The sequence below is a fragment of the Triticum aestivum genome, chromosome 2D, assembly GCF_018294505.1.
Source record: "Triticum aestivum cultivar Chinese Spring chromosome 2D, IWGSC CS RefSeq v2.1, whole genome shotgun sequence".
NCBI lineage: Eukaryota > Viridiplantae > Streptophyta > Magnoliopsida > Poales > Poaceae > Triticum > Triticum aestivum.
Window position 1 is genome coordinate 128,441,025 of NC_057799.1, and position 72,089 is coordinate 128,513,113.

Genomic DNA, 72,089 nt, shown 5'->3' on the forward strand with positions numbered 1-72,089 from the left:
TGATTACTGTTTTTAGGTTGTATATAACAACCCATATTTTGTGATGTAGCTATACATGGAGGTGCATGTTGGTCGTTTTTACTTCCCGGAGTTTTCATACATGAACATGGTTCCTCTGATTTTTGAGTGGCTTGTACAGGGTATATACATTTGTTTATAATATGGCCTGTAACTATGTTGAGATCATTTAGATGCTTCGTCTGGTGTGTTAGTTGTAACTATTTTTTTCAAGCTTTAATCGGTGACCATATTGCTGCCTTGAACTGAAAATGAAAATAATGCAGGGAACTCTTTCTTAACCGGATTGCTTTGGTTTGCTCTGTCTGGAATAATGCACTGAAAATGAAAACATTGCAGGGAACACGTCATGAAAGTAATGTTTGTTCAGTCCAAATGTTACTTGCCATTCTATTTCCTTATGATTTTATTCTCTTACAGTTTGCTCTCTATCCAGTAGCAGTTGCGTTGCAAGTACAATGAACATCATCAATGCAACAGAGAGGTTAAAGATGAGGTTGAGGTTATCACTTGGCGTCAAGAAATTGTATAATATTCTTCCAAATGAAGTGGTAATATTCCTTCCATATTTTGTTGTTGTATGCACTTGAACGTAGAAATTAAATATTGGCCATCGCTTATTTGAGGACTGATTTTTCTAGTTTGCAACTCATGATTAGGGGCAAAAATCAAGATCCGTGATCCACGTGAGATGCAAGAGCCTTTGCTCTAATCAAGGTATTTTTACTTTTGTTTTCACCCTGGTCTCTAATCAAGGGATTATCATTAATAATTGCTGATCAAGTTGTCTCATGTACATTAAATCATACCATGCTATGTCCATTGTGCCAAAGATCATGAGATCTGCATTTAACCAGTAATTTCTATGTTTGTTTAGTATGAACACAACTTATTTCTATTCCCTTTTGATTTTTTATTGTCTCAATTTGTAAGTGTTGTAAAAATGTGTTCTCTAGTTTTGTTTATCCATAGTTTTTGGTTTGATCTTTTTTATTATATTAGGATTTAGGAAGCATTGACCAGCTGCATGGCAAGTACAAGGAGCATTATCAGTACAACAAGGAGGTTCAATCAAGAAGTTGAGGTCATCAATCAAGGCAAGAAATTCTACCATATTGTTCTGAATGAAGAGGTACCTTTTCCTGCTATTACATTATCAAATATTTGCATAATGCTTTGGTTTCTACTATTATGGAGATGATCAAGGATCTGTCGAGCATTCTTGCAAATCTGAAATGGATAGACTTAACTCCCTACTATTTTCTTATTATGTAGCTTTGTGGTTATGCATCCTTGAGGAGTTGCACTTAATTCTATTAACATTGGTATTGTGTTTTGAAGTGACTTGCAAGAAGTCTCTAATAAATTATCTACTCCGACTGTTAGCTGATAGTTCTGTCAAACTGACCCAGAAGCTTGTGCTCAGGTTGTCATTTGAATGGATTTAGTCAGCTGTATGGTTTGCATCAAATCTGAGACATGATGCTAGAACAAATCACTCCATTATTTGGCTATATAGCTGTTAAATTTGGTAACCCTGCTGTGACAAAAACAAGTTTGGTATATATGCCAATGTTAATGTGAGAAGCTGAGATACCAAATAGATTATGTTGATCATATCTTATATATGTTTTCCTGTTTCTTGTTACCTTTTTAACACTTGCTCATTTTCACAAGTTCAATTATGCCACTGCAAGGTAACCTTGAATAGCAGCTTGCAACTTAAGCTGCAGCAAGGCATTATAGAAAATGAGGTCTCATGTTGGACCTCTGTTTTTGTTAGCCTTTGATTCATGTAAATTCTATGGAACTGTACCAGGAGATATGTGAATTGTAGATATATGGTTGACGTAAACTATTGAAATTGATGTTTCTGTGTTCTGAGTATTCTGAATAATGGAATAAATGTGTAAAACTATCAATATGGAGTTTTTTTGTTTCTTTGTATCTTATTTTCCTGGCGGCTGTGTGACAGGGATGTACCACTTTCATGGTTGGCCAAACCTGACGCCTACACAGCCCTGTGGGGCCAAAACCGCCAAAGAAACTAGTAAAACCGACAGTGATAAAGTTCCTGTCGGCCAACCGACAGGCATAGCTTATTTTCCCTGTAAGCTATGGCTGGTGGCCATTCCTGAAAGTTGGCCGACAGGAAAATATATTCCTGCCGGTTTTCCCTATTTCCCTGTCGGTTTTCGGCTCACAGGAAATTTCCGTTTTTGGTAGTGAAATCATCCCAAAGGTCTTACTTGGCACAAACGCTAATTAAAACATTAGAACTCCATCATAACAGAAGTATAATGGTGTAGTTATTGAAAAATAGAAAAGAAAAATATTGGTTGTCTCCCAATAAGCGTTTTTCTTTATAGCCATTAAGCTAGGCTATGAGATTTCAATGATGCTCACCTGAAAGATAATAATTGAAACACAAAGAGAGCATCATAAAACATGTTGAAAAAAAAATTTAAGTCTAACATGATTCCTATGCATATGCATTATATAAGCAAACAAATTGTCAAGGCTAGCAAAAACTAGCATACGCAAGGGAGAAGAATAAAACATTGACAATATCAACATAACGAGAGGTAATTTACTAACATGAAAATTTCTACAACCATATTTTCCTCTCTCATAATAATTACATGTGGGATCATATTAAATTCAACAATATAACTCTCACATAACATATTCTCTTTATATGATCCACATGCATGCAAAGTTGACACTCTTTCAAAATAGTAGGATTATCATAAAATAAAGTCATGACCTCTCCAAGTCCACTTTTATAAAAAATAATAAGATTGATCACTCTCCAAAGTAGTGGGATCATTATTACATAAAGTTGGAACTCTTCCAAACCCACTTTCGGTATTATCACAAACATGTTCATCATGAGGCTTAAATAAATTTTCAAGATTACAAGAAGAATCACTATGATCATTGCAATAAGTAGTGGACATATCAAAATTAGCATCCCCAAGCTCGGGGTTTTGCATATTATTAGCAAAATTGATATTAATAGAATTTATAATAACACCATTGCAATCATGCTTTTCATTCAAGGAGCTATCATGAATCACTTCATAAATTTCCTCTTTTAGCACTTCATCACAATTTTCAGATTCACCAATTTCAAGCAAAACTTCATAAAGATAATCTAGTCCACTCAACTCACTAGCAATTGGTTCATCATAGTTGGATATTTTAAAAAGATTATCAAGTGGATGAGGATCCATAAACGTTTTGCTTCTGATTTGGAATAAACATACAATTATGCCAAGCGAACAAGCAAACAAACCAAGTAAGACATAAAGGAACACGGAAAGAAGGCAAATATTTTTGTATTTTTCTGAAAATGTTTTAGAAGTGGGGGAGCGGAAAACAAGAAGCAAATGGCAAATAATGTAAATCCAAGAGATGAGAGTTTATGATGGGTACTTGGTAGGCTTGATGTAGAACCTCCTCCGCAACGGCGCCAGAAATTCTTCCTGCTTCTTCTTGAGCTTGCGTTGGTTTTCCCTTGAAGAGGAAAGAGTGATGCAACAAAGTAGAAATAAGTATTTTCCTCGGTTGAGAACCAAGGTATCAATCCAGTAGGTCGACACACAAGTCTCCAATAATTGCACCTACACAAACAAACAAATACTTGCACCCAACGCGATAAAGGGGTTGTCAATCCCTTCATGGTTACTTCCAAGGATGAGATCTCATAGTGATGGATATAAAAGATAAGTAAAAGTGTTAAATACGATAAAAGTAAATAAATTGCAGCAAGGTATTTTTGTGTTTTTGAATAATATGATAAAAGTAGACCCGGGGGGGCATAGTTTTCACTAGAGGCTTCTCTCTTGAAAGAAAGCATACGATGGGTAAACAAATTACTGTTGAGCAATTGATAGAAAAGCGCATAGTTATGAAGATATCCAAGGCAATGATCATGTATATAGGCATCACGCCCGAGATAAGTAGACCCACTCCTGCCTCCATCTACTACTATTACTCCACACATCGACCGCTATCCAGTATGCATCTAGTGTATTAAGTTAACAAAAACGGAGTAACGCCTTAAGCAAGATGACATGATGTAGAGGGATAGATCCAATCAATATAAATAAACCCCATCTTTTTATCCTTAATGGCAACAATAAAAATACGTGGCATGTCCCTTTCTGTCACTGGATTGAGCACCGCAAGATTGAACCCATTACAAAGCACCTCTCCCATTTCAAGAAAAATCAATCTAGTTAGCCAAACCAAATCAATAGATCGGAGAGAAATACAAAGCTATCTTAATCATGCATAAAAGAGTTCAGAGAAGACTGAAATAATATTCATAGATAATCTGATCATAAACCCACAATTCATCGGATCTCAACAAACACACCGCAAAAAAAGATTACATCGAATAGATCTCCAAGAACATCGAGGAGAACATTGTACTGAAGATCAAAGAGAGAGAGAGAATGTAACATCCCAATTTTCAATTTGGATGTTATACATAGGTCATCATATGCATATCATATTTTATGTTGCATTTTTGGTTGTGATCCTAGAAATCTTAAGCAACTCAAGGACCCAAGGAGAGAGTTGGAGATTTCACAATCATATTTGAATTCTCTCAAATTTGAAAAGGAGGATCAATTTGATTTTAATATTTTTCTCTCCAATTATTTCCAATAATAAAAATAAATGAGAGAAGATAAAATGACTTCTTCAAAAGAGAGGAATATTGGAGAAGAAATTTTAAAATCAAATTATTATTTTATTCGTATTTTATTTGAATTTTAAAAAAATATGCATTTTTGAAAATTGCATTTTAGGCCAGAAAAATGTTCATCCTGTCCTAAATATTAGGTTTGGACGGTGAAAATTGTTTCTGGTATTTTCAGATTTTTTTTATATTTTATTAGGATTTTTTTTCTTTCGGGTGAAATTTATTTAAAAAAAAGTTTCGTCGCCCGACTAGGCCGAAGGCCCAGCCGAGCCAGGCCGGCCCACCTTGCCTCGCTGCCTTCCTCCTCGCGGGAGGAGTCCCGCGCGCCGCCGCAGCTCGGGGAGTCCGAGCCGGACTCCCGTCGCCAGCGCCCCCTCCTCCAAGGCAGCCCCCCTCGTTCCTTTATAAGCCGCCCCACCCCGCCACCTCCACCTCACCCCGCCGCCCGCAGCCGCCCCACCTCATCGCCGCCGCAGCCGCGCCTCGCCGTCGCCGCCGACCGCCACTGCCGCCGAAGCCCCACCCCGCCGACGCCGCCGGATTCCGTCGCCGCCGTTGACCCCGTCGCCATCATTGACCGGTAAAAGACCGATCGGTTTTTTCGGTTTTCCTCGGTTTTCTTTTGGTTTATTTTTAGGGTTAGGGTTTTTCTCGGTTTTTTCGATATGAGCTAATTAGCGAACGTTCGTCCGTTAATCCACGTTAGCGAACGATTTTCGTTCGTTAGTTTCTGTTAGCGACCGTTTGTTCGTTAGGTTTTTCTTTTTATTTTAAAATTTTCGGCGAGGGACCTATCCGCAAATACTTTTATCATAGTTTAGTCCATGATTTTCAACCCCTAGCTACTTTTTACTCGTTTGTCCAAATCCAGTGAAACCAACGCCAAAATCTGCGTCTTGTTCCTTTCCAGATAATCAACTTGAACATGATTTTGACGACTTAAAATTTGGTTTCAAGCAGATTTGAATTCGAACTTCTTTTGATGTAGTTTGAGTTTCGTAGCTCCGATTTGATTGATTCTTTTTGCAAATCGAAGCTCTTCAGTTGAACTTTCAGTTTGGATCTTTTCTCTTGAGTTTTACCCTGGCATCTTATGCTTGAGTGGTTATGTATGCTATTGTTGGTTCACGATAGAGTTTCCGGAGTGCGAAGCGTGCTACTACGAGTCACTAGGGTTTTCAGATCGTCAGCAAGGCAAATAACACTTTGACCATATCCCTTTTATTACCCAGTTTTTATGCATTAGATTCAATCCTCAAACATTGCATGAATAGGATCTGATTAACATGTGGGTATTGGGAAGTAGTTGATGAGGTAGAACCTATTGTCTTTATTGCAAACCCTAGGAGTTACTTCTACGTTATGCTTATACTACTATGCTATGCTCGTAGACGTGGTTTGGTTTGAGTGATCCATGACAGATGTGAGAGTTTTAAATTAATGGTTAACTTAAGGTGGCTACTTTAACTCACATCTGGGTGGATTGGTTAAGGCACCCTGGAGCACCCAGTGGTTGTCTTGGCACCTGGAGCAATCCAGTGTTGTCCTGGGATATCCCGGAGTACCCGTGTGATCATCCTATGGTTCGCCACCCAGGCTCAAAGGGATCATAAGATTATTCATGCTAGAAACTTCAGTGTGCAGCCACAAGCCATTATGGGCTCTAGCATAGCTGAGTAAGTTGTGGGAATCTTTTCTATGATGGGCTAGCGGATGTAGGGGATTGTAGGTGTACCGGCCTATCTATCGGTTAAGGGAACCTCTTCGGAAAGACTGTGTCTCGGCCATCCGTTTCTCAAACATCATGCAGTGCGAGAAATTCAATGGAGGAGATCGAGTCTTGTGGGGAAAAGTGCACAAACCTCTGCAGAGTGTATAAACTAAACATGGTTAGCCGTGTCCCCGGTTATGGACATCTTGAGTATCTGGTACTTGAATTATTGATTTGATCTCATCACATTACTTAATTAATTTGTTGGGTTATAATTATTATTTTGGGATTGAGTTGGAGCAACCTTCTCAATATTTCAACCAACTTTGTAGTTAAATAGAATTTATTCCTTTGTTGTAGGGAAAAACTAGCTTTATGCAAATGATAACCATAGAGCCTCCACCAGCCATATATGCATGTAGTTATAGCTGTTATTTGTTCTTTGCTCTATAGTGTTATCTTGCCAGCATATCCCATGTGCTGACCTACACAGGCTGTAACATATTATGTTGCAGAGTTTTCATACAAAGAGTAAGGTGCGCTAGGTCATTGTCGTGCACTCAGCTATGCCGTTGGAGTTAATGGACTCTACTACCTTCGATGCTTCCGCAGTTATCTTATTTAGATGGCCTTCAACCATATTATTGTACTAAGTTCTCTTTTGAGACATTCGATGTAATAAGTGTGTGATTGAACTCTGTTATAAATCCTCGAGTACTGTGTGTGTCAGCATTACCGATCCAGGGATGACACTTATGCACAGAGATTTGACCGTCTGAGGTCAGATCGCTACAGAGAAGAAGCCATCTAGCTACTAGCTATTGATCCGTAGGTCTGTGGTAAACTACTCACACATCATCGGAAGGGCAGCAAGGTTGATGTAGAAGCCCTCCATGATTGAATCCCCCTCCCGCAGAGTACTAGAAAAGGCCTCCAGATGGGATCTCGTGGTTCTGGAACTTGTGGCGGCGGAAAAGTATTTTTGGTGTGCCCTCTGGTCTATGGGGAATATTTGGGTATTTATAGAAGAAACATTAGGGTTGAAAGTGCCACGGGGGGGGGGGGGGGGGCTGGGCACAAGCTTGGGGGGCGCACCCCTAGGGCGTGCCCTTCGAGCTTGTGGCCATCTCGTGGCTCTTCTAGCCTCCTCCTGAACCTTCCTGGGTGTCTTGTGGTCCAAGAAAAATCGTCAAAATGTTTCGTTCCATTTGGACTCCGTTTGGTATTGATTTTCTGTAAAGACAAAAATAAGGGAAAAATAGCAACTGGCACTGGATTAATAAGTTAGTCCCAAAAAATGATATACAATAGCATAATAATGCATATAAAACATCCATGATTGATAATATAATAGCACGGAACAATCAGAAAATATAGATACGTTGGAGACGTATCTAAGTCACCTGTGTCTGGCTAGACGATGGTCGATGCTGTCGCACCGAGAGGGCCCTAAGAACACCTCTCCATCGTCGGAGGAGAAAATCCCACTCTTGAGCTATCGAGCCACTTGTTAAACTTTTCGATGAACCTGTAAGTTGTCCTTATGATCACCGTGTTACAGGTGACGTTGAGCAACCCCAAAGCCCACCGTATGGTAAGAAGTGACCATGATACTCTCATGGTCTAAGGAGCAAGATCACACGTTCACACTCCATGTTATTACAATTGAATACAAACAATATTAGTCCAAATCACAACAAACAAGTTTGGGTCGATTCAATATGATCGTTCTTCCAACGTCATAATCTCAATGTTGTTTTAGGACTATTGTTACACTTAATGATATTTCTAAGATCCGAAAAACATGATCACCAACAACACTTGAGCTAGTCTTAGAGGCGAGACTATGTACCTTTATTTTATTTATTTGTCATTTCACACGTGCATATGAGTTTTCCAGTGAATCACATATTCCAGGATCATAGCAGTTATAGCATGAAATATAAGCACTTAATTATGAATACGGAAATATAATAATAAAATATTATTGCCTCTAGGGCATATTTCCAACAATATGGATCTCCATGGTTCCGCTATTGATCATTGAATGAAAGGTGTTTTCGTTCATTTCTATATTTCATCGAACCTGAAGGCTCACACGCTTTAAGGGTTTTTGATCTGTTGAGTTCTATTGGAGCTAGGAATATGAGAAAAATTTACCAAAGTTTCGGGAATAATAGGAATTGTTTCAAAATCAAAAGTGTTTTATGGTTACCGGGAGGGTTTCAGAGAACACCGTGTAACAGTGGATAGGTGGAAAATATACTAGGACCTACAATAAATATAAGAGGGCTCCAGGAATTACTAGGAGCACCCTGCAATTTATCTAAGCGCCATGGGCTGCCTTAATAGGCTAAAAGTCTATTAGAGGACAACTAATAGGCCTAGAAATCCCATTAGGGGAGGCGCCCCCCTTTGGCTTATTGGACAACAATCTAAGGGGGGAAGTGGAATTGGAAGAGGACTCCCCCTCCTTGGCCAGCGCACCAAGGGAGGGAGACCCCCTCCCCCCACACCTATATATACATGAGGGGGGCCTAGAACACACATGTTCTCTTGATTGAGGTGCCTCCTCTGTAGTTCCCTAGTTTTCTCTACTTCCAGATGATAGAGAAGCCCCGTGAGGTTCTCTTCTGTCTCCTCTAGTTCTCCGGTGATGCATAGCTTTGGGTGGAAAAGTGCACCCAGATCGTCAAGCCCATCCAGGTGCAACCCGTAGAGAGATCGTGTTTTCGATCTTTGTTCAAGGGATCATTTGTGGGACGGTTCGAGGGACTTCAAAACGATCTACACAAACTCTTCTTTCGCTGGAACTCGAAGTTGCTAACGATCGGATCTAACCTTGTATGCATCATCATAGTGATCCTGAGATCTTGACCCGTAGGCCATTTTTTGTTTTCTACTACGTTTTCGAACAGCCACAACCACCAGGCTTCTTCACTAGGAGCTCATTGTCGTCGCCTCTGTCGTCCCGGTTGCCGGTGAAATACGGCAAAATCAGTCTCTCTCTCTCTCTCTCTCTCTCTCTCTCTCTCTCTCTCTCTCTCTCTCTCTCTCTCTCTCTCTCTCTCTCTCTCTCTCTCTCTCTCTCTCTCTCTCTCTCTCTCGTTTGCGTGTGCCTAGGTGAACCCATTGGACACCCTCTGCATGCCTAGGGACCTTTTGGAGCACGGGCTCACTTAGAACCGGGCTCTAGTACCATCGCTTTAGCCATTCCAACGAGGTGAGGAACCGATTGACCTTGCCGTTATTTCCTTCACAACCTCGTGTTCCGTCTTCTATTACTTTTAATCATTGTCCTAGAGAGGCCAATATGGCGGCAGACATTTTAGCTAGCAAGGCGGAGTGATCGATCCATTGTTTGGCAATCGGAGCCTCCAGATTTTCTTGTCGATGTTTTGGCAAACGATGTATCCATATTTGAGCATGAAATATAAAACGTCATGATGGCGTATTACCATAAAAAAAGGTGGGCATGCCATAATTACCCTGGTGCATGCATGCACTCTTCACAGGTAAGAAAAGGCCAGCCTCCTAGCGCATCTCCCTGGCCGGTTGTCCCCTCGCAGATGACTCGAATCGCTTGCATCATTTATGCTAAAGCTTTGCCATCACCGTTGTCACTACAACCGCACTGCCACGCCGACAGGGTACGCAACATCACCGCTGAGGACACTGGACCGGGGACTACTGGAAGCCTCGCCAAGATCCAACCTGAGCCACCCTGATTCCATATTCTCAACTTTGTCGCTGCTGAAACCTCCCTTTTGGGGGTGAGGTGTTCTCAGTCATTCGATTTGAAAGACGTGATGAGTCCATTTTTGTATCACTTTTATTTTCTGTTTACGTCATAACTATAGGATTTTTAGAGTTTTACCGTGTTTGTGCACCTTTTTTCTACCCGATTTCACAAGGGCCATTAGGGGGAGGATATTTGAAACATTAATTTTGAAACACCCAATTATGGGTGAAAATCCACATCCATTGATATAGTAACAACCTACCATACGAAATGCCGATCAAAACACACCGAGATAGATTTTCACTTTGTCCATGAAATAATTGCTCAAAGGAAATTAGAGGTTTCTCGTTTATTCTATCCCGAGATTAGTTAGCATTGGCTTCACCAAGACACTCCCGGTTAGGCTACTCAAGAACTTCGGGGACAATCACAACATGAGTGTTGTGATTCAGGGAGCTATTAGTGATAGAGATAGGAATGTGTCCCTGCAAGATACACATGCTTCACAACCTTTTACAATCTGATGGTTGCAAAACTTGCAAAAACTCATAAAACACTAAGCTCCCTCAAAAGGGAGTGTCCTAGTGAATCGGGGATGTGTATTGCGTAGGCAGGCCATATGTATGTGTTCGGTTGTTGATTTTGACTCTTGGTCCATCTGCAGGTCCTCGTGGCAGCTAGGGTGGTGTTTCTGTACAAGTGTCTGTGCATATGTATCTTTTGTTGTCGGGTTAAATCAATAAAGTTACTAAGCTTCGTACCATTGGATCGCTCACTAACAAGCAGAGCACAAAACAGACGTTATTCGGCCTAGAGCTGGTTAGGTCACTCTGCAGTAAGCATCTATGTCTGTTGTACTAATGTATGATAAAAATTCAAAATTTCATAGTTTTCAAACGAGACGTCCAAACCATGCTCTTTTAAAACCAAATAATGTTTAGAAAATGTTCCTGGACTAAAAAATATTCAAGAATTTAAAATTTACGCTATTTTTTAATGTTTAGTGAATCTAATAAGTTCACAAACCCAAAAAAATTGAATTCTAAATATTTTTTTGACTTTTAAAACATGTTCAAGAGTTTTGAAAATTTTAACAAAACTAAAAAATCTTCCAAATATCAAAAGTGGCTTTGGATTTTTTTTAAATCATGAACTCTTAAAAATTACACAAGTAATAAAAAATGTTCAACATGTGTTAAAAATATCAACATGCATTTGAAAATAGTTCAACATGTATTTAAACAATGTTAAACATTATTGAAAAATGTTTAACGCCAGTTTTTCTCAAAAAAGATCATGTATAAAAAATGATTTTACAAGGCTGAAAGGAAATAAACGGAAGAAAGTGGTTTCTCAGCAGAAAAAAAAGGGCTGAAAGATAAAATCCAAGGTGCCAGTATAAAACACCTGTAGGGATTAGTGCTGGGCCAGCCCATGCCAGAGTACGTATGGGCGATTCACACATAAACGTCGCTACGGGCGATGTATAGCAATTGCGTTTCTCATCTACTATCGAATCAAAATGACAGGGAACAAACAACCCAAAAAAAAATGGTGCCTTGAAGCCAGGGTGAAACTTCCGGAGTTCAGTTAAATTGCTGAACACATTACTAAAAAAAAAGTTAAATTGCTGAACACAAGAGATACAGCGCAAATTTTATCTCCAACAGAAGCTAAAACTTAATGAAATGTCAGTACTCAGTCGTGGTCATGCATCTGCCAAAAGTTCAGTGCCCTACTCTTTTTTAATAACAATGTAAAGAGAAGACAGCGCCCTTTTGCTTTTTTACAACGGATGGAATACAAAAACCGTCACAACACGTAAAAACATACCACAACTCCATTAAAGGTTACACACGAAACTCCAACCACAAGATCGTGCTCATCGATAGGAGAAAAAAATGGAACCGAAACGTGGAAACAAGACGCTGTATCTCATAGTATAGGAAAAGCTTAAGACAGGAAGACCCCATAAACCCTGTAGCAAAGACACATGGTCTTATTTGGTGGCTACACCGGAACCCATTGCCGGAGATGGACTGCACACCGGCGGCTAGCTTCCATAGTGGGCGCATGTCAGGCGCCATTCTCGCCTTCAGGTGGAGTCATATGAGGCTGTCGCCAGCCTTCATCTGTTGCTGATGGTGGAGAGCATCCACGGTGGTAGATTGCTGTTGTTTGCTTGTGCTGGAGACGGCTGAGGTTCTGGATTCCCCCCTCCTGATTCTCTAGATTGATATGGCCTGCATTTTGTAAGAAATGGCAGCGTGCTTAAACAGACTGGCTTTTCATCTAGGAACAGTGCTAGTAAATAATCGCTTATGTTAAATACATTGTCCAGCCTTGGTTTCATGACAGGTTTATTACTCCCTTTGTAAACAAATATAAGAGCGTTTAGATCACTACTTACGGAGGGAGTATCTAGCAAAATGGAACAAAGCTTTGCTCATGCGTTTTACTGTTCCTTACGGAGCTATTCCCAGAAACGTTTAGCATCTAGCTTTTGATTTCAGCATGCGCTTATGTGTGAACTGAACTCAATGAACTAACAGCCCTTGATTTAACCATTTCACAAAAATGAATTAAAATTGGAGATAGCTCATGCATAGTGCATGTTTTGCTCAAGTCCTCTAGGAAGACAGTGGTACCATTAACCCACCAGGGATCAAATCTCATATTTGAGCTTTCGTGTCTCATTAATGCAGATTATTCTTTCAGTGGGAGGCGACGTTTCCATCAACAGCGAGGCGCCTGTGGTGGTGTGAATGTGAGCATGTGTACATCTACGTTGTAATCAGTGTTTCTAAAGAAAGACATCCAAATACTTTGCCTGAAGAACAACGCACATTCTTATTTTATTTAGTGATACGTAAACAAGGAAAAAATGTAAATACAGTGGAAGTAGGGATGCAAATTTGGATCCTTTAAGGTCTCATGTGGCCCTCCCTAATTCAACCAAATGAACTAAAATTTCAAAAGTGTTGTAAATTCTGAAATTTTAGTTCATTTAGTTGAACTAAGGAGGGTTGGAGGGTACCCTAAAGATTTCAAATCTGCATACCTAAGTGAAAGCATAAGTACCCAATATTTGGAGTCGCCATGGAATCTTGGGCTGTCGCTGGTGTAGGTGACGGTGAGCTTGTTGTTGCTCCATTCAGCTGCTCCTGGTGATGAATATTTGTTGCTCCATTCAACTGCTCTTGGTGATGAATATTTGACAAAACGTTATTTTTCTCCTTTTCTGTCTCTACGAGGTGCTATGAAAAATAAAAAACAAGATTTTAGCCTCTGGCCTACACAGCTAGTCACCTTACAGTAAACAAGAAAATTTACCTTCTGCAGGACGCCATTCTGATCTTTTAATGACTTCTCCTGCAAAGTATAAGACAATGATTATAAATATTTGCTAACCTAGGTCTACTTAATATCTACAAATGATGAGGAAATAGATGTTTAACTATGATTAAAACATGGGAAAACAAATGGACGAATTCAAGTGGTTCTTTGTTCAAATGTTTCAGACGACGGTGTGTTTATAAAGGCGGGAGGCCAATGCATCATATCGACAATACTCCTTGGTGGTCACTGTACACACGTAGGTAAACCACACAGGAAACTTAATGAGAGTAACATACCTTCTTTTGAAGCTCAGATATAGACTCAAAGAGAAGTTGATTCTGTAAAATGAAAAAGTCATGCTATTTCATAAGATTTCAGTTAAAAATTGGCAGATGAAAACTAGCTCTGCACACCAATGGCAAAACATCAACACAATTGGTTCACCTTTCTTGACCTTATGTGCTTCAAAGAACTATCAAGCTGTTGTTCCAACTGTTGGAGTTCTTTTGTGGTGAGTGGGTCCAATTGTTCACCCAAGAGTTGCCTTGAGTTTGAAATAGACCAAACGCCAGTTAGCACTTAGCACCCATCATATAACCAGAATGAGAATGTTCCTAGAAATACAATACCTTTGACTCTTCTGGAGTGCATCGAGTTTTATCTTCAAACTTCCATATTCATCTCCCCAGTTTGCCTACAAAGAAAAAGTATATGAAGTACATATAATAAGTAAATTTAATTAGCTAGATGAACATTCACTGCATGAACATGCATAAATAGTTCCACAACAAGTAAGAATGTTACCACTTGGAATGAGTGGTTAGCTATCTCAAAAACAATCGACAAAAAATGTAAGAATGTTATTTACCTGGTTTCCAATACTTGGATCCAGTACAGCTCTTTCTTCAAATGAGTAACGTTGGTAACGTTCAAGAATCACATCCATGCTACTGAATAAATGTCCCCAAATAAGGCCGTACATGCACAAAAAGGCAATTGAGGTCTTATATTAGAACCAAACTAATACTCATACATTATCTCCAAAATTACGACAGTGTAATAATCCTGTCCTGTGACTGAAACTATTGAAATGACCAGGCCTAATGTGCTCCTTATTTGAGAGTGAAAAACAAACTGATCAGGGCTATTTTCTCATATTTTTTAAGTATAGCAAAATACAATAGTATTCGTTTTTGGAGCAAACCTTGTTGTTAAATATAGTTGTAAAGCAACTTGTGTGTCACATCCTGATGCATATCATCACATGCACTGTGTGCACAGAAAGCCAAGGATAGCACAGGAGAAAATTCAAAAGGTTTGTTTAGAATCGGACAACTTAGTGCATCTCTAGCCCTGCTTCCTCCAAATTTCTATAACGCCCACAAAAAACTGCTCTCTTGGGAGCTAACACTATCTAGCCATTAATACAAAAACTTTAACTCCCAAAAGTTTTAGTCATCCTAGGTGGTAATAAATCTTTAGAGACAATCACCTCAATGCATCGTCACTTAGTATTGTTTCTAAGTGATGTTGTATTTAATTGGTTTATGGATCATATGTGCATTTTAATAGTGTGACCTAGTCGTAGAAATAATGAAAGAGAGAAACATAGGAAAAGGAGCCACACCGAATGAAAGCGTTAATTACACTATGTACAGAAACATGCTAAGAGCCCATTCTCTTTCTTCTTTAATTGGTGTGCCACATCCGCATTCTACCTATGAACTCGTGCTAAGAGATTAGTATTGGGAGCACCCTAACTCCTCGACCTAGCCCTTTACTGCTCAAATTTGACCAGGAAGCACGAGCTCCTCAAACCCTCTCCAAACCAAACGTTTTTGGCAGGCTAAACCGCCAACCACCGCCACATAGCTCCTCCGAGGCGGCACCTCCAACCTCCCCGCCGACTCTCCTTGTGCCTTCTCCCTACTCGCCGGAAGCCCTGCTGCGGCCCTAGGTCCCGCCACCCGCCTCACCCCGACCCGAGCTCCATCCCTCCTGCGGCCACCACGCACCCTCGGCTTGTCTCCACGCACCCGTCAGAGGATTAGGAGCTCACCACAGTCGCGCAGACACGCTCCCGGCTTCCACGTCTGATGAGGAACAATAGATGAGAGAAAAAGAAGAAAGAAAAGACATGCCAGATATGTTTGGCTACTTCTAGATACTTCCACTATAGTGTAGTATTTCTTTTCTTTTCTTTTCTATCCTACCTATTGTTTTCTAGAGTCTTCTAGTTGTGAGTAGCTATGAGTAGAACGGTGAAACTTAAATAATATTTTTAGAGTATTCCAGCTATAAGTAGAAGTATGTGAAGGCTTCTGAAAGCTCTATAAATAGAGATCCTCACCTCTACTTTGTAGCCGGACTATGTACCCACTACATATAATAGAACTTGTTGTTCTTATCTAAGATCTTGGAGTAGATCTTGTGCCCTAGGAGTTCTGGATTGAACTCTGCCCTATCAGCCTACATTTGCCTCTAGAGCGATATCTAGCACATCACGTTGAAGCTATTCCTTCAACACTTGTGATGTACACATTGTAGCAGCAAGGTGGAGTTGCTCCTCCACAACCTTTGTGCCGCTTCAGGTAGCATCAGAGCCTCGTTGACCCATACTAGTTCTTGCTATCCTCTTCGAGAGCAAGCTGCAGCAAGCAATGGAGCAATTGGAGAAGAGGATGGATGCTGCAGAACATCAAATCAAAGAGCTGCGTGAAGATCTTAATCAGAGATTTGACCAGCTGGTTGAGATGATAAGAAAGGGTGTTACCCCTGCTACTAATGAAGGAGATTCATCTAAAGAAGAAGAATATGCTCATCAAAGAAGGAGAGATAATCTTGGAGCAAAGACTGCCACAACAACACGCTGTTCAACGTGCTTCAAGAAGGCCAGTTTATGTTGAAGATTCTGAAGGTGAAGAATATGATGATGCCCTTGAAGAACCAGATCTCTACGCATATCGGAGAGTACCCAACCATACATATGCAAGAGATACATAAAAGGTGAAAGATGAGATCACAACTTTTAATGAAAATGTTGATATTGAAGGGTGCCTAGATTGGTTATATGAAGTGGAGACTTTCATTGAGATCATGGAGCTTCCGGAAGATCGTAGAGTTCCTTTGGTCGCATACAAGCGAAAAGGAGGAGCCGGTGCATGGTGGCATCACGTTCAAGAAGAACGCCGGCTGAGAGGAGAACCTCGTGTGAGAACTTGGCGGCAAATGAAAATTCTCTTGAAAGGGAGATTTTTGTCTGCTGATTATGACCAGATCCTATTTATCCAATTTCAAAATTGTGCTCAAGGAAATAGGACTATTTCAGATTACACAGAGGAGTTTCTAAAGCTACAAGTGAGGTGCAACCTTGCCGAAACTGAAGATCAACAAGTTGCTAGGTACATCAATGGTATCAATGATGCTATTCAAGATCGATTAATGATGCAACAAATCTGGTCCATTGATCAAGCACAAATTCTAGCCTTAAAGGCCGAGAGGTTTGTGAGGACAAGAAAGGAAACTAAGGCTCCATATCCTCCATATCCTCATGCCGAAGGCTCGTCTAGGAGTTAGCCTAATAGAGTGGAAGAAAAGATCGGTACACCAAAGACAAAACGACCGATCCAGAAGCAAACTAATGGCAAGGGTAAGTCTAATGAAGGCCCAAAATACTATAAATGTGGTGAAGAGGGACACATATCCAGCGGTTGCCCACTAAGAAAATTTGTGAACACAACTATCCATGATGGTGAAGACGATGAGGAAGAATAAAAATCTGAAGATGTAGAGGGACAAGAGGTTTGTCAAGAAGAAGGTGAAGAGGTGGTATGTGTGATTCAGCGTCTCCTATGTTCCACACCACAACCTGACGACACACAACGGGAAAAAATATTTGAGAGCAAATGCACGGTGAATGGCAAGGTATGCATATTAGTGGTTGATAGTTGCAGTTGCGAGAATCTTATCTCCCAGAATTTGGTGAACCACTTAAAGCTTGAAACCCATGATCATCCAAATCCCTACACTATTGGATGGATCAAGAAAGGAGTGAATATGAGGATCACCAAACAATGCAACCTGCCACTTTCTTTGGGCAAGCATTATCGCTCAAATGTGTTGTGTGACGTGGTTGATATGGACGCCAACCATGTTCTTCTTGGGAGACCATGGCAATTTGATGTGGATACTACACACAAGGGCAAGGAAAATTCTTACTCTTTCATTTGGAATAAGAAAGAGATCATTATTCTACCAAACAAAACTAAAGGTAATATCTCTAAGGACGAGGGGAAAGTATGTTAACTATCTCCCACGCCTCTAATGAGTTTATGGAAGACTTGAAGGAGGCAGATTTGTGTGATGCACTTATTGTAAAAGGAGAAGAGCACCCGACTGTTGAAATTCCAACAAAGGTACGTGGCTTATTAGCAAAATTTCATAACATACTTGGGGAGCCACAAGGCCTACCGCCGATGAGAGGGATTCAACATAGAATCGACTTAATTCCGGGAGCAAGTCTTCCTAATCTTCCAAACTATCGAATGAGCCCAAAAGAGCATGATATATTGAAGGAGAAAGTAGAGGAATTGCTATAGAAGGGCCACATTCGATAAAGTATTAGCCCATGTGGTGTACCAGCCCTGCTCACGCCCAAGAAAGATGGATCTTGGCGCATGTGTACGGACAGTAGAGCTGTTAACAAGATCACCGTAAGGTATAGATTCCCTATTCCCCATCTGGATGATATGTTGGATCAGCTTAGTGGAGCAAAAGAGTTCACAAAGCTAGATTTAAGAAGTGGATATCATCAAATCCGTATCAGACCCGGGGATGAATGGAAAACCGCCTTCAAGACAAAAGAAGGGTTGTTTGGATGGCTAGTCATGCCATTTGGACTCTCAAATGCACCAAGATCCTTTAAGCACTTGATGAGTCAAGTCCTTCGACCCTTCTTATCCCACTTTGTTGTGGTCTATTTCCATGACACTTGATCTATAGCAAGGATGAGGATGAACACTTTGATCACATTCGGAAGGTGCTAGAAGTACTAAGGGAAAATGAGCTCTACGTCAACTTGAACAAATGTGTTTTCCTGCATATACAACTTATTTTCCTAGGATTCGTCATAACATTTGACGGTATTCGTGTTGATGATTCTAAGGTTGATGCAATCCAAGAATGGCCAACTCCGAAGACCATTTCTGAGATAAGAAGTTTTCATGGCCTTGCAACTTTCTATAAGCGATTTGTGAAGAATTTCAGCACTATCATGGCACCAATTACCGAGTGTTTGAAGAAAGGAAAGTTCCAATGGACAGAAGCAGCTGAAGCTAGTTTCAGTGAGATTAAACAAAAACTATCACAAGCTCCTATCTTGGCGCTACCTGGTTTCAACAAGACTTTTGAGTTGGAGCGTGATGCAAGTGGAGTAGGCATTGGAGCTGTTCTATCTCAAGAAAGGAAGCCCATTGCCTTCTTTAGTGAGAAGTTAAGTGAAGCTAGATAGAAATGGAGCGCCTATCAGCAAGAATTGTATGCCGTTTTCAGAGCCTTGAAAACTTGGGAAGTTTATTTGCTGCCTAAAGAGTTCATTGTATATAGTGACCATCAATCCTTGAAGTATTTTAGAAATCAAAAGCATGTTGACCACATGCTAGCGAGGTGGGCAGCATATCTGGAGAGGTTTAACTATCTCATCGTGCATAAGTCTGGAACAACTAACCGAGTGGCCGATGCTTTGAGTCGTCGTGCATGCCTCCTGACTTCGTTTGAGGCTGAACTTCCAGGCATGGATCAAATAAAGGAGTTGTATGAGAATGATGAGGACTTTGGCCATGTTTGGGTAAAGCACATCAGTGGCCAACCATTAGGTGATGACTATTTGGTGCAGGATGGCTATCTCTTAAAAAATGATCGTGTGTGCATCCCAAGGAGTTCTCCGCCTGACAAACTAATTAGAGAACTCCATTCAAGTGATCTCCATGTTGGACGGGACAAGACTATCGCTAACCTGGAAGCTCGCTACTTTTGGCCACAACTCAAGAGAGATGCTGGAAAGTTTGTCCAGTGATGCCCTATATGTCAAACCTGCAAAGGCCAAGTCCAGAACACGGGGTTAAACATGCCTTTGCCTGTTCCTGTTGCTCCATGGGAGGACATCTCTATGGACTTCGTCTTGGGCTTGCCAAGAACTAGATGAGGAAGTGATGCCATGTTTGTGGTCGTGGATAGATTCTCTAAGATGGCTCATTTCATCCCATGCCACAAGACAATGGATGCTCATCATGTGGCAAACCTATTCTTTCGAGAAGTGGTCAGACTTCATGGAGTTCCAAGGTCCATCGTCTCAGACCGTGATAGCAAGTCTCTTGCTGCATTTTGGCTCACTTTGTGGACGCAATTCAACACTGAACTAAAAATTTCTAGCGCTGCTCATCCACAAACAGATGGGCAAACAGAAGTGGTGAACACGTTTTTGGGTAATCTAATCCGTTGCATTTGTGGAGAAAGAAAGGGACATTGGGATATGGCTTTATCTCTTGCAGAGTTCTCCTACAATAACTCCAAGCATAGATCCATAGGAAGGAGTCCTTTTTCCATTTTCTACACTAAAATTCCAACACATGTGGTGGACCTGGTGAAGCTACCATCAAAGGGAAACTCAAAATCAGCATTGTCCTTTGCTGATAATTATACTGAGTTATTTGAAGAGATTCGTGGTGCTTTGGAAGCACAAAATCAGAAATATAAACAACTTGATGATTGCAAAAGGAGGCCAAAATCATTCCAAGTTGGTGACAAGGTGATGGTCTACCTCCTAAAAGAGAGATTGCCTTTAGGTGTTAAGGGGAAGCTTAGGCAACGAAGGTATGGGCCTTTGTCTATCGTGAGGAAGATAAATGATAATGCTTATGTGATAGATCTTCCAAGCGACATGGGCATATCCAACACTTTCAATGTTGCGGACTTGCCTCTCTACCACCCAGAAGAAGCGCTCTATGACGATAACTCGAGGGCGAATGATGAGGAACAATAGATGCGAGAAAAAGAAGAAGAAAGAAAACACATGCCAGATCTGTTTGGCTACTTCTAGATACATCCACTCTAGTGTAGTATTTTTTTTTCTTTTCTACTCTATCCTACCTACTGTTTTCTAGAGTCTTCTAGTTGTGAGTAGCTATGAGTAGAATGGTGAAACTTAATAATGTTTCTAGAGTATTCCAGCTATAAGTTGAAGTATGTGAAGGTTTCTCAAAGCCCTATAAATAGAGGTCCTCACCTCTACTTTGTACCCAGTCTATGTACCCACTGCCTATAATAGAACTTGTTGTTCTTATCTAAGATCTTGGAGTAGATCTTGTGCCCTAGGAGTTCTGGATTGAACTCTTGCTGCCCTTTTGGCCTACATTCGCCTCTAGAGCAATATCTAGCACAACACGTTGAAGTTGTTCCTTCAACACTTGTGTTGCACACATTGTAGCAGCAAGGTGGAGTTGCTCCTCCACAACCTTTGTGCTGCTTCGTCTCCTTCCCCACGTGGCCTACACCTGCCATCGTGGGCTCTGGCACCTCCACGTAGGTCAATGGAGAGGTCAAAAGTTCATCTTGCGATTGGAAGGGTTTTTTCAGCATCCCGTCATCCGAGGAAGAAGAGGATGATGATTTTGAGATGGCATTGCCCGTGATCATTTGAGTGGAAGAGAGGAACGAGAAATGTGCTTCTCGGCCACCATCGCATCTATCGCAGGTAGATGCCCAAAGTTTTCAGGATTAATTTGTGAACAATCCCCCGTGTATCCAACAAATCATTTAGGGCAACAATTACGAATGCACAAAGATCTTCGTGCACATTGCAAGAGCTATGGAGGAGGATGATCACTGGTTCACACTGAGAAGTAATGCAGTTGGAGTAACCAGTGCAAGTCCTTTGATGAAAGTGTATCTCAATAGTTCGAGTGCTTGCATATGGAGTGGCAATTGACCTCGTTGATGAGTAGATTCACATTGGAGAAGATACCATCCTCGAGAATATGAAGGGATATCAAAAGTTGTGATGATATCTTAGGAGGGCACCCACTGATGAAGACAATGTGAGGCTTCTGGCTACGGGTCAAGCAAGAGGGTGGACAGAGATGCTTGAGTCCATTGGTTGCATGATTGGACATGGAAGAATTGTCCTGCTACATGGCATGGGCAGTTCAGAGGGTATTGCCGTGATTCAACCATCATGCTCAAAGCAGTTGTATTAGAGGATCTATGGATTTGGCATTCATACTTTGGAGTGCCTAGCTCACATAGTGACCTCAATGTCCTAGAGAGATCTCTATACACGAGGCTTGTTGCCGGCCAAGCTCCGCCTTGTAACTATGTTGTTAATGGCCACCATTACAACCTTGCAGATGGCATCTACCCTCAAGGGATCACACTTGTGAGGATAATTAAGAGCGATAAAGACAACACGATATCTCACATTGCAATGTGCCAAATAAGCCATGAGAAAGGATGTTGAGAGAGCTTTTGGTGGGTTGCAGGATTGCTTTGCTATTGTTTGTGACCCTGTTGAGTATTGAGACCTAAAGATAATGTGGAAGATCATGACAACATGTGTGGTATTCAACAACATGATCATTACAGATGAGGGAGGTCAACCAAGAAACTTTGACTACGATTACAATGGGCTACTAGTCCATCTGGAATATATCAAGCCAGCATAATCCAAAGATTCCTCAGAGAGCATCACATGATGGAGAGGCGAGAAGCTCATGACCATCTCAGAGGTGATCTTGTGGACCACTTGTGGGAACTTCATAGTTCTTATTATTATGCTTTCATCATGTTTTATTTGGAATATTTTCTTCATTTAGACCCTATATTGTGTTTGAATTTGGAGTTTTTAAATATGATGACAGTGAATTTGTGTTCTTATTGAATTGTGAGCATTTGAAATATCAAGGTACGAATTAATATGTTGTGAAAATATAGTTCAAACAGGATATATGCATGCAAAGGCATAGAAGAAATAGCAAAGAAAAAGTATAGAGAGTTAAGTTTATGGAAAGGACTTGCTGCAACCGAGTTTAAGCCCTCAAAGTTGCAGAAGTTAAGTTTGGGCAGGTGGTTTAGGGAGTTATGTTTTAGGAGAAGGGGTAGAGATGCTCTTAGTACATAGTAGACTCCATGAGGTGTCCTAAAAGTCTATCATTAAGTGTATGTTATTTCAGAGTCTTACATTCACTAGTAAATAGATTTATTGAATTCATGCACCAATGAGTTCGTTCTAAAGTCTGAACTGATGAAGAAGGTTGGGCAATATATTTCAACACCCCCCCTTCTCACATCTGAGCTACTCCAGGCCTTAGACGTCGGATCTATGTAGGTTACAACTATTTCATTTAATAGTACATTGTTCGGGTCTTGAACTTGAGACCTCTTGGCTCTAATACAATATTGAGTTCATGCACCAACCAGTTCATCCAAAGTCCAAACTAGTGGAGAAAGTTGGGTGATATATTTCAACAAAATAGAGTCCTACATGTCCAAATGCTCATCCAAAACGGTTTTTAAGGTGGCAACCCATCACAACAAACTATGAACTTTATTTTTCTCCCACGTTGGTCTCTTCGTCTTCCTCTCCCTTCCCTCTCTTAGCCTATCCAAGCTCCAGTACATGTGACAATCACAATGCGGTGGCACCTCCCTTTGTCACCAAGATCCGAGAGGTACTACAGTCGTGTGCAATGTGCTTGGGCGTTATACAATTATAAGCCAAGCACCGTTTATTGATCCTAGCCCTATCACATCCTCTCCTTATCTGAACAAGACGGTGGCGGTGGCCACCTCCCAGCCGTGCGTCACCAGATCTCGGTGGGGAGGCGCACCAAATGCACTAATCCAATTGTGGTGCCCATCATCGCCTCCCCCATCTCCCTTTTGGGCATCATCGGATCCTGTCCAAGGGGGGGCAAGAAGGGCATGGGGCCAACGCGGGCACAAGGGATAGAGGAGGGCGGGGCCGGTGTCTGCTCGGGAGGATAAGAAGATGGTGATGCTAGCACCGACGTGGGAGTAGGTATGCTTTTATTGCAAGACGATTCATGGGTGGGAAGGTAGTCTCACCTCTGTTATCGGAGTGGAAGAGGTCGCTTATGGGGAGAGGATGAGACAAGGCTGGCACTAGCAACGGGGGAGCCCCTGTCCAATCATGGGTTGATTCAAGAGTGGGGCGGCAAACCCGTTTGCAATGTCGAAGCACACGGGCTTTCAACTGCAGGTGGAGTGGAGCATGAAGTTGGCCATTTCTACCAGAGCCACCATGAAGACCCTGATCCCAAGCCACCTCTCAGAGATCCCCAATCTATGACCTTGTATGGTTCTGGCCATCATGGCAATGATCTTGAATGTGAACCGGAACCCGAGCCATTGATCGTCGGTAACTTAGTTTTGTTAGTAGTTAAATTCCATCACTACATGCCGTTGTGTTCCTGTCTATAGCCACTTCATTAATCTTGAAGCAAAAGCTGATGATGGCCATTTCTACTTTAGCCACCACGACGACCCAGATCCCGAGCAACCTCTCGGAGTCTCCCGAGGGATCACCTTGTATGGTTCTGGCCATCGTGTCAAGGATCTTGAATGTGAACTGGCCTTCGGGTCGCTGATTGTGATCAGTAACTTTGTTTTCTCGATACTTAAAAATTAGATCACTATATGCCATTGTGTTCCCCTTAATAGCGAGCTGCCTATGTTGACTTCGTCAATCTTGAAGCTTCGGACTTTGATCTTCTATAGGCACTGTGTGATGGTGGTGGTGGTTGTTAAAGAGTATTAGTATTGATCTAGGTGTCAATATATAGTCTAGATGCCCTTCCTTGTAACCCAAGTCTATTGTACTATATATTTGCGCCGTCCCTTGGACTATGTTTACAGATAAGTTGCTCTTGTCAAAGTGTTATGCATGTCTAGGTGTGTCTATGTTGTACTCGGTATTTTTAAAAGAAAGTTTAATCACTATATGGTACTTTTTTATATTGTTAATTGTGCAATGATTTTGCTATTATAATTTTACTATAAGAAAAGATGCTACTATTAGTAATTTAATTTTGTTAGTAGGTAAATTCAACCAATACATACTAAATTGTAATTTAATTTTATAACATAAGATGGTACATAATTTCTATAAGATAAGATGCCACTGTTAGAGTTATAATATAAGTCATGTACCCCTTTGTATTTATCCCGTTGTATAAGGGGTTTCCTGCATATGTTCCACACCTGTACATGTATATATATCGGCCTATAGCCTCATGGGAATACAAGTTGCTTATTCCTAACATGGTATTAGAGCCTAGGTTTAGGTCTTCTCGGACGCCGCAACTCGTCCTCATCTCCTGATAGAATTTTCTTTCCGGCTGCCTCCGGCTGCCGTGTCTTCCTTCCAGCTGCTCCCTGTTCCCCACGTCGTCGCTGCCCTGCTGACTGCCGCCCCGTCCGGCTCACCTTTGCTGCCGTCCAGATTGGATCTCGGAAGCCCTGCCGGAGTTCACATCGCCGCCTCCCGTTGCCGACTCCTCAGGCTGCTGTCGCGTCCTTCACTCCATTGGCATCGGGTCGTTCCTCCCGTGGCGCCGCGACTGCTTCTCTCTCCGCCGCCGGTTCCACACGTCCGGTCCCGCTGCTGGTCCTCCTCTCTGCTCGACGCGAAGCCCCGGAATCGAAGCTGCCCGCCCGCCCGCTTCTTGCCCAACTTCTGCTCGAGCTCGGATCGAAGCCGCCCGCTCGTCGTCTGCCTTCTGTGAAAAAAATAACCTAAAAAAAAATGTCTGCTGCATCGGACTATGTTGCTGTCCCTCGCTGTCCGGTGATCTTCGATGGTACTAACTACACCGAGTTCGCTGGCTTCATGCGCATTCACATGCGTGGCATCCATCTCTGGGGTGTTCTTTCTGGCGAGGTCTGCTGTCCGCCACGTCCGGTTCCTCCGGTGGCCCCTACTCCGCCGACTCCACTGGTTCTTCCTACGGACGCTAATCAGGCCGCCAAGGATGCGGCTAAGCTTGCTAATGAGGCTGCTGATCGTGCTTATGATGAGAGGGTTTTGGCTTATGAGGAGGCTCTTCAGACGTATCATGGTGCTTTGTCTGTTTACACCCAGTGGCTTGATGATGATGCTCGTGCTGCAGCTGTTCTCACTGCTAGTGTTCTGCCTCAGTTTGCTTCTGAGTTTCTGGGTCTTCCTACTGTCTTTCAGATGTGGACCTGTCTTCGTCAGCGCTATGAGCCCTCTGGTGATGCCTTATACCTTTCTGTGGTTCGTCAGGAGCATGCTCTTCAGCAGGGTGACTCTACTGTTGATGACTTCTATGCACAGAGTTCTGCTATCTGGCGCCAGCTTGATTCTCTCCGCAGTGCTGGTTGTCGTACTTGCCCCTGTTGCCAGGCTGTCCAGGCCAATTTGGAGTTTCATCGCGTCTACGAGTTCCTGTCTCGGCTCCGTAAGGAGTTTGAGCCCCGGCGTGCTCAGTTGTTTGCTCGTGGCCGTATTTCTCTCATGGAGGCGCTTTCAGAGATTCGTGCTGAGGAGACTCGCTTACGTGGTGCTGGTTTGCTGGAGGTTCCCTCTGTGCTCGCTACTCGGGCTTCTTCCACTCCACCTGCTGCACCGACCCATTCTCGCTCGAGTGCTCCGCCGCTCTTGCCCACTCCTTCTGGAGGCTCAGGTCGCCCCCGTCCACATTGTGGTTACTGCAACAATGATGGTCATATTGAGTCCCACTGCTACACAAAGCGGAAACACCTGCGCAAGGCGCGATCATCATCCTCCGGGACTTCGTCATCTCCCTCGACAGCTTCAGCCATTGCTTTGGCTGAGCAGGATATTCTGAGACTTAAGCGTCTGCTCGCGGCTTCAGGTTCTTCCTCGACGGGTACTGCTGGTTCTGTGACTGATGCTTCCCGCACTGAGCAACCGCCCTCTACACAGTCAGGTACATCCCCATGGGTTCTGGACTCTGGAGCTTCTTTTCATATGTCTTCTCATTCTTCCACTTTGTCCTCTCTTCGATCGCTGGATTCTCCTGTTCATGTCTTCACTGCTGATGGTACTCCACTTTCTGTTGCTAGTAGAGGCAATCTTTCCACTCCTTATTCTGTTCCTGATGTTGCTCATGTTCCTCGACTTACCATGAATCTGTTTTCTGCTGGTCAACTTACTGATTCTGGTTGTCGTGTCATCCTTGACGTTGACTCTTGTTCTGTCCAGGACCGTCGCACGCACACTCTGGCTGGGGCTGGCCCTCGCCGCCGTGATTCTCAGGGTCTTTGGGAGTTGGACTGGCTTCATGTTCCTTCCGCTGCCACCACCATCGCCAGTTCCTCCGCTTCTGTCGCCTCCGTTACTGGTTCCTTCAAGCAGTGGCATCATCGACTTGGTCATCTCTGTGGTTCTCGGTTGTCGTCTTTAGTTCGTCGAGGTCTTCTGGGGTCTGTCTCAGGTGATGTCTCTTTAGAGTGTCAGGGTTGTCGTCTTGGCAAACAGATTCAGTTACCATATTCACACAGTGAGTCAGTGTCTAAGCGTCCTTTCGATTTAGTCCATTCTGATGTATGGGGTCCGGCTCCTTTCGCTTCGAAAGGTGGTCATAAATACTATATTATTTTCATAGATGATTTCTCTCGTTACACATGGCTTTATTTCATGACTTCTCGTAGTGAGGTGTTGTCTATTTATAAGTGTTTTGCTGCCATGGTTCATACTCAGTTCTCTTCACCCATTCGTGTTTTTCGTGCTGACTCCGCTGGCGAGTATATCTCTAAGATGTTGCGTGGTGTTCTTGCTGAGCAAGGAACTCTCTCTCAATTCTCTTGTCCTGGTGCTCATGCTCAGAATGGTGTGGCTGAGCGAAAGCATCGACATCTTCTTGAGACGGCTCGTGCATTGATGATTGCTGCCTCTCTCCCGCCTCATTTTTGGGCTGAGGCCGTCTCCACCTCCACCTATCTTATCAATATACAGCCTTCCGCTGCTCTACAGGGTGGTGTTCCTTTCGAGCGTCTTTTTGATCGTTCTCCCGATTATTCGATGCTTCGCTTGTTTGGTTGTGTTTGCTATGTTCTTCTTGCCCCTCGCGAACGCACCAAACTGACCGCTCAGTCTGTTGAGTGTGTCTTCTTAGGCTACAGTGATGAGCATAAGGGCTATCGTTGTTGGGATCCTATCGGTCGTCGGATGCGTATCTCTCGAGACGTGACTTTTGATGAGTCTCGTCCTTCTACCCACGCCCATCTTCCTCGATTTTTTCAGTGGAGGATATCTCTTTCCTCACTTTTCCTGACTCACCTATCACCCCCGTCGCGCCTGTGCCTATTCGTTCCACTCCCTCTGCTTCTCCACCTCTAGTCGATTTGCAGCCACCATCTTCTCCGGTCTCCTCGCCTAGCATGTCACCGGATTCTACACCTTCATCTCCGGTGACTTCTTCGTCGCCACCCCCCGATTCTACCTTGGCGATTCCTCCTTCTATTGTTCCATCTTTTCCTCAGCATTACACTCGTCGTTCACGACCTGTGGATGCCTCATTGGATGAGTCGTCCTCTTCCTCTCAGCCTACTTATGGCTTGCGTTCTCGTCCTCGTCCGCCTGTTGATCGCTTTGGATTTCCCACCGCTGGTGCTGCTGTTCTTGAGCCGACTTCTTATCGTCAGGCTGTTGTTCATCCTGAATGGCAGTTTGCGATGGCAGAGGAGATTGCTGCTCTTGAACGCACTGGTACCTGGGATCTTGTTTCTCTTCCTCCCGGAGTCCGTCCCATCACTTGTAAGTGGGTCTACAAGGTTAAGACTCGCTCCGATGGTTCTCTTGAGCGTCACAAAGCTCGTCTTGTGGCTCGTGGTTTTCAGCAGGAGCATGGTCGTGATTATGACGAGACTTTTGCTCCTGTGGCCCATATGACCACTGTTCGTACACTTCTTGCCGTTGCCTCTGCACGCCACTGGTCTATATCTCAGCTTGATGTTAAGAATGCCTTTCTTAATGGTGAGCTGCGTGAGGAGGTGTACATGCAGCCACCACCTGGGTATTCTGTTCCTGATGGCATGGTATGTCGTCTTCGTCGCTCTCTCTATGGCCTTAAGCAAGCCCCTCGCGCCTGGTTTGAGCGTTTTGCCTCTGTGGTCACTACTGCTGGTTTTTCAGCAAGTGCTCATGATCCAGCATTGTTTATTCACCTTTCTCCTCGTGGTCGGACTCTTCTTCTTCTCTATGTTGATGACATGATCATCACTGGGGATGACCCCGAGTATATTGCCTTTGTAAAGGCCCGTCTTAGTGAGCAGTTTCTTATGTCTGATCTTGGACCTCTTCGCTACTTTCTTGGGATTGAAGTCTCTTCTACCTCTGATGGCTTTTTTATATCCCAGGAAAAGTATATCCAGGATCTTCTTGCTCGTGCTGCTCTTACTGACGAGCGCATTGTTGAGACTCCTATGGAGCTCAATGTTCACCTCCGTGCTACTGATGGTGATCCTCTCCCTGACCCGACGCGTTATCGTCATCTCGTTGGCAGTCTTGTCTATCTAGCTGTCACTCGTCCGGACATCTCTTATCCGGTTCATATTCTGAGTCAGTTTGTCTCTGCTCCCACATCGGTTCACTATAGTCATCTCCTTCGTGTTCTCCGATATCTTCGGGGCACGATCTCTCACCGTCTATTCTTTCCTAGCTCCAGTTCTTTACAGCTTCAGGCCTATTCGGATGCTACGTGGGCTAGTGATCCTTCTGATCGCCGTTCACTTTCTGCTTACTGTGTTTTTCTTGGCGGTTCTCTCATTGCCTGGAAGACGAAGAAACAGATTGCAGTTTCCCGTTCGAGTGCTGAGGCTGAGTTGCAAGCCATGGCTCTTTTGACGGCAGAGGTGACTTGGTTACGGTGGTTACTTCAGGATTTTGGTGTTTCTGTCACTACACCGACTCTGCTCTTATCTGACAGTACAGGTGCTATTAGCATTGCGCGCGATCCTGTGAAGCATGAGCTCACCAAGCATATTGGTGTTGATGCTTTCTATGGGCGCGCTGGTGTGCAGGATCAGATTATTGCTCTTCAGTATGTGCCTTCCGAGTTACAGTTGGCGGATTTCCTGACGAAGGCCCAGACTAGAGCACAACATGGCTTTTATCTCTCCAAACTCAGTGTTGTTCATCCACCGTGAGTTTGAGGGGGGTGTTAGAGTTATAATATAAGTCATGTACCCCTTTGTATTTATCCCGTTGTATAAGGGGTTTCCTGCGTATGTTCCACACCTGTACATGTATATATATCGGCCTATGGCCTCATGGGAATACAAGTTGCTTATTCCTAACAGCCACTACTAGTACTTTAATTTATAACATAGATGTTATGCTATAAGTAAGACGATACTACATGCTATTTTCAACTAATTAAGATAATGTTCTGTTGTTTTGCTACTGTTAAACAACTAATTAATATAAGTTGCTATTGTTTTATTATTGCTAATTCTAATGCCATAATTTCATTTGTTATGGTTAGTAGTTGAATTCAACTAATTGAGATAAGATGTTATGTTGTTTTGTCTGCATTAGTGTAGTAGACACGAGAGGGTATTCCCCGGTCTTCTTTGTCTACGTTAAATTTTTAAGTATATATCCTACTACTTTTTTATCTTCTTATCGTCACTTCTTTCCTATCATCTCATCTGTTAACTAAATGTTTATCTCTCCCTTCTTCCAGCACCCATTTCCCGAACAAATCATTAGCCATAAGTCTGAGTTCTGTTCTCTTGTCACTTCCCTTCTCACATTGCTAACCTGAATTGTTTTTAAGACATGTCACTTATTTCACTTACACTATACAACCAGATTTGGTTACAATATGATGTTTCATGCAATGGCTTTTGCAACATACTGAGCCTGGACGTGACCAAGTAAGATTTGTTTCGTTTCCCCGACCTATTTGTTTAGTTCAGATGCTATCTAATCCTCTAAAACTTGTTATACACTTATTTTCCGTTCAATTATATTTATGCCAACCTATATGTTCTCATTATTGTGTATTTTGATTAGGCTTTTTGTGCACACACAGGTGTAGTATCTTCCTCTGTAGCGAGAGACAAAGAAGCATAGAGACAGGGGGTAGTGGAGCTTATGGTCGGCCAGCATGTTCCTCACTCTATGTCTGCACCTCATCCTTCCAAAGTGCAAAGACAACGGCGTAAGAAGAAAGAAGCGACTTAATATTTTCCCCTTACTACGTTGTAATCTACACTTCATGATACAGATATATTATGCTGGATGTAAACTTAAGCACGTCCTACAACCGAGTGTAGTCACACCATCATCTCATACACTATCATCTGGGGAAATACACGAAAAATTGCAACTAAGCCTATGTGTTTAGTATATTTTTAAAATACATTAATATTGGTATGTAAAATGAGTATGCTAAAAGTATGGTACATACCATGTAAATGGTCGAATATATACTACCCAATACATAATATGCATACATACTCTCTATTATGATAGATAGTATCTAGAACTAGCTAGTTGCCCATGCGTTCCAATGGGGCATACATATTCAAGTGGTTCAACACCAATCATGTTACACATATATCTTACACCAATCATGTTCTAGATTTTGGTAAGATTTCATTTGATTTGAGTATGGGTAGAGGAAGGCAAAAAAGTTTTGATTTAATTGGGGTTTAGTAAGCTTTGATTTGATTTGGGTATGGGCAAGGGAAGACAAGATTTTTTTTTTGATTTAGTTGAGGTTTTGGTAAGATTTGATTTGTTTTGGTTGAGTTAACGCAAGACGTGGTTTTGGAAGGAGGCGAAGACGAAACAAACGAAACGATTACGGAATCCCCATTAAAAGTAGAGATATATATGGATGTTAAAAGTATGTTAGTTATATTATATGTTCATTGTGATGAACTGATGTGAGCTATGTGATGTATGAAAATCATGTTTCTTTGAACAAGCTCTGAGAAGCATACACAGGACTTTCTCCATCAACTGCTCCCCCTCCCCTCCCGAGGCGCTCCCGCACACGCCCTCGGGAGGCAACCCCAGCGCCGCCACCCCGGTCCCTCGCCCCGGCTCCCCCTCCCTCGCCGCAGCCGAGGGCACCGGTGGCCGAAGGCCGCGTGGCGTTGGCGGCGGCGGGGCGGTTTCCCCCTGCGCGGGGGTGTTTGGCGTCACGGGCGCCTTCCCCTGCCCGCAGCGTCGGGTCTCGGCCGGCCCCTGCTCCGGCGCTCTTCACCCATATCCTCATGGTCCGCCGGTGCTGCTTCCTCCTCACCTCCCCCAGCTCCGCTCGTGGGGTCCGGTGATCTCGGGACGTGTTCGCGGCGCTGTGATGGTCGAACTTGGCGGTGGTGGTTGGCGACCCTGTGGAGGTGGTGGTGGTGCGGCCAGTGTCCGAGCTGCTCCCGTGCGGGTGGCGGGGCTCCGGGCGGATCTGGCCAGGGCGCGGAGGCACAGGTAATGTGGTGGTGGCGGGTCGGGTGCGGCGACAGCCGGATCGTTCTGGTGTCGGCTTGTCTGTAGGCGACCTGTGTCGGCCTTCGACCTCTCTCCTCATCGTCTGGTCGCTACTCTTGTTGGAGGGCTGGCCTTCTCCCAGCTGCGGTACATCGCTCGTCTCGCGTCCAGTACCGCAGGACCGAGCTCGCCGCGCGTCCGGCTGCAAGACCAGCCCGTCTCACACCCGGCAGGAGGATTGCGCTCGTATCACGCCCGATGCTGCAGGACGGTTCGATGGAGGCCAGCTGTGGTCGGCCGACCTATTGGGTCTCGACGTTGGGTGTCGACCAGGGGTGCGAGAGGCGGTTCCTTTCCGCTCGTAACTTCGGCTGGGGTAGCGAAGGGTCCCGGGTGACTTGGTGTCAAGGTCTTGGATACCGGGGCGGCGGCCCTGGTGGTGGTGGCGCGATGCTCATGGGCAGAGCCCGTGCCTCGGTGTTGCCCGGTTGCCACAGCCGTGTGGGTGGCGTGGTAGCCGAGGTGTGGCGTTCGGTGGCGGTGAGTGTTGGCCGGGGCGAAAACCTGCTCTACCTTCGGATGGACCGGTGGCGGCGAAGCTCGCTCCCTTCTTGAAAGCGTCGTCGCAGCTCTTATTGCCTGTCGTGTTGCTCCAGGGGAAACTATGATCCTTAGATCGGGTGGTGGCAGCGCTCCGGTGCCATATCCTTCCTAAAGGTGCTGCCTTGGAGCCCACGGTTCGTCATATGCGGCTTCACTTCTTCGCGGTGGCGTGTTCACGGTGGAAGCCCCCGGCTGCTCTTGTAGTGCTAGGGATTGTGTTGCTGCGCTCACCGCCTATGTATCCTGCCTTGTGTGTGTGTTGTGGGAGCGTGCGTTTGTATCAGGTGCTATTGATCATTGCTTTATATATAAAGCGGGGCAAAAGACTTTTTGGTAAAATTATGTGTCTTTTTATACTGAACGCGGTGCAAATTAGGGTGTGTCCAATCTGCTCTACACAACACACGATTAAGCAGAGTTGTGTGTGCACTAAGGTCCTCGATGCACATGGTGATATAACGGTGCTCGTTTGCTATGAGAACGGCTCTTCGATGCCACATGTTTGCGGCGTGGTGGCACAACGCACACGTACGGGAACGTTGTGCGATATCCATTTCACATATACAACAAGCCAGTAGTGACTGGCCAAAGTTCGACATGTGATGAAGAGTTTTGCAATGTACGTGGAATCTGATGTTATAGTAGCGAGGCATCGTTCGCCACCAACTAGCGGCATGGGTCACCTTGCATGGATGCGGTGGCGCCACGCTCTCCTAGATCTAACACATACATGCATTGGCTGCCACCACGCACGATTCCACTAAAGGGAAGGAGATGAGCAAGCAGAGAGAAGCCATCTTCCACCAGATGTTAGATTCTACATGTAGTACACCCAAGACAGGAACTCCTATGCTATCGCGACAACCCTGCAACGACGACTTGATGGACAACCTGCTCTTGCTGGCCTCAATTACTCCTTGACAAGGATACGACGATGATTATGGCGGAGCTGTGTAGTTGGTGAAGTCATGGTGACGACGTATGTTGGAAAAAAATATTCACTTCCCAAGTAGATCTCATGTTGATATATTTTGACAACTTCTTTGCACACAAGTAGTTGCCAGGTTAATACTCACTTACTAGCTAAGTTATTGGTAGGTTATGGCCACTTTGTTTTCGAAAAGGGGCGCTTTATTACTTAAAAAATTTAAGCAATGGCCACTTTTTACAGGTTATTGAACACTATTCTCCATCCATCTCCATACATGTAAGACTTCCGTGATAATACTTCTATGACGATATGCTATTTTTTTTGTTGGTGGAACTTGTCACTCTCTACTTCTGCATAACATCGTAAAACCTAATCTAAAAACATATAAATTATTAACTAGCAGCCATACACTTTTATCATGGTAACTGTTCGCTGCTAACATGACAATAGCAGGAATTTAGCCTGGTAATCAATTGTGTAAAAAAACATCTAAACGTAATGTGAGGATTAAAACTAGCCCACGAGTCTCTTTCTATGCACCATTAGGAATGACTTTTTATGCACTAGTAAATTTGATTAACATAAAGTTGGGCATTGCTTTGTTCATACAACTAGCTAGCTAAGACCAACCATTTTGTACAAGGAGTGCAAATGGTTAGCCTTTAGCTAGGGTACACTCCTATTCCTTAGTTCATTCAAATGAAAAAAATTAGTTCATGAATGAACAAAGGAGTGCTGGAGGGTACCTCAAGCTCACCATAGTACTGGCAATGTAGTTTGAAATGATTGTTTTTTATTTTGCAGTGAAGTTTGAAATGATTGTTAAGCAGAAATTTGTGCAAAGCACGGTTCATAAATGCAAAACAAGTGAATAGAAGTTATGAAGTGCCCCATACGAGTATAGCCTAACATTCTTGCCAGAAGGTTGCACTACCCTAGCTTCGAAACTACAACCTTAAGTAAGTGAGAGCAACTAAATGGCTCCCGAGCTCACCTGCTCCCGTGCATGAACAGTAAAATCAAAATAAATATTAGAAAATTTCAAAAAATTCTATTTTTTTTGCATGGAAGAAGTTTTAGTGCGTTAGGTCCTTGTCAAATTTCAGCTCATTTGGACATCTGAGCAGCTCTCAGAAAAAAAAATACAAAATTGGGGTATGTGAAAAAGTTTACTATTCGGAACCGATTTTTTTTCTGAGAGCTGCTCGGATGTCCAAATGCGCTGAAATTTGGCACGGACCTCACGCGCTAAATCTTCTCCATGCAAAAAAAAATCCGTTTTTTATTTTTGTACTATTTGTTTCGATTTTACTATTCACGGAGATCAGATGAGCTCGGGAGCCGAAATGGATATTCGTAACTAAGCGGCATATACTCCCGCGGAACAAGTAATCAGTAAATAAAAAAGATAGTATACACTATACACACAAGTGATTTTGTGGTCTGTCTAACTATGAAATGATATACCACAAATATTATATGTTTAGGCCTTAGAATAGTATATGCAGGTATTTTCAACTGTGAGTAAAAACGTTGAAAACTATATATTTGGGTTACCCCGCCATGTATATCTTTTTTAGGCAAAGAACAGAGGGCGGGCGCGGACATTTTCGAGGGGCAAACATTTATCTAACTCATAAAATATAAAGATGTCCAAACTGTTTAAGTCCAAAAATCTCAAACAAAACATGTACGTTCAATTGGCCAGTTTCAGGTTTTGTGTAACGATTGTTCTCCTTGGAACTTAAACTAATCCAACACTAAGATCAAAATTTCAACGACATAATCTCAGTGTTCGTATGGATAAAGAATACTGATAAAAAACCGAAACATCTCTCAAATAAGCTGATGGCCATGCACGCCAGTTAGAACTGACAAAAACCATTGGGTAAAGCTGGCTAATATCTGACGGACAGATGCAGAGGGGATGAGAAGGGATATGTGTAGGCTTTGCTTTCCTATTAAATTGCTTCTACAGTAAGCAAGCAGCTAGTTTCATATATATTCTAGTATATATGCAATTAACATGATAGTGAAACATTAGCATCAGCATCATTGAATAGCAAACTTTAGTCCATTTAGGAAACTTATACATCTGATGTGCAAGTCCTCCTCACCACTATTTCATGAGAATAACTGGACTTAGTTTTTGGAACAGATTTCATCAGAAAAATCACCTTTATTGGTCCTAAAAATGAATAAGGGTTACTGAAGTACCATTCGCGCAATAGATGCTATAACTTATAGAGTAATCGATCAAGTACATTAGAGTACGCATAATCACATGGTAGAACCTGTAGACAGTACGTACGTTAATTAATAGTACTGGCAATCGAGTACGAGTAACTCTGAGATACTGGTCAATTGAACAACAATCGATTCTACGATCCAAACAAGGAGAACTAGATCACCCATCCGAGCAGAACCCACAAAGAATAGCACGAAATAATAACCACGCACGCGCCGAGCAACTCTCTCCCGCAACCAAATTTCCCCACCGGAACTATCGAACGAGGCAGCTACTCGTGGAATGAATACAAAGCAGCCCCAATCAAATCGTCTGGTTCCAAAATCTTCAAATAGAGCTCGTAGGAAGGAGCGGAATGGGTCAGGAAGGAAGGGTAGCTGGGCGCGCGTGATATAACCTGTCCTGGCTGGAGTACTCGTATAGCTTCCCCTTGGTGGAGAAGACGATGAGCGCGACCTCGGCGTCGCAGAGCACGGAGATCTCGTGTGCCTTCTTGAGCAGCCCGCTGCGGCGCTTGGAGAAGGTCACCTGCCGGTTTATCTTGTTCTCGATCCGCCGCAGCTGCACCGGCCCGCGCCCCATCTCCGCCCTGCCTCCAACCCGCCTCCCCCGGCTCCCTCACTCGGCGGCGGCGGCGCCTCCCTCCCGGCTAGCTAGCTGCTACGGCGACGTGGGGAGGAAGAATGAGAAATGCGGTGTGATGCTGTGTAGAGCTCGCAGGGAATGGGAGGGCGAGGGGGGGCGGTTTAGATGCGGGGCGAGGGGTGGTATTGCGAAACCGGGCTGGTTAGGAGTGGCGCGCTGTCGAGTTATGGTTGGCCGGGGCGATCTCGAGGAGACTGGGAAGGATCCCGGCCGTTGAATCGGGCGGGGGTCGTTATTGCGGAACCTGGTGCTGGTGGGCCCGCGGGCCCGTGGCGCTGGTGCACCACTGGGGTCTGCCTCGCCCACGACCGGGGATTGGTCGCCGGAGCGAGCGTGGTCGGGTTGGCGGTGCGAAAAGGTTTTTCCAGGCCTCGTGTGTGGTCCGCGGTTGTCGGGTACAAGGGAGCGAGACGGCAAGCGACATTTGGCATGGACGAGGTGACCCCGTCCTGCCAGTGGGGTCTGCTCGGTGAAGACTCAAGAAAGTCTACACTGCTCAAAAAGGAATGCATACTTTCAAAAGAAAAGGGATCCTGCATGATTGTAGTAGTGTTCGGAGAGAATCTCTTTTCACTCCGTTGATGGAGTAGGACGGCCATTCATTGCCGTTGGGATGTGTTCAACCTTCAGTTATCAGCGTGCCAAATATATCAATATATTGCAGACCCATAAATACTCCAGCCCTTGTTATATTGGGAGAAAATCAGTGGGCTCTTTACTTAATGTCTTGTCGGCACTATGAGAAAATGAAATTACCATCTTTACCCAGCGAGATGGGCTTGTGAGCTGGTTCATATGTTTTCCCGCACACCAAAAAAAAATCATGTGTTGCATTGTTCAATATTTGTCGAAAATGAGGTGAGACACCCACAGCCTCTTCATCATTGTGATGCACACAACTGTAACAAGGCTAGAGTCATCAGCAGGTTGAATATAAAATAAAGGCAACTATTGCAGAGCCATTATTTTTTCTAGAATACGCACTTGTGCGTATCATTCATTAATAGAGGGGAGGGGGAAATTCCCTAAGTCCACAGAATTACAATAGTGGTGCATCCACACGTCGGATGCTCCATCCACAGGCACCTAAGAGCGTATGACGGCTACTCCCGAACTACCCACATCGACAAGCCCGCAGAACCATTATAGGATATGAATATAACACCTATTACTAACTCGACTTCATTCGCAACTATGCCTTTAAGAAGGATCAATGGCCTTGCCACGTCTCACTAGAGACGGCCACAAGAAGGATTTTCATGCTAGGAGTGTACTTATGCCCCTCCACAGCCCCCCTCCCCAGGGCGCCGCACCGCTCAAGCGACTCAAGGGGCGAAAATACTAGCCCCATCGTAGCCCTCCTCCCTCCCCCTTCTCTCACCATCGCCTGAGGTAGCCACCAGGCAAGCCCAGGGTGCCACCGAGGAAGGTGGCGGTGGGGGCATCTGCTGCGCTGCTTCTCCCGCGGGGGGGCTTCGGATTTGGGGCGGCGACCTCATATCTTTAGGCACCACCGCCTCTGTGGCGAGCAGTGGTGCAGACACTGGTTCCAGCATCCATGGCCATGTGGGTGGCGTAATCTCGGAGGACGTGGGTGTCGTGTGGTGGCTGCACCGGCGGCCGGCGGCGCCAGATTGGGCGTCTCCTTCCAATCCGCTATTCGTCATGCGTGCTCTTGTCAGATTTTGGTCGTGCTTCCATGGGTCGCGGGCTCCCGGGTTGTGGGCGGTGGGGAGTCCAAAATAGGTGAAATCCCTAGACCATGGTTGGCCGCGACGACTTCAATGTCCGACGGGACCGTTTCCTTCATTGGAGGCCTCTGTCAGGTCTGACCCCCCCTACTCCCCCTTCCCCTAGTTCCCTCGGGTGAAAGCCCTAACTTTGTTGGGCGACGACGGCACTTCCAGTGCCATATCCTTCTTGAAGGCGCCCCTATGGGAGCTTTGTGGTCGGTGGGCGTTGTTGGGCTACGGGCAGTGGCGGAGCTTAGTGGAGGCCAACCTGGGCCACCACCCCCAACCCATGAGATTTCCTCATACTAATCCTCAGTAAACTGTAATAGTACTAGTGAAATCTAGCCCAAGCGTGCTTTAGGTCGCCCCAAGCCCATTTGCCCCTCCTATAGTTTGGCCCAAGCTCCGCCCCTGGCTACGGGTGGTGGTGGTAGATGTGCCCTTCTTCATCCTAGCTTGAAGCTTCCCCTCCTCTGGTTGTTGGACGTAGCAGTGGCATTATTCTGCTTGAGGAGAGTCTTTGACGACTCGACGATTGTGCATTGACCCTCACTATGTGGCCATCTTCTGGTGGCATCTGATGACCCACAGGTATAGGGGATCAATCGTAATCCTTTCGATAAGTAAGAGTGTCGAACCCAACGAGGAGTAGAAGGAAATGACAAGTGGTTTTTAGCAAGGTATTTTCTGCAAGCACTGAAAGTAGCTGTAACAGATAGTTTTGTAGCAGGATAATTCGTAACAAGTAGCAATAGTAACCAAGGTACAACAAGGGGGCCCAATCCTTTTTATAGCAAAGGATAAGCCGGAACGTTCTCTTATAGTAAGCAAATCATTCTCGAGGACACATGGGAATTGTCATCTAGTCATGTTCATCATGTTTAGTTGATTCACGTTCGTTACTTTCATAATTTGATATGTGGGTGGACCAGTGTTAGGGTGTTGTTCTTACTTGAACAAGCAACCCTCTTATGATTACCCCCTTCGCAAGCATCGCAATTACGAAATAAGAATTGAGATAAATCTAATCATAGCATGAAACATATGGATCCAAATCAGCCCCTTACAGAATAATGCATAAATTAGGGTTTAAGCTTCTATCACTCTCGCAACCCATCATGTACTTATTACTCCCCAATGCCTTCCCTTAGGCCCAAGTACGGTGAAGTGTCATGTAGTCGACGTTCACATGACACCACTAAAGGAAGAACAACATACATAACATGAAAATATTAAGCGAATACCAACTTCACGTGATTACTTACAAAAAGACTTCTCCCATGTCCTCAAGAACAAAAGTAACTACTGACAAATCATATTCATGTTCAAGATCAGAGGGCTATTGGATATGCTTAAGGATCTAAACATTTAATCTTCCACCAAATAAACCAACTAGCATCAACTACAAGAAGTAATCAACACTAGTAGCAACCATGGGTACCAATCTTAGGTTTTGGGACAAAGATTGGATACAAGAGATGAACTAGGGTTTGAGAGGTGATGGTGCCGGTGAAGATGTTGATGAAGATTGGTCCTCTCATGATGAGAGGATCGTTGGTGATGTCGATGGCTTCAATTTCCCCCTCCCGGATATCCAGTTGGTGTGGTTGGGGAGATGGTGCAAAGTTATGACGTATTCATGGCAATGATCATGTATATAGGCATCACGTCCGATACAAGCAAACCGACTCCTGCCTGCATCTACTCCTATTACTCCACCAATCGACTGCTATCCACCATGCATCTATGGTATTAAGTTCATGACAAACAGAGTAATGCCTTAAGCAAGATGGCATGATGTAGACAAAGTAAACCCAATCAATATGAATAAACCCCGTCGTTTTACCCTTAGTGGCAACAATAAAAATATGTGCCTTGTCCCCTTCTGTCACTTGGATATAGAGCACCGCAAGATTAAACCCATTACAAAGCACCTCTCCCACTGAACATAAATCAGGCTAGTTGGGCAAACCAACCGGATAGATTAGAGAGAAATACAAAGCTATAACAATCATGCATAATAAAGTTCAGAAAAGACTCAATTACTCTCAATGAATATTCATATCATAAACCCACAAAATTCATCGGATCCCAACCAACACACCACAAAAGAAGATTACATCGAATAGAACTCCAAGAACACCGAGGAGAACATTGTATTGAAGATCAAAGAGAGAGAAGAAGCCATCTAGCTACTAGCTATGGACCAGTAGGTCTATGGTGAACTACTCACGCATCATCGAAAGGCAGCACAGATGATGTAGACGCCCTCTGTGATCGACTCCCCCTTCGGCAGAGTACCGAAAAAGGCCTCCAGAGGGGATCGTGGAAGAACAGAAGCTTGCAGCGGCGAAAAAAGTGTTTCGGGTGGCTCTCTGTTGGTTTGGGAATATTTCTGAATTTATAAAGGTCGAATTAGGTCAAGGGGTGCTACGGAGGGCTCACAAGCTCAGGGGCGCGACCTATGAGCTTGTGGCTCACCCATAGCTCTTCTGGCCTCCTCCTGAACCTTCTAGGGTCCCTTCTGGTCCAGAAAAAATCATCATAAAGTTTCATCGTGTTTGGACTTCGTTTTGTACAGTATTTATAAAAAGCTAAAAACAAGCAAAAAAACAGGAACTGACACTGGTCACTAGGTTAATAGGTTAGTCCCATAAAATGATGTAAATAGCATATAAAACATCCAACATTGATAACATAATAACATGGAACATTAAAAAATTATAGATATGTTGGAGACGTATCGGCATCCCCAAGTTTAATTCCTGCTTGTTTTCGAGTAGGTAAATGATAAAAATAGAATTTTTGATGTGGAATGCTACCTAACAAGTTTATCATATAATCTCTTTTACGGTATGAATATTAGGATACAAGTGATTCAAGGCAATAGTCTACAATTTGATATAAAGACATCAATACTCAGGCATACCAACAAACAATCATGCACTACTAGGGAAAACCTTATACACAAAAACTTACCAGTAGCGCGGGTCAAAAAGAAGCGCCACTACTATTTACCACTAACGCGCGGGAAAACAAACACGCGGCAGCTAAGTTTATAGAAGTAGCGCGTCTCAGGAAAGACGCGCTACTACTACAATTCCCATACTGTTCTCGCCAGGCTACCAATAATAGTAGTGAGCTTATGCAAAGCGCGCTGCTGCTAAGGTGGTTGTAGCAGCGTGTTTTACGCAGAAAGCGGTACTGCTAATGAAAGGAAAATAAAATGAAAAACATATAGAAAAGTAAATGAAAATGAAATAAATAGAAAAAGGGGAAGGAAAAAAAGAAAATATGAAGGAAAATAAATGAAAAATAAAAATAAAGGAGAAAGGCGTAGCAGCAGCGTGCTTTCAGGACATGCGCTGTAGCTAACTTAGCAGTAGCGCGTTATGTCAGCCAACGCTATAGCTAAGTTAGCTATAGCTAATGTAGCAGTAGCACTTTTCCTGGCCCGCGCTACTGCTATTTTTGACTTAACCGCGCGGTTCTTCTTTCCCACGGCCACTTCTCCCAAATCCAACTCGATCTGTTGTAGCCGCCGTCATCGCCCTACATCGCTGTCAGCCGCCGCGCGCTTTGTCGTCGCCCTTCGCACGCCCTCTGCCACACGCCCGAGCCCCGACCCCGACCTCGACACCGCCCTACATCGCCGCCCTCCGCCGTGCACCCGAGCCCCGACCCCGACCTCGACGCCACGTGCCCCTCCCTCGGCCGCTCCCTAACTCCGCCGGCGCCCGAGGTGAGCACGCCTACACCTCCTCCTCCTCCCTTACCTCTGCCTAGCTAGGGTTCCTAGGGTTCATCAATTTTTAGAGTTCATCTAATTAGTTAGGGTTCATCAAATTAGCTAGTACTTGTAGATGCTTAAGTAGTTATATAGTTGTTGAGCACCCAATGTAGTTAAGTAAATATAATTGTAAACTAGATGTTAATCAGGGCAGTAGTTGTAGATGCTTAATTAGTTTTTAGGACAAAATCCTAGGGTTCATCAATTAGTGCTTAAGTAGTTGTAGATGCTTAAGTACCTAGCTAGGGTTCATTTAATTAGTTAGTACTTGTAGATGCTTAAGAACTAGGGCAGTAGGGTTTAACTAGATGTTAATTAGGGCAGTAGTGTTTAGTTTAGAGAAAAAATCAATATAGTTTTTTTTACTATTTTTAGTAAGTTTTTAATAGAATTAGTAAGAAAATTAATAGAACTAGTTGAACTAGTTTATTTTTAGTAAGAACTAGTTGAATTAATAGAACTAGTTTATTTTTAGCAAGAAAATTAATAGAACTAGTTGAACTAGTTTATTTTTATTTATAGTAAGTGTTTAGTTGAATTAATAGAACTAGTTTATTTTTAGTTAGAAAATTTAGGTATATGAGATTTGATGATCTAATTAAAATTTTACTATAGAACTAGTTTATTTTTAGTAAGAAAATTAATAGAACTAGTTTATTTTTAGGTGTATTTAACATTATTCTAGGTTGATTCGTTTTGAAGTGGACATGTCATATTTTGAACATGTCACATTTGTTTTTTTTACTTAAAGAAATTATTCCCGCATCAACGTCGACGATGCCTATCCCGCATCCTCGTCGTCGACTCGGCGGAGGACACCTGCTTGATCAGAGGGGCCATGTCCGGGACTGGGCTCCGCCGGGCTGGTACTGGGAGGTGCTACCTACCGGGGCGCAGCTTGGTGAGGAGCCAGCCCGTCGTTGACCCAAACCTTTTTTGGTGGCGGTCGCATGGGACAATGACGGTGCGGAGGCTTGAGGACCCCGCGGAGGTGGTACGTCACCGTGTCGGCGAGGAGGACGAGCACGTCCATCGCTACATGGTTGCGTTGGAGGGCAGGTTCTCCAATACCTGGCAGGTTCTTCAGAATCTCACTGGAGCTATGATCCTGTGATGTTCCTTCTCTTTGGGTGTCCACCGCCCGCGCCGATACCCGTCGTTCGCTAGGGTTTTAGCTGTATTAGTGATGTTATATGTATGATACTATTCGAGATGTATTAGTGATAATATTCGACGATGTACGGACGCAAGAGATGATTTAGTTTTGCTTATTGAATGCATGCTAATTTGAATACTTATTTATTTTACCATTTGGTTTTGCTTATTGAATGCTCAAATTGGAGAACTACTCCTATGTTGAATGCTCAAATTGGACCCACTATGCAAGGCGTATGCATTTGATTAGTTGATAGCTTATAGGGTTTTTGCTTTTGCAGAAATTAAGGAGCCCCTCCATCATCCCCGCCGCCGTCCCCGTCACCGACCCCCTCCGACCTCGAGGTGAGACCAGCCAAATTTCCATGTCAATATGGGTCCTATAAGATATTTTGAAATGTTTTTGTTCATATTTTCAACCATTGAAATGCAATGGCCATCAAGTTTGAATGCTCATATGATGTAGATATAAACATGTATATCTTGTGTTGCTCAAATAGGATATGTGCTTGCCCCGGTGGCCGGCCATGTTTGCAGGTTACACCTCCGAGTGGCCTATGTTTTGCCTGAGTGTTGATTAATTTCCGTTCTGGCAAATTGCAGGCGCTCAATATGTCCTTTTTTAGCAAAGGTCATGCCGGATTTTTCCGTGAATTTTGGCATGACTTGTGCTAGAATATGTAGGAAATATCGAGTGGCCTGGATTTTCTAGAAAGATAATTAAACAACATTTCGGGTTGACTTTAAGTCTGTCGAGGCTTCATACATGATAGTCAACAAATGAGGGAGGGAGAAAGTCTGCACCATATATGAGAGAAGAAGAATCCCGACTGTTGTCGTGGGGGTCGTTCCTCCTCTTCTTTCTCGTGATAGACCTTTTGGTAATGCACGGGAAGGAAGGGAGGAATGACCATCACCGACGGTCGCAAATGTGAGAGAGGAATCAGTGAGGGAGTGTGTCCACCATATATGAGAGGACGAAGAATCCTGACTGTTGTCATGGGGGTCGCTTCTCCTTCGTTCCCGTGTGCTAGACATTTTGGTGTAATGCACTCGGGGACGAAGGGAGGAGCGACCATCACCGACGGTCGAATATATACACCATGTGAGCTGAGAGTTTTAAAGAAAAGACTCGTCAGACCGATAGTCAACCCATGATGAATAATAATGATCTAATTTAGTTTTTATAGTACATATATTTAATTGTACAAGTTTAATCTTTGAATTATGAACATAGGAAATGTCGTCATCGGACGACGAAAGTCTCCCGGAGGAGTGCGACTAGTGCAACGACGACCGAGGTCTGTGCGACAGGCCTCACCTGGACGAAGGTCGGCGCTTCAGCATTAAGCTCCTGGAGACCTCGATGTTGAAACGGTACGCAATGACGACAAGTGTTTTTTTCATAATTAAGCACGACTTCAACTACTTCAACGTGTAATTTTCGTCTTTTACAATTCGACTAGCTTATCCCATGCCATGCAAGACACTATGTCTTGGAGAGGATGGATTTTGAAGACCATGAAAGTATGGAAACAAGAAAATTCACCTAAGGACCCATCATGGTATGGATTTTGAAGTAAATCTGTACAATTCTAAGAGCGTAACCCATTTTGGTTGCCCGAATTGGGAAGCACTTTGCAAGATGTATGATTTTCATGAGGGTATGCTTGTCACCATGGATCTTGGTGATCCTAACATGGCCGAAGACAATATGGACATTTGGGTCCTTGTTGATATGCTATGCGAGTTTCTCAAACATAGTTATTAAGTAATTTATATTGTTTATTTCAAAATAGTTGAAAGCTTATTTCCATTGATTGCTTATTTTCATTCTTCAAAGAATGTGCGGAAGATGCTAGACAGAACCTACTACACCGATGGCTCAGAATTAACTTATCAGGAGAAAAATCATCTGATCTCATTTATTACTGATCTTGAGAATTATAATATCTATTATCAAACTCCTCCACATTATGGTCAATACCTGCCACTAGTGCACGTGTTGAACTATAGTAACATCCATGGGGATGCCATGGTAAGATTTTTTACTATTACGACATCCATTCATCTTTTGCATAAATTCTTCTAAAACTGAACTACATTGCTAACTATGAACTTATTACTATGTTTTTCAACAGAAAATCCCAAAGGATTGTGTGCCTCATCTGATGTTTCGGAAAGGTCGCCTTGATGTTTTGAACATACGGCCAGGTCATCCTACGAATCACTCATGTCCATATCGGATTTCTAAAACCGATGAAGACATGACAATCAAAGATTGAAAAAAATGTATGGTCAATCATAGGGAGCTACTTGGAAGCAAACATTGTGCGAAGGGCAAGAATTGGAGACAGGATAATCTCCATTCTCCGTAATGGAGAGTCAGGGCCTATCTTGTTTTATGCTATTTTGCCTAAGAGAAGGTAGTAAATCCTATGAAAGAGAAGTAGGTCCTAGGTACAATGTGTTATTATGTGGTACAATGTGTTAGAGTTGATGATGATGAGGAGGAGTTGTGATTATGACTAGTGACCAACTTGCTATATGATGTCTCATTGATGAAAATGATGATCATGAGGAGGTGTTATATGACAATGATGTATTATGATGATAAGTTGTTAATGATATGATGATGACGATGATATTTATTATATCATTGGCTGAAAGAACCGTGGATTAGCTTCAAGTGGATGTCCATCCACTTGAAACTAGTGAAGGAAATATGCCCTAGAGGAAATAATAAAGTTATTATTTATTTCCTTATTTCATGATAAATGTTTATTATTCATGCTAGAATTGTATTAGCCGGAAACTTAGTACATGTGTGAATACATAGACAAAACAAAGTGTCCCTAGTATGCCTCTACTTGACTAGCACGTTTATCAAAGATGGTTATGTTTCCAAACCATAGACATGTGTTGTCATTTGATGAACGGGATCACATCATTAGGAGAATGATGTGATGGACAAGACCCGTTCGTTAGCTTAGCATTATGATCGTTACAGTTTCATTGCTACTGCTTTCTTCATGACTTATACATGTTCCTCAGACTATGAGATTATGCGACTCCCGAATACCGGAGGAACACCTTGTGTGCTATCAAACGTCACAACGTAACTGAGTGATTATAAAGACGCTCTACAGGTGTCTCCGATGGTGTTTGTTGAGTTGGCATAGATCGAGATTAGGATTTGTCACTCTGTGTATCAGAGAGGTATCTCTGGGCCCTCTCGGTAATGCACATCACTATAAGCCTTGCAAGCAATGTGACTAATGAGTTAGTTGCGGGATGATGCATTACGGAACGAGTAAAGAGACTTGTCGGTAACGAGATTGAACTAGGTATTGAGATACCGACGGTCGAATCTCGGGCAAGTAACATACCGATGACAAAGGGAACAACGTATGTTGTTATGCGGTTTGACCGATAAAGATCTTCGTAGAATATGTAGGAACCAATATGAGCATCCAGGTTCCGCTATTGGTTATTGACCGGAGATGAGTCTCGGTCTTGTCTACATAGTTCTCGAACCCGTAGGGTCCGCACGCTTAACGTTTGGTGATGATCGGTATTATGAGTTTATGCGATTTGATGTACCGAAGGTTGTTCGGAGTCTCGGATGAGATCACGGACATGACGAGGAGTCTCGAAATGGTCGAGACATAAAGAACAATATACTGGAAGGCTATGTTTGGATATCGTAATGGTTCCGGGTGAGTTCGGGCATTTACCGCAGTACCGGGGATTACCGGAACCCCCTCGGGGAGTATATGGGTCTTAATGGGCCTTAGTGGGAGAGAAGAGAAGGCAGCCTAGGAGGGGGTGCCCCCCCAAGCCCAATCCGAATTGGGTGAGGGAGCCGACCCCCCTTTCCTTTCTCCTTCCCCCTCTTCCTTCTATTCCTAGTGGGACTAGGAAAGGGGGAGTCCTACTCCCACTAGGAGGAGGACTCCTCCCCCCTTGGCGCACCTAGAGAGGCCGGCTGGCCTCCCCTCTCCCTCCTTTATATACGGGGGAAGGGGGCACCCCATGGACACACAAGTTGATCATTGATCTCTTAGCTGTGTGCGGTGCCCCCTTCCACCATAATCCACCTCAGTCATATCGTTGCAGCACTTAGGCGAAGCCCTGTGCCGGTAGCTTCATCATCACTGTCATCACGCTGTTGTGCTGACGAAGCTCTCCCTCGACACTTAGCTGGATCGAGAGTTCGTGGGACGTCACCGAGCCGAACATGTGCAGATTGCGGAGGTGCCATACTTACGGTACTAGGATCGGTCGGATCATGAAGACGTACGACTACATCAACTGCGTTGTCATAACGCTTCCGCTTACGGTCTACGAGGGTACGTAGAAAACACTCTCCCCTCTCGTTTCTAGGCATCACCATGATCTTGCGTGTGCGTATGATTTTTTTTGAAATTACTACGTTCCCCAACAGTGGCATCCGAGCCAGGTTTATGCGTAGATGTTATATGCACGAGTAGAACACAAGTGAGTTGTGGGCGATAATAGTCATACTGCTTACCAGCATGTCATACTTTGGTTCGGCGGTATTGTTGGATGAAGCGGCCCGGACCGACATTACTCGTATGCTTACGCGAGACTGGTTCTACCGACATGCTTCGCACACAGGTGGCTGGCGGGTGTCAGTTTCTCCAACTTTAGTTGAATCGAGTGTGGCTACGCCCGGTCCTTGTTGAAGGTTAAAACAACACATACTTGACGAAAAAACATTGTGGTTTTGATGCGTAGGTAAGAACGGTTCTTGCTCAGCCTGTAGCAGCCACGTAAAACTTGCAATAACAAAGTAGAGGACGTCTAACTTATTTTTGCAGGGCATGTTGTGATGTGATATGGTCAAGACCGATGCTAAATTTTATTGTATGAGATGATCATGTTTTGTAACGGAGTTATCGACAACTGGCAGGAGCCATATGGTTGTCGCTTTATTGTATGAAATGCAATCGCCATGTAATTGCTTTACTTTATCACTAAGCGGTAGCAATAGTCGTAGAAGCAATAGTTGGCGAGACGACAACGATGCTACGATGGAGATCAAGGTGTCGCGCCAGTGACGATGGTGATCATGACGGTGCTTTGGAGATGGAGATCAAAGGCACAAGATGATGATGGCCATATCATATTACTTATATTGATTGCATGTGATGTTTATTCTTTATGCATCTTATTTTGCTTAGTTCGGCGGTAGCATTATAAGATGATCTCTCACTAAATTTCAAGGTACAAGTGTTCTCCCTGAGTATGCACCGTTGCGAAAGTTCGTCGTGCCGAGACACCACGTGATGATCGGGTGTGATAAGCTCTACGTTCACATACAACGGGTGCAAGCCAGTTTTGCACACGCAGAATACTCGGGTTAAACTTGACGAGCCTAGCATATGCAGATATGGCCTCAGAACACTGAGACTGAAAGGTCGAGCATGAATCATATAGTAGATAAGATCCACATAGTGATGTTCACCATTGAAAACTACTCCATCTCACGTGATGATTGGACATGGTTTAGTTGATATGGATCACATGATCATTTAGATGACTCGAGGGATGTCTATCTAAGTGGGAGTTCTTAAGTAATATGATTAATTTAACTTAAATTTATCATGAACTTAGTCCTGATAGTATTTGCATATCTATGTTGTAGATCAATAGATCGCGTATAGCTTCCCCGTTTTATTATATGTTCCTAGAGAAAACTAAGTTGAAAGATGATAGTAGCAATGATGCGGACTTGGTCCGTGATCTGAGGATTATCCTCATTGCTGCACAGAAGAATTATGTCCTTGATGCACCGCTAGGTGACGGACCTATTGTAGGAGCAGATGCAGACGTTATGAACGTTTGGCAAAGCTTGGTATGATGACTACTTGATAGTTTAGTGCACCATGCTTTACGGCTTAGAACCGGGACTTCAAAAATGTTTTGAACGCCATGGAGCATATCGGATGTTCCAAGAGTTGAAATTAGTATTTCATACTCATGCCCGTGTCAAGAGGTATGAGACCTCTGATAGTACTTTGCCTACAAGATGGAGGAGAATAGCTCAACCATTGAGCATGTGCTCAGATTGTCTGGGTACTACAATTGCTTGAATGAAGTGGGAGTTAATCTTCCAGATAAGATAGTAATTGACAGAGCTCTCTAGTCACTATCACCAAGTTACTGGAACTTCGTGATGAACTATAATATGCAAGGGATGACAAAAACGATTCCCTGAGCTCTTCGCGATGCTGAAATCGGCGAAGGTAGAAGTCAAGAAAAACATTAAGTGTTGATGGTTGACAATACCACTAGTTTCAAGTAAAAGGGCAAGGGAAAGAAAGGGAACTTCAAGAAGAATGGCAAGCAAGTTGACACTCCCATGAAGAAGCCCAAAGCTAGACCCAAGCCTAAAACTAAGTGCTTCTAGTGCAAAGGAAATGGTCACTGGAAGTGGAGCTGCCCTAGATACTTGGCGGATAAGAATGATGGTAAAGTGAACAAAGGTATATTTGATATACATGTTATTGATGTGCACTTTACTAGTGTTTATAGCAGCCCCTCGGTATTTGATACTGGTTCAGTTACTAAAGAGTAGTAACTCGAAATGGGAGTTGCAAAATGAACAGAAACTAGTTGAGGGCAAAGTGACGATGTGTGTTGGAAGTGATTCCAAGGTTGATAAGATCACAATCACACACTCCCTATACCTTCAAGATTGGTGTTGGACCTAAATAAATGTTATTTGGTGTTTGCGTTGAGCATGAATATGATTTGATCATGTTTATTGCGATACGGTTATTCATTTAAGTCAGAGAATAATTGTTGTTCTGTTTACATGAATAAAACCTTCTATGGTCATACATCCAATGTAAATGGTTTATTGAATCTCGATCATAATAATACACATATTCATAATAGTGATGCCAAAAGATGCAAAGTTGATAATGATAGTGCAACATATTTGTGGCACTGCCGTTTAGGTCCTATTGGTGTAAAGCGCATGAAGAAACTCCATGCTGATGGGCTTTTGGAATCACTTGATGCTCGCGAACCATGCCTCATGGGCAAGATGACCAAGACTCCGTTCTCTGGAACAATGGAGCGAGCAACAGACTTGTTGGAAATAATACATACTGATGTATGCGGTCCGATGAGTGTTGAGGCTCGCGGCGGGTATCGTTATTTTCTAACCTTCACAGGTGATTTGAGCATATATGGGTATATCTACTTGATGAAACATAAGTCTGAAACATTTGAAAAGTTCAAAGAATTTCAGAGTGAAGTGGAAAATCATCGTAACAAGAAAATAAAGTTTCTACGATCTGATCGCGGAGACGAATATTTGAGTTACGAGTTTGGTCTTCAATTAAAACAATGTGGAATAGTTTCACAAATTCATGCCACCTGGAACACCACAGCATAATGGTGTGTCCGAACGTCATAACCGTACTTTATTAGATATGGTGCGATTTATGATGTCTCTTACCGATTTACCACTATCGTTTTGGGGTTATGCATAAGAGACAGCTGCATTCACGTTAAATAGGGCACCATCTAAATCTGTTGAGACGACGCCATATGAACTGTGGTTTGGCAAGAAACCCAAGTTGTCGTTTCTTAAAAGTTTGGGGTTGCGATGCTTATGTGAAAAAGTTTCAGCCTGATAAGCTCAAACCCAAATCGGAGAAGTGCGTCTTCATAGGATACCCAAATGAATCTGTTGGGTACACCTTCTATCACAGATCCGAAGGCAAGATCTTTGTTGCTAAGAGTGGATCCTTTCTAGAGAAGGAGTTTCTCTCGAAAGAAGTGAGTGGGAGGAAAGTAGAACTTGATGAGGTAGTTGTACCTTCTCCCTTATTGGAAAGTAGTTCATCACCGAAATTAGTTCCAGTGATTCCTACACCAATTAGTGAGGAAGTTAATGATGATGATCATGAAACTTCACATCAAGTTACTACCGAACCTCGTAGGTCAAACAGAATATGTTCCTCACCAGAGTGGTACGATAATCCTATTCTGGGAGTCATGTTACTAGGCCATGATGAACCTACGAACTATGAGGAAGGGATGATGAGCCCAGATTCCGCGAAATGGTTTGAGGCCATGAAATCTGAGATGGGATCCATGTATGAGAACAAAGTATGGACTTTGATTGACTTGCCCGATGATTGGTGAGCCATTAAGAATAAATGGATCTTCAAGAGGAAGACGGACGCTGATAGTAGTGTTACTATCTACAAAGTTAGACTTGTCGAAAAAGGTTTTTGACAAAGTTCAAGGTGTTGACTACGATGAGATTTTCTCACTCGTATGATGCTTAGAGTCTGTCTGAATCATGTTAGCAATTTACGCATTTTATGAAATTTGGCAAATGGATGTCGAAACTGCATTCCTTAATGGATATCTCAAAGAAGAGTTGTATATGATGCGACCAGAAGGTTTTGTCGATCCTGAAGGTGCTAACAAAGTGTGCAAGCTCCAGCGATCCATTTATGGACTAGTGCAAGCCTCTCGGAGTTGGAATATACGCTTTGATAGTGTGATCAATGCATATGGTTTCATACAGACTTGTGGTGAAGCCTGTATTTACAAGAAAGTGAGTGGGAGCACTACGACCTTTCTGATAAGTATATGTTAATGACATATTGTCTATCGGAAATGATGTAGAATTTTCTGGAAAGCATAAAGGAGTGTTTGAAAGGAGTTTTTCAAAGAAAGACCTTGGTGAAGCTGCTTACATAATTGAGCATCAAGATCTATAGAGATAGATCAAGACACTTGATAAGTTTTTTTTCAATGAGTACATACCTTGACAAGTTTTTGAAGTAGTTCAAAATGGAAACTGTACTTTCCAGTAGTATCGCTGCTGTTTTTTTTGCAGCGCTGCTTTAGAGTATTGGCAAAAAAAAACTGTCAAAGAAAGAGTTCTTTCCTGTGTTACAAGGTGTGAAGTTGAGTAAGACTCAAAGCCCGACCACGACAGAAGATAGAGAGAGAATGAAAGTCATTCCCTATGCCTCTGCCATAGGTTCTATAAAGTATGCCATGCTGTGTACCAGACCTATTGTATACCCTGCCCTGAGTTTGGCAAGGGAGTACAATTTTGATCTAGGAGTAGATCACTGGACAACAGTCAAAATTATCCTTAGTGGAATAATGATATGTTTCTCGATTATGGAGGTGACAAAAGGTTCGTTGTAAAGGGTTACATCGATGCAAGTTTTGACACTGATCCAGATGACTCTAAGTCTCAATCTGGATACATATTGAAAGTGGGAGCAATTCGCTAGAGTAGCTCCGTGCAGAGCATTGTTGACATAGAAATTTGCAAAATACATATGGATCTGAATATGGCAGACCCGTTGACTAAACTTCTCTCACAAGCAAAACATGATCACACCTTAGTACACTTTGGGTTTTAATCACATGGCAATGTGAACTAAGATTACTCACTCTAGTAAACTCTTTGAGTGTTGGTCACATGGCGATGTGAACTATGGGTGTTAATCACATGGTGATGTGAACTATTGGTGTTAAATCACATGGCGACGTGAACTAGATTATTGACTCTAGTGCAAGTGGGAGACTGAAGGAAATATGCCCTAGAGGCAATAATAAAGTTATTATTTATTTCCTTATTTCATGATAAATGTTTATTATTCATGCTAGAATTGTATTAACCAGAAACTTAGTACATGTGTGAATACATAGACAAAATAAAGTGTCCCTAGTATGCCTCTACTTGACTAGCACGTTTATCAAAGATGGTTATGTTTCCAAACCATAGACATGTGTTGTCATTTTATGAACGGGATCACATCATTAGGAGAATGATGTGATGGACAAGACCCGTTCGTTAGCTCAGCATTATGATTGTTACAGTTTCATTGCTACTGCTTTCTTCATGACTTATACATGTTCCTCAGACTATGAGATTATGCAACTCCCGAATACCGGAGGAACACCTTGTGTGCTATCAAACGTCACAACGTAACTGAGTGATTATAAAGATGCTCTATAGGTGTCTCCGATGGTGTTTGTTGAGTTGGCATAGATCGAGATTAGGATTTGTCACTCTGTGTATCGGAGAGGTATCTCTGGGCCCTCTCGGTAATGCACATCACTATAAGCCTTGCAAGCAATGTGACTAATGAGTTAGTTGCGGGATGATGCATTACGGAACGAGTAAAGTGACTTGCCGGTAACGAGATTGAACTAGGTATTGAGATACCGACGATCGAATCTCGGGCAAGTAACATACCGATGACAAAGGGAACAACGTATGTTGTTATGCGGTTTGACCGATAAAGATCTTCGTGGAATATGTAGGAACCAATATGAGCATCCAGGTTCCGCTATTGGTTATTGACCGGAGATGAGTCTCGGTCATCTCTACGTAGTTCTCGAACCCGTAGGGTCCGCACGCTTAACGTTTGGTGACGATCGGTATTATGAGTTTATGTGATTTGATGTACCGAAGGTTGTTTGGAGTCCCAGATGAGATCACGGACATGACGAGGAGTCTCGAAATGGTCAATATGTAAAGATCGATATATTGGAAGGCTATGTTTGGACATCGGAATGGTTCCGGGTGAGTTTGGGCATTTACCGGAGTACCGGGGGTTACCGGAACCCCCCGGGGAGTATATGGGCCTTAATGTGCCTTAGTGTGAGAGAAGAGAAGGTAGCCTAGGTGGGGGCGCCCCCCAAGCCCAATCTGAATTGGGTGAGGGGGCCGGCCCCCCTTTCCTTTCTCCTTTCCCCTCTTACTTCTATTCCCAGTGGGACTAGGAAAGGGGGAGTCCTACTCCCACTAGGAGGAGGACTCCTCCCTCCTTGGCGCGCCTAGAGAGGCCGGCCGGCCTCCCCTCTCCCTCCTTTATATGCGAGGGAAGGGGGAACCCCATAGACACCCAAATTGATCATTGATCTCTTAGCCGTGTGCGGTGCCCCCCTCCACCATAATCCACCTCGGTCATATCGTTGCAGCGCTTAGGCAAAGCCCTGCGCCGGTAGCTTCATCATCACCGTCATCACTCCGTCATGCTGACGAAGCTCTCCCTCGACACTCAGCTGGATCGAGAGTTCGTTGGACGTCACCGAGCCGAACGTGTGCAGATCACAGAGGTGCCGTACTTTCGGTACTAGGATCGGTCGGATCGTGAAGACGTACGACTACATCAACCGCGTTGTCATAACGCTTCCGCTTACGGTCTACGAGGGTACATAGACAACACTTTCCCCTCTCGTTGCTATGCATCACCATGATCTTGCGTGTGCGTAGGATTTTTTTTGAAATTACTACGTTCCCCAACAACTAGTCCACGGTTCTTTCACCCAGTGATGTAATAACTCATTATGATGTAAAAACAATCTCTAAATTGCTGCAGTATGAAAACTTGTATAAAGTGTATGAATACAACATGAAATAAAAAATACGGAATAATAGTAGTAGCGCGGGCTGCGAGATGCGCTAGTAGTAATTACCAGTAGCGCCCTTCTAGGAAACACTACTACTAAGTGGATATAGCAGTAGCGCGGGTAAACCCACGCTACTGCTAACCTTTAGCTGTAGTGTCGTACTAGTAGCGCTGCCACCCGCGCCACCGGTAGGCCAAAAACCTGCGCTACTGCTAGGCTTTTCCCTTGTAGTGATGCCTTTGAAAAGAAAAATGCCAAAGAACGCTATCCCCATGAAATCATATAGCCCGTCATGCTTAGTCTTCCTAACACATTGTATTAATCACGAACTACCCAGATGACAAGCCAAGCAATTGGTTCATACTTTTTAACGCGGTTTAGCATTCTCAGCCCCACACAATACATGAGCGTGAGCCATGGACATAGCACTATGGGTGGATGTACCGACCCGACCTCAGACGGTCAAGTCTCTGTGCTTCAGTGTCATCCCTGGATCGGTAATGCTGACACACACAGTACTCGAAGGATTTTATAACAGAGTAGCAATCAAACACTTATTACATTGATAGTCTCCAAAGAGAACTTATTACAGTAAATATGGCTTAAGGCCATCTAAATAAGATAACAGCGGAAGGCTTGGAAGATAAAGTGAGTCCATCAACTCCAACGGCATAGCTGAGTGCACGACAACGGCCTAGTGAACCTTACTCCTCGTCTGAAAAGTCTGCAACATGATATGTTGCAGCCCAAAAATGGGTCAGCACATGGATTATGCTGGCAATGTAACACAGTAGAGTAATGAATAGATAAAGGCTATCACTATATGCATATATGGCTGGTGGAGGCTCTATGGTTAATATGTTTTTGCGAAAAGCCAATTTTTTTCCTACAACAAAGGAATATATTTTATTTAACTATCATGGTAGTTGAAACATCATTGAGAAGGTTCCTCCAACTCAATCCCAATTAAAAGTAATTATCAACCCAACAAGTTAAATTTGAGTGATGAGATCCATATGATAATCCAAGAACCAGATACTCAAGATGTCCACAACCGGGGACACAGCTAACCATGATTAGTTTGTACACTCTACACAGGTTTGCGCACTTTTCCCCACAAGACTCGATCTCCTCCAATGGATTTCTCGCACTACAAGGTGTTTGAGAAACGGATGACCGAGACACAGTCTTTCAGAAACATTAACTCTAACCCCGGGTGGACAGTTACACCTACTTTCCCTCTACATCTGCTAGCCCACCAGTGGAAGAGGTCATGCAACATACTCAACTATGCTAGAGCCCATAATAGCTTGTTGCTGCACACGGAAGTTTCTAGCATGAATAATCTTATGATCCCTTTGAGCCTGGGTGGCGGACCGTAGGATGATCACACGGGTACTCCGGGATATCCTAGGACAACACTGGATTCTCCAGGTACCCACAAGCAATCCACCAAGATGTGTATTAAAGTTAACACCTTAAGTTGAACCATTAATTAACAACTCACATCTGTCATGGATCTCTCGAACCAAACCACGTCTACGAGCATAGCATAGCAATATAAGCACACGTAGAAGTAACTCCCAAGGGTTTGATAATAAACGGGGCAACAAGTTCTACCTCATCAACTACATACCAATACCCACAAGTTAAACACATCCTAATCATGCAATGTTTGAGGATTGGAACTAATGCATAAAAACTGGGTATGAAAGAAGTATGATCAATGTGTTACTTGCCTTGCCGACAATCCGCAAAACCTAGTGACTCGTAGTAGCACGCTTCGCACTCCGGGAATTCTATCGCAAACAAACAATAGCATACATAAGCAATCAAGCAATGATGCATGGGTAAAACTCAAATAAGAAGATCTAACCAGAAAGTTCAACTGAAGAACTCCGGTTTGCAAAAAAATCAAATCAAACGGAGCAACGAAACTCAAACCACGGAAGAAACAAGATTCAATTACTAAGCTGGACTAAAGTCAAATTTTACTGTATCAAAATCTTGTTCAAGTTGGTTAACCGGAAAGAGAACTTCGAGACGAAGATCTAGGCGCTTGAATTGCCTGATTCCGATAAACGAGCAAAAAAATAAACTAAAACGAAAATCAGGGTAGAAATCGAGATCGAAAATAATCGCGGAAAACCCTGGAAAAAGAAAAACTGAGAACAGGCTAACGAACGAACGTTCGCTGTCTGCGGCTAACGGGCGAACAACGTTCGTTAAAACGAATGTACGACCGAACGTCCGCTATTTAACCGAACCGAGAAAACCGAACAAAACCGATTCTAAAAAACGAGATCTAGGTTTACGAAATAAAAACCGATCGGTTTTAAGAAAAAACCGGCGGCTACCTCGTGGAACGGGACGGCGGCGGCGGCGTACTCCGGCGGCGGCGGCTGGCGCGGGCGGCGGCGACTTAGGGTTAGGGTTTGGGCACGGGGGAGGCGGCTGGGCTCGGGTGGGCTGCGGGGTCGCGGGGCGGCGGCTTATAAAGGGGCCGGCTTGGGGAGTCCTGGCCGGTTACGGCCCGGAGTCGATTAGAACTCTTTTTTTTAAATATTCCGACACACAAAAAAACAATTAAAAGAAATGCTAAACGGACTCCGAAAATCCTAAAATAAATTTTCCCCGTCCTCTAAAAATATAGCTGACAAAGTGAACATTTATTTGGGCCTCTAATGCAATTTTGAAAAACACGAATTTTTCCTAATTCGAATAAAATTGCAATAAAATCCAAATAAAATTTATTAATTGATTTTAATATTTTTCCTCCAATATTTCATTTATTTTGGAGAAGTCATATTATCTCCTCTCATATATTTAGTATGAAATATTTTCAGAGAGAAAAATTATTAAAACCAAAATGATCCTTGTTTGATATTTGAGAAAAATTCAAATATGAAACTAGGAAATCCCCAACTCTCTCCGAGGGTCCTTGAGTTGCTTAGAATTTCGAGGATCGCAAAACAAAATGCAATAAAGTTTGATATGCATGAATGACCTATGTATAACATTCCAATTTGAAAATTTGGGATGTTACAAACCTACCCCCCTTAAGATGAATCTCGCCCTCGAGATTCGGGTTGGCTAGAAAACAGGTGTGGGTGGTCTTTCCGTAGATCATCCTCTCGTTCCCAAGTGGCTTCATCCTCGGTATGGTGGCTCCACCGAACTTTGCAAAACTTGATAACTTTGCTGTGAGTAACTCGGCTGGCAAACTCGAGAATGTTGACAGGTTTCTCCTCATACGTCAAATCACTATCCAACTGAATTGCTTCCACGGGCACTGTATCTCTCAAAGGAATATCGGCCATCTCTGCATGACACTTCTTCAACTGGGAAACGTGAAATACATCATGAACTCCTGAGAGTCCTTCGGGTAACTCCAACTTGTAGGCAACCTCTCCCATGCGTTCCAAGACTCGGTATGGTCCTACAAATCTCGGGGCTGACTTTCCTTTAACTCCAAAATGCTTAACTCCTCGCAGAGGCGACACTCGCAGATATGCTCTGTCTCCGATTTCATAGACTACCTCCTTGCGTTTTGAATCTGCATAACTCTTCTGTCGGGACGGAGCTACCTTCAGTCTATCTCGAATTAGCTTAATGTTCTCTTCAGATTCCTTAATAAAATCCGGTCCAAACAACTGACGGTCTCCAACTTCATCCCACATCAACGGTGTTCGACATCTTCTTCCATACAAGGCTTCAAACGGTGCCATCTTCAAACTGGCCTGGTAGCTGTTGTTGTATGAGAACTCCACGTAGGGCAAATTGTCATCCCAACTAGATCCATAATCCAGCACACAAGCTCTCAACATGTCCTCCAGAATCTGATTAACTCTCTCAGTCTATCCATCTGTCTGTGGATGAAAAGCTGTACTGAACTCTAGCCTAGTTCCCAAAGTCTGGTGCAACTGATGCCAAAACTTTGAAGTAAACTGTGTTCCTCTATCTGATACGATGGTCCTCGGAACTCCGTGCAGACATACGATCCTGGTCATGTACATCTTGGCCAACTTTGCACTTGTATAGGTGGTTTTCACTGGGATAAAGTGAGCTACTTTGGTCGAGCGATCCACTACTACCCAGATAGAATCATATCCCGATCGGGTCCTAGGTAATCCGGTAATAAAATCCATGCCAAGCTTATCCCACTTCCATTCGGGTATCGGCATAGGCTGCAGTAATCCTGCTGGCTTCTGATGTTCTGCCTTCACTCTCTGACATACATCACATACGGCTACATACTCGGCAATATCCTTCTTCATTCCGGTCCACCAGAAACGCTCCTTCAAATCCAAATACATCTTAGTGTTTCCGGGGTGTATCGAGTATGGTGAGTCATGAGCTTCCTGCAGTATCAACTTCCTGATCTCTGCATTATTGGGCACATAAATGCGGTCCTCAAACCACAAGGTGTCGTGCTCATCCTCACGAAAACCTTTGGCCTTTCCTTTGCTCATTCTCTCCTTTATCTCAGCAATTTCCTTGTCATCCTTCTGAGCTTCACGAATCTTTCCCAACAATGTAGACTGAACTTCCATCGCTGCAACAAAACCTCTAGGAACAATCTCCAAACGAAGTTCCCTAAGATCCTCGGCTAACTCCTTTGTCATCCCTCCCATTAAGAGAGTATTGACATAACTTTTCCGGCTCAAAGCGTCTGCTACGACATTGGCCTTTCCTGGATGATAATGCAGCTTCATGTCATAATCCTTTATAAGCTCCAACCATCTCCTCTGCCTGAGGTTCAACTCCTTCTGGGTGAATATGTACTTCAAACTCCTATGATCCGTGTACACATCACAACGGTTTCCAATAAGAAAGTGTCTCCAGGTTTTGAGCGCATGCACTACTGCTGCTAACTCCAAGTCATGTGTGGCATAATTCAACTCATGCGATCGAAGCTGTCGTGAGGCATATGAAACAACTCTTCCGTCTTGCATAAGTACTCCTCCAAGTCCTAAGTGAGATGCATCGCAATACACTTGGAAATCCTTGCGTATATCCGGCAAAATTAGCACTGGGGCTGTAGTCAAACGTTTCTTCAACTCCTGAAAACTGGCCTTAGATTCTTCTGTCCATTTGAATCTGGTGTCCTTCTTCAGCAACTCCGTCATGGGTTTCGCAATTTTGGAGAAATTCTCACTAATTCTCCGGTAATATCCTGCTAGTCCAAGAAAACTGCGGATCTCTCCGACTAAGGTGGGTGATAACCAATCAGTGGCTGATTTAACCTTGGTGGGGTCTACTGCTATACCTTCTCCTGATATAACATGTCCAAGGAATCCAACTTCCTTCAACCAAAACTCACATTCGCTGAACTTGGCATACAACTGATGCTCCCTGAGCTTCTCGAGAACTAAACGGAAATGCTCCTTGTGTTCCTCTTCATTCTTTGAGTATACCAAGATATCATAAATGAACACCACAACAAAGTTATCCAAGAACTCCATGAACACCTTGTTCATCATACTCATGAAATAGGCAGGGGCATTAGTCAATCCGAATGACATAACCGTATACTCATAAAGCCCGTACCTTGTGGTGAAAGCTGTCTTAGGTATATCTTTCTCTCGAATCTTCAACTGGTGGTATCCTGATCGCAGATCGATCTTCAAAAACACTTTAGCTCCTTGCAGCTGGTCAAACAAATCATTGATCATCGGCAGTGGGTACTTGTTCTTGATCGTCACTTCATTCAACGCACGATAATCAACAACCATTCTCAATGATCCATCCTTCTTCTCAACCAAGAGTACTGGGGCTCCCCATGGTGATGAACTTCGTCGGATGTAACCTTTCTCCAATAATTCCTTAATCTGTTTCTTGATCTCCTCCAGATCTTTTGCGGGCATCCAGTATGGTCTCTTCGATATAGGCCCGGTGCCTGGCAAAAGCTCTATCAAAAACTCGATGTCTCGATCTGGCGGCATGCCTGGTAACTCCTCTGGAATTACATCCGGGTAATCCTTCACAACGGGCACTTCCTCCTGAACAACTCCCGTGAGAGAATTTACTTGGGTTCTCCTTGGCGCATGCCTGGATACATACTTGATCCTTTTTCCCTCCGAGGTGGTAAGCAGAATTGACTTACTAGCGCAATCGATGTTTCCTCCATACATCGACAGCCAATCCATTCCTAGTATCACATCCAATCCTTGCGACTCTAGAATTATCAAGTCAGAGGGGAAAACATGACTACCTATGGTTAATGGCATCTGAAAACATCTAGTGCTTGCCATATACTCAGCTCCGGGTGAGGTTACTAGCATAGGTGTCCTAAGAACTTTAGTGGGCAACTTATACTTATCCACAAATCCCCTTGATATGTATGGATGCGATGCACCAGTATCAAAAAGAACGATTGCAGTAAATGACTTAACTAAAAACTTACCGATAACTGCATCTGGTTGCTCTTCAACCTCCTCCACGTTCACGTGGTTCACTTGTCCTTTGTTAAATGGATTGGGCTTCTTCCCAGAGCTCCCATTACCATTTCCGTTCTTCGCTTCAGGGCACTCAGTGGCATAGTGTCCAGTCTTCCCGCACTTGAAACAAGTAATGTGACTTAGGTCCCTCTTGGCGGGCGTGGCTGGATTGGAGCGGTTCTGATTGCTGCTTGCTCCATTCCCATTCCCATTCTTTGGGCCATTATGATTATGAGAACTTCCTCCATTGTGAGTGTGGCCTCCATGGTTATGGGTAAGTCCTCCCGAGTTCGGGGTAAAGCGAGGCTTTTGCTGAGCTCCTGAATTGTACTTCCCGTGTCCATACTTCCTCTTGCGGCTCTCAATCTGCTGCTGCTTCCCTTCAATCATAAGAGCCTTGTCTACCAAATCCTGGTAGTTGTTAAATGTTGCCACCATTAACTGCATACTCATCTCATCATTCAGCCCTTCCATAAACTTCTCCTGCTTCGCAGCATTTGTGGCCACATCATCCGGGGCATAGCTGGATAACTTGCTAAACTCATCCACGTACTGCCACACAGTACGGTTCCCTTGGCGTAAGTTGCGAAACTCACGCTTCTTCATGCTCATAGCTCCAGTTGAGACGTGGGCTGTGCGGAATGCTTGCTGAAACTGATCCCAGGTGATATTGGCTATAGGAAAAGTGGCTATGTAATTCTCCCACCATGAGGCTGCTGGTCCATCCAATTGGTGTGCGGCAAAACGCACCTTCTCAGCATCTGTGCAACCTGCGGTGGTCAACTCCCTTCCAATCCTGCGCAGCCAGTCATCAGCAACTATTGGTTCGGTGCTACTGGAAAACACCGACGGCTGCAACCTCAGAAAACGGGCTAAGTTGTCAACTGGAGGTGGTGGCGGTGGGTTGTTGTTGTTATTGTTGTTGTTGCCTTGGTTCTGAACTAACAACTGCATCAAGGCATTCTGCTGCTGGATCAACTAAGTGAGCTCCGATGGGAAGACAAATCCGGTATCACGTCTCGGAGGCATCTGATGGGTTTAGAGGGAAGAGATTAGAATAGAATGAGGTCTAGTGAGAAGACACTACCCATATGCACATGAGACAAACACAATCATATCATATCATTCAATCAATCAAGCAAGGGCATACAATCGGTCTATCTATCGTACCATGCTCAGACTATACTATATACATGGGGGAAAACTACTTGGTCATATGATAGTCTACTAGAAATTTTGATCGGTGGAAGACTCCATAATATCTGCTCCAGCTTCATCTTCATAGTCATCATCACTACTATCGGGGTCGGAGTCGGTGTCGTCGATGATGATGTAGTCTTCAGAACGAATGTCCTTGGATTGATCGTCATCTTTTCCTGGCACGGGATCTCCCATGAACACTCTGATCTTCTTTATCAGGTCGTCATTCTTCTCCAATAGTATTGCGATTTCCTCCTCATATCCGTCGCGCGTAGACTTGAGTTCCTCTTCTAGATCCATGTTCCTGTTCATCGCCTTCTTCAAATCCATCATACTAGCGCACATCCGGTTCTCCTGGCGTCGAATGTGCTGATTTAGCTCCTGGATGAAAGCTGCAATGGACTTGTCCTTCCTGGAACTTGAACTTGAATCATCCAACGCTCCTCTTCTGGTAAAGTGGCGGTGTAGGTCCCTGTGAAGCTTGGTATTCCAATGTTCAGGTACCTAGTGACTTCCTTCAAGTGTCGTCCAAAAGGTAGGTCTTCATCCGGTTGTGCAAACTTGTTCCTTGAGTCCGCCATCCTAAAGAGTAGAAAATGGAGAGAAGTCAGAAATGAGTAGAGAAGAGTGGCCTATGGCTTTTCTTAGTGGCCGTGTCCTACATTCAGCGTGTGCTCTGATACCATCTTGTAGCGAGCCGACCTCAGACGGTCAAGTCTCTGTGCTTCAGTGTCATCCCTGGATCGGTAATGCTGACACACATAGTACTCGAAGAATTTATAACAGAGTAGCAATCACACACTTATTACATCAATAGTCTCCAAAGAGAACTTACTACAATAAATATGGCTTAAGGCCATCTAAATAAGATAACAACGGAAGGCTTGGAAGATAAAGTGAGTCCATCAACTCCAACGCCATAGTTGAGTGCACGACAACGGCCTAGCGAACCTTACTCCTCGTCTGAAAAGTCTGCAACATGATACGTTCCAGCCCGAAAATGGGTCAGCACATGGAATATGCTGGCAATGTAACACAGTAGAGTAATGAACAGATAAAGGCTATCACTATATGCATATATGGCTGGTGGAGGCTCTATGGTTAATATGATTTTGCGAAAAGCCAATTTTTCCCTACAACAAAGGAATATATTTTATTTAACTATTATGGTAGTTGAAACATCATTGAGAAGGTTCCTCCAACTCAATCCCAATTAAAAGTAATTATCAACCCAACAAGTTAAATTAGAGTGATGAGATCCATATGATAATCCAAGAACCAGATTACTCAAGATGTCCATAACCGGGGAACAGATTAAATTAGGTTTGCACACTTTTCCCCACAAGACTCGATCTCCTTCGTTGGATTTATCGCACTACAAGGTGTTTGAGAAACGGATGACCGAGACACAGTCTTTCAGAAACATTAACTCTAACCCCGGGTGGACAGTTACACCTACTTTCCCTCTACATCTGCTAGCCCACCACTGGAAGAGGTCATGCAACATACTCAACTATGCTAGAGCCCATAATAGCTTGTGGCTGCACACAGAAGCTTCTAGCATGAATGATCTTATGATCCCTTTGAGCCTGGGTGGCGGACCGTAGGATGATCACACGGGTACTCCGGGATATCCTAGGACAACACTGGATTCTCCAGGTGCCCACAAGCAATCCACCCAGATGTGCATTAAAGTTGCCACCTTAAGTTGAACCATTAATTAACAACTCACATCTGTCATGGATCTCTCAAACCAAACCACGTCTACGAGCATAGCATAGCAATATAAGCATACATAGAAGTAACTCCCAAGGGTTTGATAATATACAGGGCAATAGGTTCTACCTCATCAACTACTTCCCAATACCCACAAGTTAAACACATCCTAATCATGCAATGTTTGAGGATTGGAACTAATGCATAAAAACTGGGTATGAAAGAAGTATGATCAATGTGTTACTTGCCTTGCTGACGATCCGCAAAACCTAGTGACTCGTAGTAGCACGCTTCACACTCCGGGAATTCTATCGCAAACAAACAATAGCATACATAAGCAATCAAGCAATGATGCACGGGTAAAACTCAAATAAGAAGATCTAACCAGAAAGTTCAACTGAAGAACTCCAGTTTGCAAAAAAAATCAAATCAAACGGAGCAACGAAACTCAAACCACGAAAGAAACAAGATCCGATTACTAATCTGGACTAAAGTCAAATTTTACTGTATCAAAATCTTGTTCAAGTTGGTTAAACAGAAAGATAACTTCGAGACGAAGATCTAGGCGCTTGAATCGCTTGATTCCGATAAACGAGCGAAAAGATTAACTAAAACGAAAATCAGGGCAGAAATCACGATCGAAAATAATCGCGAAAAACCCTGGAAAAAGAAAAACTGACGAACAGGCTAACGAACGAACGTTCGCTGTCTGCGGCTAACGGGCGAACAACGTTCGTTAAAACGAACGTACGGACGAACGTCCGCTATTTAACCGAACCGAGAAAACCGAACAAACCGATTCTAAAAAAAATGAGATCTAGGTTTAAGAAATAAAAACCGATCGGTTTTAAGGAAAAACCGGTGGCTACCTCGTGGAATGGGACGGTGGCGTACTCCGGCGGCAGGGCGGCGGATCCGGCGGCGGCGGCGGGTCGGGGCGGCGGCGACTTAGGGTTAGGGTTTGGGCGCGGGGGCGGCGGCTGGGCTCGGGTGGGCTGCGGGGTCGCGGGGCGGCGGCTTATAAAGGGGCCGGCCTGGGGAGTCCTGGCCGGTTACGGCCCGGAGTCGGTTAGAACTCTTTTTTTTAAAAAAAATCCGACACGCAGAAAAACGATCAAAAGAAATGCTAAACGGACTCCAAAAATCCTGAAGTAAATTTTCTCCGGCCTCTAAAAATATAGCGGACAAAGTGAACATTTATTTGGGCCTCTAATGCAATTTTGAAAAACGCGAATTTTTCCTAATTCGAATAAAATTGCAATAAAATCCAAATAAAATTTATTAATTGATTTTAATATTTTCCTCCAATATTTCATTTATTTTGGAGAAGTCATATTATCTCCTCTCATATATTTAGTATGAATATTTTCAGAGAGAAAAATTATTAAAACCAAAATGATCCTTGTTTCGATATTTGAGAAAATTTCAAATATGAAACTAGGAAATACCCAACTCTCTCCGAGGGTCCTTGAGTTGCTTAGAATTTTGAGGATCGCAAAACGGAATGCAATAAAGTATGATATGCATGAATGAGCTATGTATAACATTCCAATTTGAAAATTTGGGATGTTACAGTGGAACAAAATGCTGTGATAGAGATCGATAAGGGAAGTCAAAAAAGGAAGATAGTCTCACATCGACGCGGCTAATCAATGGGCTATGGAGATGCCCATTAATTGATATCAATGCGAGGAGTAGGGCCGGGATTACCATGCAATAGATGCACTAAGATCTATAAGTGTATGAAAGCTCAATGGAAACTAAGTGGGTGTGCATCCAACTTGCTTGGTCATGAAGACCTCGGGCATTTGAGGAAGCCCATCATCGGAATATACAAGCCAAGTTATATAATGCTAAATTCCCGCTAGTATATGAAAATGACAACTCAGGAGACTCTCTATACGAAAAACATGGTGCTCCTCTAAAGCACGAGTGTGGAACAAGATATATAGTAATATTGCCCCATCTCTCTTTTTATTTTTTTGTTGGCCTCTTTTTGGCCTCCTTTTCTGTTTATTTATTTATTTTTTGTTCGATTTCTCATCCTGGCATGTGGGGGAATCATAGTCTCCATCACCCTTTCCTCACTGGGGCAATGCTCTAATAATGATGATCATCACACTTTTATTTACTTACAACTCAATAGTACAACTCGATAACTAGAACAATATGACTCTATATGAATGCCTCTGGCAGTGTACCAGGATGTGCAATGATCTAGCATAACATGTATGAAAAATGATGAATGGTGGCTTTGCCACAAATACTATGTCAGCTATATGATCATGCAAAGCAATATTACAATGGACATGTATGCCATCAAAACGGAACGATGGAAGTTGCATGGCGATATATCTTGGAATGGCTATGGAAATGACATAATAGGTAGGTATGGTGGCTGTTTTGAGGAAGATATAAGTAGGCTTATGTGTGATAGAGCGTATCATATCATGGGGTTTGGATGCACTGGCGAAGTTTGTAGCAACTCGCGAGGTGAGAAAGGGCAATGCACGATACCGAAGAAGCTAGCAAATTGCGGAAAGATGAGCATGCGTATAATCCATGGACTCCGATTAATCATAAAGAACTCACATACTTATTGTGAAGGTTTATTAGCCCTCGAAGCAAAGTAATACTCGCATGACCCTAGGGGGATAGATTGGTAGGAAAAGACCAACGCTTGTCCCTGACCGCTACTCGTAAGGTAGATACTCAATAATTAATCATGCTCCAACTTCATCGCATGACTAGAGACTATACAAGCATGCTTCGGGAATCACAAACCTTAACAACAATATTCTTACTAAACCACAATCATTCACTAGTACCCCCACATATTACCATCTTAATATCGCAAAACTATTGCAAGGAATCAAACATACCATATCCGGTGATCTACATGAAAGTAATTATTAGATCCCTCTTGAATACATATCCTTTATGGAGTAGTCTTATAACCTGTGCAAATTGCCATTACTATTTATTATACTCTCAAAAAGATTTAAGTGAAGCATGAGAGTGCAACTATTTATTTAAAATAAAAGCATCGCCGTTCTCTAAAAGATATAAGTGAAGCACTAGAGCAACTGCCTAGCTCAAAAGATATAAGTCAAGCACATAGAGTATTCTAACAAATCACGAATAAATGCGTGTTCCTCTCAAAAGGTATTTCTAGAAAATGATGATTGTGGCAAACTAAAAATAAAACAAATCGTAAACTCAACGGAAACCTCGTGAGATCCGTTTGTATAATAACCAAATCGTAAACTTTAGTTACTGTTATGAACCCATTCATATTTTATTCTTGCATAATAGCTACTGTATTCCAACTTCTCCATGACTTCTACCCCCAATATAATCCATAGCATCATCAAAACAAGTGAACTATGCAATAGAAAACAGAATCTGTCTAAAACAGAACATTCTATAATAATCTGAACAAACTCTACATTTCTATAACTCTAATTTTTTTGGAAAAATAGGAAAACGTGGTAAATTTGTATATTAATTATGTGTAAAAATTTCAGAGCAAAATCGCATTCCAGTGATTTTAAAAAATTCCTGGACTGAGAACAAAATTTTCTGTTTTTTCACAGAATCAAGTCAACTATCAATTAAATCATCCCAGAGGCTTTACTTGACATAAATACTAACTAAAACATAAAAAATCATAATAGTAGCAATAATTGTGTCAACACACAAGAACAGAAAGAAAATCAAAAAAATTTAAGATAACCATTGGGTTGCCTCCCAACAAGCGTTGTTGTTTTACGCCCCTGGCTAGGCACACGGCAATGTTTCAAGTATTGTAATAAAAATGAGGGAGATCATCCATGCTCATCTCATACTCCCCTTTTTCAGAAGCGGGCTTCCTTAGACGTAAGCAAAATTAATCAAAGGGACTAAATTTAATGGGGTAAGGATTCGTAAGATCAATTTAGGAGGAGGAGGCTCCTCCATTGGCCCCTTATAAGTGATGACTATTTAATTCCTCTTGATTATAAATAATTTGTTCTCTAGGAGGACACCCACAATTTATATTGTAATGAAAAAGTATTTCTCGTTTCTCCTTCATGATGTGTCCAAATTCATAAGCGACGAATATAGTTGTCTCACGTTTAACAGAAGGATCATCAATGTTTGAGAATTATAGAAGGATCCTGTGTATAGATGGATGCATATGAACAAATTGTCTTTCATATTCAACTATAAGAAAACATATGGCATCGGCAAGACTAGAAGTTTTAATAAGAGTTTACCCTCCTAACATAGGTAGTGTGCCGACACAAGTAAATAAATCCTAAATAACACCTTTTCCAATAATATTACCACTACCTATACCGAGTTTTTTTAGTATGCATGATAGTGGGTTCTTCTTTATCAGGATCATCATAGGCAAGATTGTCTAGTTTTTCCTTAGCAACTTCATCAAAGCATCTTTTTAATATTTTCATTATTCATAAGCTTTAATAATACGGACGGATTGTCCAAAGATTCTACACTAGTTGCGGGAGCATTACTAACTTTTTTAAACTCAGACATGATAGAAACTTCAAGCAAGCAAACAAGCAAAGCAACAAAGTAAATATTTTTGTGTTTTTATTTTTATGAGAAGTGGGGAAGATGAAAATGAGAGGCAAAGGAAAATAAAAAGACAAACATAAATAAAGCAAGTAGATGATAGTTTGTGCGAAGGTACTTGGCTTTTGATGATGTCTCCCCGGCAATGGCGCCAAAAATTCTTCTTGCTACTTCTGAGCTGCATTGGGATTTTCCCCGAAGAGGAGGGAAGATGCACTATGCTACTTCTTGAGCTTGCGTTGGTTTTTCCCTTGAAGAGAAAAGGGTGATGCAGCAAACTAGAGATAAGTATTTCCCTCAGTTTGAGAACCAAGGTATCAGTCCAGTAGGAGAAAACACACAAATCACCGAATACCTGCACAAACAATCTAACAACTTGCACCTAGCGTGACAAAGGGGTTGTCAATCCCTTCACGGTTACTTGCGAAAGTGAGATCTGATAGAGATAGATAAATGATAAGGTAAATATTTTTGGTATTTTTGGTTTATAGATCGGAAAGTAAAAGATTGCAAAATAGTAGATCGGAAACTTATATGATGGAAAATAGACCCGGGGGCCATAGGTTTCACTAGAGGCTTCTCTCAAGATATAAAATAATACGGTGGGTGAAAAAATTACTGCTGAGCAATTGATAGAAAAGCGCAAAGTTATGACGATATCTAAGGCAATGATCATGAATATAGGCATCACGTCTGTGTCAAGTACACCAAAATAATTCTGCATGTACTACTATTACTCCACACAACGACCGCTATCCAGCATGCATCTAGAGTATTAAGTTCATAAAGAACGGAGTAATGCATTAAGTAAGATGACATGATGCAGAGGAATTAACTCAAGCAATATGATGAAAACCCCATCTTTTTATCCTCGATGGCAACAATACAATACGTCCCTTGCTGCCCCTACTGTCACTGGGAAAGGACACCGCAAGATTGAACCCAAATTTAAGCACTTCTCCCATTGCAAGAAAAGCCAATCTAGTTGGCCAAACCAAACCGATAGTTCGAAGAGAATTACAAAGATATCAAATCATGCATAAAAGAATTCAGAGAAGATTCAATTAATATTCATAGATAAGCTGATCATAAATCCACAATTCATCGGATCTCGGCAAACACACCGCAAAAAAGTATTACATCGAATATATCTCCAAGAACATCGAGGAGAACATGGTATTGAGAATCAAAGAGAAAGAATAAACCATCTAGCTACTAGCTATGGACCCGTAGGTCTATGGTATACTACTCACGCTTCATCGGAAGGACAATAGAGTTGATGTACAAGCCCTCCATGATCGAATCCCCCTCCATAGGGTGCCGAAAAAGGTCCCTAGATGGGATCTCACGGGTACGGAAGGTTGCGGCGGCGGAAAAGTGTTTTCGTGGATGCCTCTGGTGGTTTGGGGACATTTGGGAATATATAGGCGAACGAATTAGGTCAGGAGGTGCACGGGGGCCCACAAGGGTCGGAGGCGCGCCCTAACCCCTGGGCGCGCCCTCCGTCCTTATGGACGCCTCGTGGCTCCTCCGACTTCATCTCCAAGTCTCCTGGTTGTCTTTTGGTCCAAGAAAAATCATCGCGAAAGTTTCATTCCGTTTGGACTCCATTTGGTATTCCTTTTCTGTGAAACTCAGAAACAGGGAACAAACAGGAACTGGCACTAGGCTCTAGGTTAATAGGTTAGTCCCAAAAATAATATAAAATAGCATATTAATGCATATAAAACATCCAAAACAGATAATATAATAGCATGGAGCAATAAAAAATTATAGATACGTTGGAGACGTATCAATCATCCCCAAGCTTAATTCATGCTCGTCCTCGAGTAGGTAAATGATAAAAACATATTTTTTGATGTGGAATGCTACCTAACATATTTATTCATGTAATTTTCTTTATTGTGGCATGGATGTTCAGATCCGTAAGATTCAAAACAAAAGTTTAATATTGACATAAAAACAATAATACTTCAAGCATACTAACAAGGCAATTATGTCTTCTCAGAATAACATGGCCAAAGAAAGCTTATCCCTACAAAATCATATAGTCTGGCTATGCTCCATCTTCATCACACAAAATATTCAAATCATGCACAACCCCGATGACAAGCCAAGCAATTGTTTCATACTTTTGATGTTCTCAAACTTTTTCAACTTTCATGCAATACATGAGCGTGAGCCATGGACATAGCGGTGGAATAGAAGGTGGTTGTGGAGAAGACAAAAAGAAGGAGACAGTCTCACATCAACTAGGCGTATCAACGGGCTATGGAGATGCCCATCAATAGATATCAATGTGAGTGAGTAGGGATTGCCATGCAACGGATGCACTAGAGCTATATGTTTATGAAAGCACAAAAAGAAACTAAGTGGGGGTGCATCCAACTCGCTTGCTCACGAATACCTAGGGCAATTTGAGGAAGTCCATCATTGGAATATACAAGCCAAGTTCTATAATGAAAAATTCCCACTAGTATATGAAAGTGACAACATAGGAGACTCTCTATCATGCAAATCATGGTGCTACTTTGAAGCACAAGTGTGTTAAAAGGATAGTAACATTGCCCCTTCTCTCTTTTCTCTCATTTTTTAGTTGGGACTTCTCTCATTTTTTTGGCCTCTTTTTTGTTCGTCCGGAGTCTCATCCCAGCTTGTGGGGGAATCATTGTCTCCATCATCCTTTCCTCACATGGGACAATGCTCTAATAATGATGATCATCACACTTTTATTTACTTACAACTCAAGAATTACAACTCGATACTTAGAACAAAATATGACTCTATATGAATGCCTCCGGTGGTGTACTCGGATGTGCAATGAATCAAGAGTGACATGTATGAAAGAATTATGAACGGTGGCTTTGCCACAAATACGATGTCAACTACATGATCATGCAAAGCAATATGATAATGATGAAGCGTGTCATAATAAACAGAACAGTAGAAAGTTGCAAGGCAATATATCTCGGAATGGCTATGGAAATACCATAATAGGTAGGTATGGTGGCTGTTTTGAGGAAGGTATATGGTGGGTGTATGGTACCGGCGAAAGTTGCGCGGCACTAGAGAGGCTAGCAATGGTCGAAGGGTGAGAGTGCGTATAATCCATGGACTCAACATTAGTCATAAAGAACTCACATAGTTATTGCAAAAATCTATTAGTTATCGAAACGAAGTACTACATGCATGCTCCTAGGGGGATAGATTGGTAGGAAAATACCATCGCTCGTCCCCGACCGCCACTCATAAGGAAGACAATCAATAAATAAATCATGCTCCGACTTCATCACATAACGGTTCACCATACGTGCATGCTACGGGAATCACAAACTTTAACACAAGTATTTATCAAATTCACAATTACTCACTAGCATGACTCTAATATCACCATATTTATATCTCAAAACAATCATAAGGAATGAAACTTCTCATAGTATTCAATGCACTTTATACGGAAGTTTTTATTATATCCCTCTTGGATGCCTATTATATTAGGACTAAATTTATAAATAAAGCAAATTACCATGCTGTTTAAATACTCTCAAAATAATATAAGTGAAGCAAGAGAGTTCAACAATTTCTATAAAA

The 72,089-nt window shown here is 43.0% G+C and overlaps 1 protein-coding gene and 1 long non-coding RNA gene across 3 annotated transcripts in view; one reads left to right on the top strand and one right to left on the bottom strand.

The window, feature by feature from the left end:
• LOC123049021 (uncharacterized) overlaps positions 1 to 1,919 on the top strand; it is a 2,632-nt gene extending 713 nt beyond the window's left edge. Inside the window, exons 2-5 of the long non-coding RNA XR_006423425.1 lie at positions 285 to 373; positions 455 to 569; positions 678 to 735; positions 1,021 to 1,919. This is a non-coding gene — a long non-coding RNA (uncharacterized lncRNA). The remainder of the gene's footprint in view (positions 1 to 284; positions 374 to 454; positions 570 to 677; positions 736 to 1,020) is intronic.
• Positions 1,920 to 11,902: 9,983 nt separating this feature from the next.
• LOC123052141 (MADS-box transcription factor 18) lies at positions 11,903 to 36,584 on the bottom strand. 2 transcript variants are annotated; one of them, XM_044475245.1, is made up of 8 exons: positions 36,203 to 36,584; positions 14,393 to 14,474; positions 14,154 to 14,218; positions 13,969 to 14,068; positions 13,821 to 13,862; positions 13,519 to 13,557; positions 13,247 to 13,442; positions 11,903 to 12,428 (listed from the first exon to the last, which is right to left on the bottom strand). In XM_044475245.1, the coding sequence occupies exons 1-8, from the start codon at positions 36,385 to 36,387 to the stop codon at positions 12,262 to 12,264; spliced, it is 876 nt and encodes a 291-aa protein (XP_044331180.1). In that variant the 5' UTR covers positions 36,388 to 36,584; the 3' UTR covers positions 11,903 to 12,261. The 2 variants fall into 2 exon arrangements, with proteins under 2 accessions (XP_044331180.1, XP_044331181.1); XM_044475246.1 differs by having other exon boundaries at positions 13,267 to 13,442; positions 36,203 to 36,577.
• Positions 36,585 to 72,089: the final 35,505 nt, after the last annotated feature.

What these genes read in the sequence shown, in the direction of transcription:
- LOC123052141 (XM_044475245.1), bottom strand. Translation starts at nt 36,387, where the DNA reads ATGGGGCGCGGGCCGGTGCAGCTGCGGCGGATCGAGAACAAGATAAAC. An exon ending in ATCCAAGTATTGGAAACCAG is followed by an intron (nt 14,219 to 14,392) that starts GTAAATAACATT and finishes TTTTCTTTGTAG; the next exon opens with GCAAACTGGGGAGATGAATA. An exon ending in TATCTGAGCTTCAAAAGAAG is followed by an intron (nt 13,558 to 13,820) that starts GTATGTTACTCT and finishes TATACTTTGCAG; the next exon opens with GAGAAGTCATTAAAAGATCA.